A 72,089-nucleotide genomic window follows, 5' to 3' on the forward strand; every position below is an offset into this window, starting at 1 on the left:
ACAAATCAATAGAGGTGATTCATTACATAAACAGAACTAAAAACAAAAACCACACGATCATATCAGATACAAAAAGAGCTTTTGATAAAATTTAACATCTCTTCTTGTTAAATAAAAACCCTCAGTAAACTAGGCATTGAAGGAAATACCTCAAAATAATAAGAACCATTTGTGGCAAACCCACATCCAATATCATATTGAATGGACAAAAGCTGGCACAAGACAAGGGTGCCCTCTCTCACCACTCCTATTAAATATAGTATTGGAAATCCTGCCCAGAGCAATCAGGCAAGAGAAAGACATAGCACACAAATAAGAAGAGAGGAAGTAAAACTACCCCTGTTGGCAGACGACATGATCCTGTGTCTAGAAAAACCTCAAAGTCTCACCTCAAGAGCTCCTTAAGCTGATAAACAATATCAGAAAAGTCTCAGGATACAAAGATCAGTATACAAAAATTACTGGGATTCTGTTACACCAACAACAGTCAAGCCAAGAACCAAATCAGCACAATCCCATTCACAATTTCCACAAAAAGATTAAAATACCTAGGAATAAAGCTAACCAGTGTGTGGATGTTCATGTTATTCCCTAGCCCTCCCATTCCTTTCTCTTGGTCCTTTATGCATATGGAACTGTTCCACTATTAAATTTTGTAATAATAACTGAGAACCTGACTCCCAGCAAGGGAGTAGTTCAGAAGTTGAGGGAGTTTAAGTCTGACTGAGTAAATAAAACAATTATAAAAAAAAAAAGGTTAAAAATATATACAATGAGAAATACAAAACATTGCTCAAAGGAATCAGAGGTGACACAAATAAATGGAGACATATTCCATGCTCATGGATAGGGAGAATCAATATCATTACAATGGCCATACTGCCAAAAGCAATTTGTGGTTTCAGTGCTATTCCAATTAAACTAACAATGATATTCTCCAAAGAAATAGGAAAAAAAAAAAAAACTATCTCAAAATTTGTATGGAACCAAGAAAAGCCTGAACAGCCAAGGCAATTTTAAGAAAAAAGAACAAAGCTGGAAGCATCACGCTACCTGTCTTCAACCTATACTACAGCATTACAATAACCTAAACAGCATAATACTGGTACAAAAGCACACACATAGACCAATGGAACAGAATAGAGAGCCCAGAAATAAGGCTGCACACCTACAACTATCTGATCTTTGACAAGGCTGACAAAAACAAGCAATGGGGAAGGGAGTTTCTTTTCAATAAATGGTGCTGGGATAACTGGTCAGCCAAATGCAGAAAACTGAAACTGGACCTCTTCCTTACATCATATACAAAAATAAACTCAAGATGAATTAAAGACTTAAATGTAAAACCAAAAACTATGAAAACTCTAGAAGACAACTTAGGCAATACCATTTTGAACATAGGACCTGGTAAAAATTTTGTGACAAAGATGCAAAAGCAGTCACAACGAAAGCAAAAATTGATGAATGGGATCTAATTAAACTAAAGAGCTTCTGCACCACCAAAGAAACTATCAACAGAGTAAGCAGACAACCTACAGAATGGGAGAAAATTTTTGCATATTATGCATCTGACAGAGATCTAATAACCAGCATCTATAAAGAATTTAAACAGATGTACAACAAAAAAAAAACTCCATTAAAAAGTGGACAAAGGACACAACAGTCACTTAGAAAGAAAGAAAGAAAGAAAAAGAAAGAAAAACAAAGAAAGAAAGAAAGAAAGAAAGAAAGAAAGAAAGAAAGAAAGAAAGAAAGAAAGAAAGAAAGAAAGAAAGACAGACAGACACACATTCGGCCAAGAAACATATGAAAACAAAAAAGCTCAGCCTCACTGATCATTAGAGAACTGCAAATCAAAACCACAATGAGATACTGTCTCACATCAGTCAGACTGGCTGTTATTTAAAAGTCAAAATTAACAGGTGCTGGCAAGGTTACAGAGGAAAAGGAATGCTTGTACACTGTTGGTGTGAGTGTACGTTAGTTCAGCCATTGCAGTAAACAGTGTGGCGATTTCTCAAAGACCTATAAACAGAACTACCATTTGACCCAGCAATCCCATTACTGTGTATATGCCCCCAAAATATAAATAATTCTATTTTAAAGACACATGCACATGTATGTTCATTGCAGAACTTTTCACAATAGCAAAGACATGGAATCAACCTAAATGCTCATCAGTGGTAGACTGGATAAAGAAAACAGTACATATACACCATGCAGCCATAGAAGAGAGTGAGAACATGTCCTTTGCAGGGACATGGATGGAGCTGTATGCCCTTATCCTTAAAAACTAATGCAGAAACAGAAAAACAAATATCACGTGTTCTCACTTATAAGTGGGAGCTAAATGATGAGAACACATGGACACAAAGAAGGCAACAATATCACTGGAGCCTACTTAGGGGTGTAGGGAGGGAAGAAGGAGCGAGTTGAAAGATTACCTATCAGGTACTATGTTTAATACCTGGGTGATTAGATAATCTATACAACAAACTTCCATGACATGCTATTTCCCTATATAACAAACCTGCACATGCACCTGTAAACCTAAAATAAAATCAAAAACAGCAACAACAAAAAGCATGTCACAACATCTTTTTCTTGTGAGTACTTCAGGCTGCTTCCAGTCATGTTCGAACTTGAAGGGGATCTGTCATGCAAGGATCACATGGTGAGAGAGCAAGCAATAGAGATGGGAGGGAAGTGCCAGCTTCTCTTAAACAAACAGCTCTCACAGGAACTAATACAGCAAGAACTCACCCACCATCCCCCACCTTTCAAGAATGGCATTAATCTGTTCATCAGGAATCTGCCCCCATGACTGGAACAGCTTCCATTAGGCCTCAACTCCAATATTGGAAATTAAATTTCCACATGAGTTTTTGAGGACTTAAACAGACAAAACTATAGCAAGTTAATCTTTGTGTGTGGTGTGACACAAGCTACTAATTTCATTTTTCTGCATGTGTGGATGTTCACATTCCTAAACAACATTTATTGAGGGGACTGCTCATTTTTCATTTTGTGTTCTTAGCATATTTGTTGAAAATCAGTTAATCATAAATGTATGGATTTACTTATTGGTTTTATATTATTTTCCATTTGTCTATGTGTCTGTTTTTATGCCAGTACCATGTTGTTTCGATTACTATATTTTTGTCATAGATTTTGAATTCAGGTAGTGTGATTTCATCAGCTTTGTTCTTTCACTCAAGATTGCTTTGGCTACTTAGGGTTCTTCTTGGTTTCATGCAAAGTTTAGGATTTTTTTTTTGTTTCTGTTTACAAATATTGAAATTTTGATCAGAATTGCATTGAATATGGAGGTCACCTTAAGTTTTATGAACATTTTAATATTAATTCTTCCAATCCATAAACATAGAATAATTTTTCCAATTATTTTTTACTTCTTCAATTTTTTATTAATGGTTTTCAGTGTTAAATTTATTTCTAAGTATTATATTTTTTGTGTTAGTGATTTTAATGGAATTATTATAAAATTCATTTTTGGTACATAGAAACACTACTATTTTTGTGTGGTGATTTTGTATTTGGTATTTTGTATTCTTATTTTGGATTATGTTGTCAACAGACAGCAACTATTTAACTTCTTTTTTTCCTATATGGATACATTTTATTTCTCTCTGTTGCCTGATAACTCTGGCAAGGACTTCCAATACTGTGTTGAATTTAAGTGGTGAGAGTTGGCATCCCTGTGTTGTTCTGGATCTTAGATAAAAGGGTTTTAATTTTTCAACATTGAGTATAATGTTGTTTCCTTATCATATACAGTTATTATTGTTTTGAGAGATGGGGTGATCAGACGCAACACGAGGTCATGGGGGGCCCCCACATCCCCCGACAGGCCCTGGTGTGTGATGTTCCCCTCCCTGTGTCCATGTGTTCTCATTGTTCAACTCTCACTTATGTGTGAGAATATGTGGTGTTTGTTTTTCTGATCCTGTGTTAGTTTGCTGAGAATGATGGTTTCCAGCTTCATCCATGTTCCTGCAAAGGACATTAACTCATTCTTTTTCATGGCTGCATAGTATTCCATGGAATATATGTGCCACATTTTCATTATCCAGTCTACCATTGAGGTGTATTTTGGTTGGTTTCAAGTCTTTGCTATTGTAAATAGTGCTGCAGTAAACACATGTGTACATGTGTCTTTATAGTAGAATGATTTATTATCCCTTGGGTATATACCCAGTAATGGGATTGCTGGGTCAAATGGTATTTCTAGTTCTAGATCATGGATGAATTGCCACACTGTCTTCCACAATGCTTGAACTAATTTACACTCCCACCAACAGTGTAAAAGTGTTCCCATTTTTTCTGTTCCTCTCCAGCATCTATTGTTTCCTGACTTTTTAATGATTGCCATTTTAACTAGCATGAGATGGTATCTCATTGTGGTTTTGATTTGCATTTCTCTAATGACCAGTGATGATGAACTTTTCTTCATATGTTTCTTGGCTGCTTAGATGTTGTCTTTTGAGAAGGGTCTGTTCATATCCTTCGCCCACTTTTTGATAAGGTTGTTTTTTTCTTGTAAATTTGTTAAGTTCCTTGTAGATTCTGGGTATTAGACCTTTGTCAGATGGATAGATTGCAAAAATATTCTCCCATTCTGTAGGTTGCCTGTTCACTCTGATGATAGTTTCTTTTGCTGAGCAGAAGCTCTTCAAGTTAATTAGATTTCATTTGTCAATTTTGGCTTTGGTTGTAATTGCTTTTGGTGTTATAGTCATGAAGTCTTTGCCCATGCCTATGTCCTAAATGGTATTGCCTAGGTTTTCTTCTAGGGTTTTTATGGTTTCAGGTTTTGCATTTAAGTCTTTAATCCATCTTGAGTTTCTTCTTTTTTTCTATTCCATTGAGGCATAATGTTAGGTTGTTTGAGACCTTTCTTTTTTCGTGTGAGCATTCATTATAATACACTTTTCTCTTAGAACTGTTGTTGCTGCATTCCATAAGTTTGGTATAATATGTTTTCATTTTTGTCTCAAGATGTTTTTCAATTTCCTTTTAAATGTTTTTATTGACTCCTTGGTTGCCCATGAACATGTTGAATTTCCATGTATTTGTGAATTTTTAAAAATTTATTCTGTTATTGATTTCTGGTTTTATACCATTGTCATCTGAAAAGTTACTTCATATGATTTAAGTTTTCTTAAAATTGCTATGACTCCTCTTGTGGCTTAACCTATGGTCTATCCTCAAGAATGTTTCATGGGTTTGAGAAGAGTGTGTATTCTAATCCTGCTTGATGGACTAATCTCTGTATGTCTTTTGTTTCCATTTGCTCAAAACTGTTGTTTGAGTCTTCTGTTTTTTATTAATTTTCTGTTTGAATATCTGATAATTATTGAAAGTGGGGTATTTAAGTACCCTACTCTTATTGTATTGCAGTCCATCTCTTCAGATTCTTTAGTATTTGCTTTTAATATTTAGGTGCTCCAATATTGGGTACATGTAAATTTGCAATTTCGTATATATTCTTTAACAAATTGATCTTTTTGTTATTATATAATGTTTCTGTCTCTTTTTGCAGTTGTTTTTACATAAAGTTTATTTTATCTTATATAAATATTTCTACCCCAAATCTCTTTTGGTTTTCATTGCATGGATTACCTTTTTCTATTCTTTGACTTTCACTCTACATGTATCCTAATATACAGAATAGCAGAAAAATGCCCACTTTTGCCACTTCCACTCAACATAGTATTGAAAGTCCTTGTCAGAGAAATAAGGCTAGAGAGGAAATAAAAGGCATCTAAATGAGAAAGAAAGATGTAAAACTATTGCTATCTGCAGATGTCATGATCTTATGTGGAAAAAATTCTAAATATTTCACTAAAAAGCTAGAACTGGTAAACAAATTTAGTAAAGTTTCAGGATACAAAATCAAGAAACAAAAATCAATAGATTTTCTTTACATTAACAATGAACTATCCGAAAAATATATCAAGAGATAAATTCCATTTACAATAACTATTCCAAAAAATAAATTAATGAATTACTTAGGAGTAAATTTAACCAAAGCAAATCATCTATATAATGAAAACTATAAAAACATTTATGAAAGAAATTGAAAAAAATAAGTAAATAAAAAGTTAGCCCATGTTTGTGGATTTGAAGAATTATTTTTTAATGTTTATACCACTCAAAGTGATCTACAAATTCAGCACTATTCCAATGTCATTTTTCTTAAAAATAGAAAAAATCCTAAAATCTCCAATTGTCAAGACAACTATGAGCAAAAGAACAGAGCTGGAGATATCATGCTACCTGATTTCAAACTATCCTACGACATGCTAGTAATTCAAACAGCATGGATCTGGAATAAAAATAGATGCATCAAAAAATTGAACAGACTATACAGCCCAGAAATAAATAAATAAACTCACACATATATGGTCTATTGACTTTCAACAAAGGTTTCGAGTATGTACAATGAGAAAAGGACAATCTCTTCAATAAATGGTGCTGGGGAAACCGAATATCCATATAGAAAACAATAAAATTTGACCCTTGTCTGACACATTATAAAAAATTAACTCAAAATAAAGACTTAAACATGAGACCTGAAACTACAAAACCCATTAGAAGAAAGCATAGGGTCCTGGGCAATGTTATTTAATACTTGACTCCAAAAGCAAAAATAGACAAGTGGGATTACATTGAAATAAAAAGTTTCTGTGCAACAAAGGAAACAATTGGTACAGTGAATCCCAGAGACAACCTACTCATATGGAGAAAATATTTGAAAGCCATATATTTGATAAGCAGTTAATGACCAAAATCTATAAAGAACTCAATGAACTCCATAGAAAGAAAACAAACAATTCAATTAAGAAATTGGCAAAAAACATGGATGAGACTGGAGGTCATTATTGTTGAGTGAAATAAGCCAAGCACAGAAAGACAAATCCTGCATGTTCTCACTTATCCATGGAAGATAAAAAGGTGGATCTCATGAAGATAGAGAGCAGATAAGGGGTGACCACAGGCCAGGAATAGTATAGGATGGGGACGATAAAGAAAAGTTGATTAATAGGTACAAATATATGCTTGGATAGAATAAAAAAAGACCTAGTGTTAGATAGATTGTCAGCATGACCATAGTTTACAATAATCTAGTGTATTACTATAAAATAGCTAGAAGAAAAAATTTGAGTGCTTCTAACATAAAGAAAACACAACTTTTTTAGAGTGATAGATATACCAAGTGCACTGATTACATCTTTACAAATTATATGAATGTATTAAATAATAACATTAACTTCAAATAATAAAATAAAATATAACTCAATTTTTTAAAAGAAATGGGCTAGAAACTTGAATAGATACTTTTAAAAGAAGACATACAGATGGCCCACAGATATATGAAAAAGCCCTCACCATCACTAATCATTAAGGACATGCAAATTAAAACAACAGTGATATATCACCTCACTTCTCTTAGAATGGCTATTATCAAAAAGACAAAGATTTAAGTTTTGGCAGGGATGGAGAGAAAAGGGAAACCTTGTACATTGTTGGGGGAAATATAAATTAGTACAGTCATTATGAAAAACAGTGTGGAGACTCCTCAAGAAGCTAAAAATAAAATTACCACATGATCCAGCAATCCCACTTCTAGGAATTAACCCAAAAGATTTAAAATCAGTATTTCAGAGATGTCATTGCAGCACTGTTCACAATAGCCAAGTTATGGAATCAACCTGTGCCCATCAACACATGAATGGATGAAGAAAATGTGATATATGTAGATATAGACAAATATACATAGATCTATAACTGTATCTACATATCTATATATAGATATGCATACAGTGTAATACTGTTTAGGTTTTTGGGAATTTTTTAAAATTTTTATTGAAGATTTTTAAAACAATTCCTAAAAGATTGACTCTTCCAGAAAACTAGGTATACATACATTTTGTCTATTATGTTAAAATTTGCATTAGACACAAATACAAAAACCACGAAACAAGCCACCATTCTCCAACAATCTGAGCAAAGATAAAATCTCTAAAAAACAACAAGGATGACTTGCAAAGGATGAGCTCTTTATGCACCATAAAAAAAGAAGCACAAATGATTGAGAGTGTTCAGCTGTTACAATGAATTCAACCTTTGTTATTAGGAATGAGAGCATTTTGTCATATAGGATTACCAGGTATTATAAAAGGGCATAGTGTCAAAGGAATAGAAACAACAACATTCAAAAACAGCTTTATAAACTAGGAAATAAAACACTCTATAGCATGTTTCTCTGTCGTCCATCACTGAATACACCACTAGCAACTTTGAAATTTTAAAAAGGTAAGAAAAGAAAAAACGAACTATAACCCCTTTTATTTTCTCTGTTTAAAATCAAACAGAAAACAAACATCAATTCTGTTATACAGTAATATCTTCAAAGTACATCGTTCATACAAGAGAAAGACTAACAACAAAAATATGTTTACAGAGATCCAAGCATAAGTGAGTGATAGTGCCTCTCACACAGCTTTACAGTGGTACTCAGAAGGAGCCACTTGATAATTGCTGGCACTAAACAAAGTTGCAGAATTCTTTGTCAGGTACTTTAGGAAATAAGGAAGATAATTCAGTAATAAAGCAAGGTACTTCTCATCCAGCAGTGTCTAGGCCAACATTGCTCCAATTTATACAAATAATCTCAGTAGATATGGCACTTTATACACTTCGAACATGGCTGCATCAGGGTGATCTGCAAGAATTTCAGCATACTATGCTCTCAAATTTGTAGGATAGGTGGGTGCCCAACATTAAGTTGAAGTATTCTTTTATCCCTGGCATAACCTCATTAACAGCATAGTCATTATCTGTGTTTCCATGAGATTTCTTGTAATTTGCATAATCCTTTATAATGAAACCCACATTCTTCTTGGAAGAAAGATAGAAGAGCTGTTGTTGCCTGGTAATTAAGTCCCAGTCATCAACAAGCCATAGTTTTAGCTCTTCACGAATCTTTACTTTATCTTCAACTCTGTTCATAAATGTTTCCTCATTTTCTTTTTTTTTAATATGTACCCCATTGTCTTTATTTGTCTTTTTTTTTATTATACTTTAAGTTTTAGGGTACATGTGCACAATGTGCAGGTTTGTTACATATGTATACATGTGCCATGTTGGTGGGCTGCACCCATTAACTCGTCATTTAGCATTAGGTATATCTCCTAATGCTATCCCTCCCCCCTCCCCCCACCCCACAACAGTCCCCAGTGTCTGATCTTCCCCTTCCTGTGTCCATATGTTCTCATTGTTCAATTCCCACCTATGAATGAGAACATGCGGTGTTTGGTTTTTTGTCCTTGTGATAGTTTGCTGAGAATGGTGGTTTCCAGCTTCATCCATGTCCCTACAAAGGACATGAACCCATCATTTTTTATGGCTGCACAGTATTCCATGGTGTATATGTGCCACATTTTCTTAATCTAATCTATCATTGTTGGACATTTGGGTTGGTTCCAAGTCTTTGCTATTGTGAATAGTGCCACAATAAACATACGTCTGCATGTGTCTTTATAGCAGCATGATTCATAATCCTTTGGGTATATACCCAGTAATGGGATGGCTGGGTCAAATGGCATTTCTAGTTCTAGATCCCTGAGGAATCTCCACACTGTCTTCCACAATGGTTGAACTAGTTTACCGTCCCACCAACAGTGTAAAAGTGTTCCTATTTCTCCACATCCTTTCCAGCACCTGTTGTTTCCTGACTTTTTAATGATTACCATTCTAACTGGTGTGAGATGGTATCTCATTGTGGTTTTGATTTGCATGTCTTTGATGGCCAGTGATGATGAGCATTTTTCATGTGTTTTTTGCCTGCATAAATGTTTTCTTTTGAGAAGTGTCTGTTCATATCCTTCACCCACTTTTTGATGGGATTGTTTGTTTTTTTCTTGTAAATTTGTTTGAGTTCATTGTAGATTCTGGATTTTAGCCCTTTGTCAGATGAGTAGGTTGCGAAAATTTTCTCCCATTCTGTAGGTTGCCTGTTCACTGTGATGGTGGTTTCTTTTGCTGTGCAGAAGCTCTTGAGTTTAATTAGACCCCAATTTGTCAATTTTGGCTTTTGTTGCCATTGCTTTTGGTGTTTTAGACATGACGTCCTTGCCCATGCCTATGTCCTGAATGGTATTGCCTAGGTTTTCTTCTAGGGTTTTTATGGTTTTAAGTCCAACATTTAAGTCTTTAATCCATCTTGAATTAATTTTAGTATAAGGTGTAAGGAAGGGATCCAGTTTCAGCTTTCTACATATGGCTAGCCAGTTTTCCCAGCACCATTTATTAAATAGGGAATCCTTTCCTCATTGCTTGTTTTTGTCACATTTGTCAAAGATCACATAGTTGTAGATATGTGGCATTATTTCTGAGGGCTCTGTTCTGTTCCATTGGTCTATATCTCTGTTTTGGTACCAGTACCATGCTATTTTGGTTACTGTAGCCTTGTAGTATAGTTTGAAGTCAGGTAGCGTGATGCCTCCAGCTTTGTTCTTTTGGCTTAGGATTGACTTGGCAATGAGGGCTCTTTTTTGGTTCCATATGAACTTTAAATTAGCTTTTTCCAATTCTGTGAAGAAAGTCATTGGTAGCTTGATGGGGATGGCATTGAATCTATAAATTACCTTGGGCAGTATGGCCATTTTCACGATATTGATTCTTGCTATCCATGAGCATGGAATGTTCTGCCATTAGTTTGTATCCTCTTTTATTTCATTGAGCAGTGGTTTGTAGTTCTCCTTGAAGAGGTCGTTCACATCCCTTGTAAGTTGGATTCTTAGGTATTTTATTCTCTTTGAAGCAATTATGAATGGGAGTTCACTCATGATTTGGCTCTCTGTTTGTCTGTTATTGGTGTATATGAATGCTTGTGATTTTTGCACATTGATTTTGTATCCTGAGACTTTGCTGAAGTTGCTTATCAGCTTAAGGAGATTTTGGGCTGAGACTATGGGGTTTTCTAGATATACAATCATGTCATCTGCAAACAGGGACAATTTGACTTCCTCTTTTCCTAGTTGAATACCCTTTATTTCCTTCTTCTGCCTGATTGCCCTGGCCAGAACTTCCAACACTATGTTGAATAGGAGTGATGAGAGAGGGCATCCCTGTCTTGTGCCAGTTTTCAAAGGGAATGCTTCCAGTTTTTGTCCATTCAATATGATATTTTCTGTGGGGTTGTCATAGATAGGTCTTATTATTTTGAGATATGTCCCATCAATACCTAATTTATTGAGAGTTTTTAGCATGAAGCATTGTTGAATTTTGACAAAGGCCTTTTCTGCATCTATTGAGATAATCATATGGTTTTTGTCTTTGGTTCTGTTTATATGCTGGATTACATTTATTGATTTGCATATGTTGAACCAGCCTTGCATCTCAGGGATGAAGCCCACTTGATCTATTTCTTACACCATATACAAAAATCAACTCAAAATTAATTAAAAACTTTAATATAAAACCAAAACTATAAAAATTCTCAAAGACAGCCTTGGCAATACCATTCAGGACAAAGGAATGGGAAATGATTTCATGATGAAGACACCAAAAGTGAATGCAATGAAAGCAAAAACTGAAAACTGAGATATAAACTAAAGAGCTTCTGCACAGCAAAAGGAACTATCAACAGAGTAAACAGACAACCTACAGAATGGGAGAAAATGTTTGCAAACTATGCATCTGACAAAGGTCTAATATTCAGAATCTATCAGAAACATAAATTTACAAGGAAAAAACAACCTCATTAAAAGTGGACAAAGGACATGAACAGACACTTTTTAAAAGAAGACATTCATGAGGTCAAGGAGCATATGAGGAAAAGCTCAACATCACTCATCATTAGAGAATGCAAATCAAAAGCACAACGAGATACCATCTCACACCAGTCAAAATAGCTATTATTAAAAAGGCTAAAAATAACAGATGCTGGTAATATTGCAGAGAAAAAGGAACAAGTATACTGTTGGTGATAGAGTAAATTACTTCAACCATTGTGGAAAGTGGTGTGGCATTTCCATGAAGAGCTAAAAGCAGTAATACCATTCAACTTAGCAATCTCATTATTGTGTATATATCCAAAGGAATGTACATCATTGTATCATAAAGACACATGTATGCATATGCACATTGCAGCACTATTCACAATAACAAAGACGTGAACTCAACCTAAGAGTGTATCAGTGGTAGACTGGATCAAGCAAATGTGGTACATATACACCATGGAATGCTATGCAGCCATAAAAAAGAATGAGATCATGTCATTTGCAGAAACATGTATGGAGTTGGGGGTCCATTATTTTTAGCAAACTTACACAGAAACAGAAAACCAAATATAGCTTGTTCTCACTTATAATTTGAGCTAAATGATAACACATGGGCAAATAGACAGAAACAACAGACACTAAGGCCTACTGGAGGGTGGAGGGTGGGAGGAGGGAGAGGATTAGGAAAAATAACTAATGGGTACGAGGCTTAATACATAGGTGACAAAATAATCTGTACAACACACCCCCATGACATGAGTTTAGGTACATAAAAAATCTGCACATGTACTCCAACCTTAAAATAAAACATTTAAGTTTAAATAAAGTTTAAGCAATATAAAGAAAGACTCCACCAAAAATCTCTTAGAACTGATAAGTAGTTCTGTAAAATTTCATGATACAAAATTAATATACAAAATTTGGTAACATTTCTTTACATCAACAGTGCTCAAGCTGAGAGCCAAATCAAGAATGCATTTCTATTTACAATAGTCACACAAAAATATACCTAGGAATACATCTAATCAAAGAAGTGAATGATCTCTCCATGAAGAACTACAAAACACTGCTGAAAGAAATTATTGATGACAAAAACAAATGGAAAAACATTCCCTGTTCATGGACTGGAAAAAAATCAATATTGTTAAAATGGTCATACAACCCAAAGCAATATACAGACTCAAAACTATTCCTATCAAACTTTTAACGTCATTTTTCACAGAATAGAAAAAAATATTTTAAAATTCATATGGAACCAAAGAAGCACCCAAATTGCCAAAGCAATGCTAAGCAAAAAGAACAAACCCAGAAGCACCTTGTTACCTGACTTCAAACTATACTATAAGGCTACAGTAACCAAAACAGAATGGTACTAGTAAAAAAAAAAAATACACATAGAATAATGGAACAGAATACTTAAACCAGCAGTAAAACCACACTCCTACAACCATCTAATCTTTGACAAACTCAATAAAAGCAAGCAATGGGGGAAGGAGTCCTGTTCAATAAATTGTGCTGAAATACCTGGCTAGCAATATGCAGAAGAATGAAACTGCACCCCTATCTTTCACTATATACAAAAAGTAACTCAAGATGATTCAAAGATTTAAATGTAGACCTCAAATTATAAAAGTCCTAGAAGAAAACCCCAAAATTATCATTTTTTACATTCTGTACAAAAAATTTATGACCAAGTCCTCAAAAGCAATTGTAACAAAACCAAAAATTGGCAGGTGGGTCCTAATTAAACTAAAGAGCTTTTAGACAGCAAAAGAAACTATCAACAGAGTAAACAGACAACCTACAGAATTGGAGAAAAATTTTGCAAAGTATGTATTCAATAAAGGACTAGTCTGGGTGCGGTGGCTCATGCCTGTAATTCCAGCACTTTGGGAGGCGAAGGCCGGTGGATCACGAGGTCAGGAGTTGGAGACCAGCCTGGCCAACATAGTGAAACCCTGTCTCTACTAAAAATACAAAAGTTAGCCGGGCATGGTGGCGCATGCCTGTAGTCCCAGCTTCTTGGGAAGCTGAGGCAGGAGAATCGCTTGAACCCGGGAGACAGAGTTTGTGGTGACCCAAGATCGTGCCACTGCACTCCAGCCTGGGCAACAGAGCAAGACTCTGTCTCAAAAAAAGTAAATACATAAATAAATTAATAATAAATAAAGGACTAATGTCTAGAATCTATAAGGTATTTAAACAACTCAACAGACTAAAAAAGCAAGTAACCACATTAAAAAGTGAGTAAAGGACGTGAACAGACACTTCTCAAAAGAAGACATACATGAGGCCAACAAGTATATGAATAAATACTCAACATCACTCATCATCAGAGAAATGTAAATCAAAACTATAATGAGATACCATCTCACACCTGTTCAAATGGCTATTATGAAAATGGCAAAAAATAACAAATGCGGGAAGATTTTGGAGAAAAGTGTATGCTTATGTACTGCTGGTGAAATATAAATTAGTTCAGGCGTTGCAGAAAGCAGTTTAGAGATTTCTCAAAGAACTTAGAGCTACCATTCGACCCAGCAATGTACATAGTACATCTATGTGTACATAGTAATCTATGTATACACCCAAAGGAATATACATCACTCTGACATAAAGACACATACACACATATGTTCATTGTGGCACTATTCTCAATAGTGAAGACATGGATTCCATCTAAATGCCCATCAATGGTGACTGGATAAAGAAAATATGGTACATGTACACCATGAAATTCTACACAGCCATTATAAAGAACGAAATTATGTCCTTTTTAGCAATGTGGATCCAGCTGGAGGCCATAATCCTCAATGAATTAATACAGGAACAGAAAACTAAATATGGCATGTTCTCATTCTCACTTATAAGCGGAAGCTAAATATTGAGTACACATGAACACAAAGAAGAGAGCAAGACACCAGTACCTTCTTGAAGCTGGAGCATAGGAAGAGGATGAGAATCAAAAAACTGCCTATTGGGTACTATGCATATTACCTGGGTGATGAAATAATCTGTGCACCAAACCGCTATGACACACAATTTACTCATGTAACAAACCCGCACATGTATCCCCTGAAGCTGAAATAAAATTGGAAAGAATAAAGCCATACAAGAGGCAAAAAAAAAAAAAAATGGTAAAAGCCTTCACATCACTAATCATCAGGGAAATGCAAATCAAAAACACAATGAAATACCATTTCATACCAGTCAGAAGGGCTAATATTAAAAAGTTAGAAATCAGCAGATGCTGGCAAGGCTGTGGAGAAAAGGGAATGCTTATACACTGTTGTTGTGTATGTAAATTAGCTCAGCCACTGTGGAAAGCAGTTTGGAGATTTCTAAAAGAACTCAAAACAGAACTACCATTTGACTCAGAAATCCTATTACTTGGTATATGCCCAAAGGATAGTAAATCATTCTACCAAAAAGACACATGTGTCTGTATGTTCATCAGAGCTCTATTTACAATAACAAAGACACAGAATCAACCTCGGTGCCCATCAGTAGTGGACTGGATAAAGAAAATGTGGTACATATACACCATGGACTACTATGCAGCCATAAAAAGAATACCATACCCTTTACAGCAGCATGAAAACTGGAGGCCATTATACTAAGCAAATTAACACAGAAACAGAAAATCAAATACCACATGTTCTCACGTATAAGTGGAACCTAAACATTAGGTACACATAGACATAAAGATGGGAACAATAGACACTGAGTACTGCTAGAGAAGGAATAGTGGCAGAGGGGTTGGGGCTGACACACTACGTATTGTGTACTATGCTCACTACCTGGGCGACAGGATCTTTCGTACCCCAAACCTCAGTGTCATGTAACATACACATGTAAATATGTATACTTTTTGGTAACTGAATAATGACAAGGGTTTTTGTACTGCTACATAAAAAATGCATGCCTCATTTAAATAGAAATATACAGTGACCAACCTCTGACAACGTTAAGCCACAGAAACGCTCAATTTAGGTTAACCTGCATTAATAGAGAAGGTAGACAGTGGGCTGACAATGGGGAATGCAATATGATAACTTTGGCAAAAGTCATTGCTCACTACTGAGTGCTACTTCATCCACTTTCACAAAATTAATGTTTTTTAAAAACATGTAAAGTTTTTTTGCCATTACTGGTTGTCAAAATGTTTGTTTCTATTAAATTGGTCTATTCTAGGCATGGAATATTAAAATAGCAGTAAATATACTAAACTTAGATGTACCACTTCAGATTATTAAAACTTCATAGCTTTGGTTATATGATTTTTACCAAAGAGCATTCCTGAGTTTTTATCAAGTCCCTGTTAGTTTTCTTGCATGTGTTCTGTTCTTCTTTAGTTAAATTATCTTTAGAAATACACCCTTTCTAAGTTAAACAGAATTTTTAAAGTGACCCAATGCACACATTTTCTTTCCACACATCTCCCCCAGCAATTATTAATAAAAACCATATTTGTTTCCTAAAAATAAGTTTCTGCCCAAACAACATTTATCAAAATTTGCCCAAACTTTCTCTATGTTGTTTTTCTATGTGGCATTCTGTGGTAAAAAAAACAATTCCATGTTTTTCTGACCTTCCTGGATCTAGTTTCCTTTTTGCTTCCAATTGTATCCGATGGAGTTAGAGGCTATTTAATCTGAAACACTTTGTATTTAATTTGAAAGCCTGAGCTTAAGTTTGTGAAGTTTTGTCTCCATTTTCCCTCCCTGATTTTAGTAAATGTCGAATATCCCTTATCCAAAATGCTTGGGACCAGAAGTGTTTGAGAGTTCAGAATCTTTCAGATTTTGGAATATTTGCATTATACAGTGTTTCTTTTCTTTCAAAAGAACTTCCTTTCATAATAATTCGAGTCAAGCCTTTTAACCTTTTGTCAGTAATGTGTATTGTTAAATCTTATTCTAATAGAAATGGTTACTCTATTTGTAGCTCACTTAATATTATTCTTTGTTTTACTTGCTGCTTATCACTACAACAAAGAATATGTGGAAATAAGCACTGTGTACCACAGCAAATCTACTTGCGTGTCATCAGTATTAGTCTAAAATAGTAACTATTTTCTTTGGTGAGCATAGCAATTGAAGCAGGATTCATGTGCTGATGTACCCTTCTTGATATTTACAAGTATAAAAGACTTTTGGAAGAGTTTATGGTAAATATGCAATAAAGTATATATCTTCGAATGTTAATAAGTTCTTTCTTACTAAAAAATGTGGGAATATTTGTTACAGATGAAATAACTAATAAAGTTTAGAGTTTTTCGACTATGTCTCTATATTGTCCTAAAGTAGAACGCTAGTCAATAAAAAGTTAAAAGTATTTTTTTAATCACAATCACTTCTAGATTTAAATATAAGGCAAGTCCTTTTTAATTTTGTAAACCATTTTGGCTTTAAATGTTTTCATTTTGTAAAATAATAAGTCTCTTCCTCAAATATTGTCTTCTTAACCACTCATATCAGCTATTTATGGTTCTGTGTGCTGGTTGGTTTCAAAACAAAAGCCCAGATCCTATATGGTTAAACAAGGTTTTGTAAGAAATTCCCAGGCAGCTAAAATATGTACTGATTTCATACTTGACATTTTATTAGTTGGAGCTATAGTCATTTGAAGAAGGTTTGAATTTAAGATTTTTATTGCTCTTTTCTGATAGGTTTTGCCAGTGAAAATTAAATCCAGTGGCACTTTCTGTAGATTTAGGTGATTACTCTGTTTTTGCTAGCCTGTGTTCCTTCTTAGTAAATTAGGTTCAAGATTATTTATAAATAGTTGCAGACTGTTGGGAGTTACTTGATTCCATACTACTATCTCTAGGTTGCTTGTCCCTTCATAAATTATTTTGCCCAGTAATTTGAGTGACTGTCATATGGTTTTGGAAATAATCCAGTTATTAAGACTTGGCACAAATAAATAGCTCTTAACAAAAAATTGGAACCCAATTCGTGCTAATCCCTATACATACATTAATTGCAACACCATGGATCAAACAATCTATGGAACTGGCTAGAACCTACCTTCAAATTGGTGCAAATTGGACTGGGGACAGTAGCTCATGCCTGTAATCCCAGCACTTTGGGAGGGCTAGGTGGGTGGATCACCTGAGGTCAGGAGTTTGAGACCAGTTTGGCCAACATGGCAAAAGCCCATCTCTACTAAAAATACGTAAAATTAGCCAGGCATGGTGGTGGGTGCCTGTAATCCCAGCTACTTGGGAGGCTGAAACAGGAGAATTGCTTGGACCTGGGAAGTAGAGGTTGCAGTGAGCTGAGATCGTGCCATTACACTCCAGCCTGGGTGACAGAGTGAGACTCTGTCTCAAAAAAAAAAAAAAAAAAAAAATTGGTGCAAATTGGTACAGGAGTTTCAAGTTTGGATTGGGGAATTTTCCAAAAAGACCTAAACAATCACTATCTCTATTTGAAAGAGGAAAAAATTGAACAGCACGTGAAAGAAAAAATTGATAATTTGGACTTCATTAAATTGAGAACTACTCATCTTCCTAAAATACTGCCAAGTGAATGAAAAGACAAGCCACGCACTGGGGGAAATATTTACAAATTACATTCCTAATAAAGGACTCATATATGAAATATATAAAGAAAGAAGGAAAATAATAAAGGATAATAAGGAAAGTGATAGGAGGCTGGCAAGATGGCCGAATAGGAAAAGCTCTGGTCTGCAGATCCCAGCAAGATAGATGCAGAAGGCAGGTGATTTCTGCATTTCCAACTGAGGCACCCGGTTCATCTCATTCGGACTGGTTGGACGGTGGGTGCAGCCCACGGAGGGTGAGCTGAAGCAGAGTGGGGTGACACCTCACCCAGGAAGCACAAGGGGTTGGGGAATTTTCTCCCCTACCCAAGGGAAGCCATGAGAGACTGAGCCTGAGGAACTCCAGCACAGATACTGTGCTTATCTCATGGTTTTCCCAACCTGCAAACCAGGAGATTCCCTCTGGTGCCTACCCCACCAGGGCCATGGGTTTCAAACACAAAACTGGGCGGCAATTTGGGCAGACACCGAACTAGCTGCAGGAGTTCTTTTTTTCCATACCCCAGTGGCTCCTGGAACACCAGCGAGACACAACCATTCACTCCCATGGAAAGGGATGCTGAAACCAGGGAGCCAAGTGGCCTGGCTCGGCAGGTCCCACCCCCATGGAGACCAGCAAACTAAGATCCACTGGCTTGGAATTCTCGCTGCCAGCACAGCAGCAGTCTGAGATTGACCTGGGACACCTGAGCTTGGGGAGGGGGGAGGGGAGTCCTCCATTACTGACACTTGAGTAGGCAGTTTTACGCTGACAGTGTAAACAAAGCCACTGAGAAGTTTGAAGTGGGTAGAGCCCACTGCAGCTCATCAAGGCTGCTGTGGCCAGACTGCCAGATTTTCCTTCTCTCGCCAGGGCATCTCTGAAAAAAAGGCAGCACTTCCAGTCAGGGACTTAGAGATAAAAACCCTATCTCCCTGAGACAGAGCACCTGGGGAATGGGGCAGCTGTGGGCACAGCTTCAGCAGACTTAAACATCCCTGCCTGATGACTCTGAAGAGAGCAGCGGACCTCCCAGCACAGCGTTTGAGCTCTGCTAAGGATCAGACTGCCTCCTCAAGTGGGTCCCTGAAACCTGTGTATTCTGACTAGGAGATACCTCCCACTAGGGGCTGACAGACACATCGTACAGGAGAGCTCTGGCTGGCATCGGGCAAGTGCCCCTCTGGGACAAAGCTTCCAGAGGAAAGATCAGGCAGCAACCTTTACTGTTCTGTAGCCTCTGCTAGTGATACCCAGGCAAACAGGGTCTGGAGTGGACCTCAAGGAAATTCCAGCAGACCTGCGGCAGAGGGGCCTAACTTTTAGAAGGAAAACTAACAAACAAACAGAAAGGAAGAGCACATCCACTCAGAGACCCCATACGAAGGTCACCAACATCAGAGACCAAAGGTAGATAAAACCACAAACATGGGGAGAAACCAGTGCAAAAAGGCTGAAAATTCCAAAAACTAGAACACCTCAAACAAATTTACAAGAAAAAAACAAACAACCCCATCAAAAAGTGGGCAAAGGATATGAACAGACGATTCTCAAAAGAAGACATTTATGCAGCCAACAGACACATGAAAAAATGCTCATCATCACTGGCCATCAGAGAAATGCAAATCAAAACCACAATGAGATACCATCTCATACCAGTTAGAATGGCGATCATTAAAAAGTCAGGAAACAACAGGTGCTGGAGAGGATGTGAAGAAATAGGAACACTTTTACACTGTTGGTGGGACTGTAAACTAGTTCAACCATTATGGAAGTCAGTGTGGCGATTCCTCAGGGATCTAGAACTAGAAATACCATTTGACCCAGTGATCCCATTACTGGGCATATACCCAAAGGATTATAAATCATGCTGCTATAAAGACACATGCAGAGGTATGTTTATTGTGGCACTATTCACAATAGCAAAGATTTGGAACCAACACAAATGTCCAACAATGATAGACTGGATTAAGAAAATGTGTCACATATACACCATGGAATACTATGCAGCCATAAATAAAGGATGAATTCATGTCCTTTGTAGGGACATGGATGAAGCTGGAAACCATCATTCTCAGTAAACTATCGCAAGGACCAAAAACCAAACACCGCATGTTCTCACTCATAGGTGGGAATTGAAGAATGAGAACACATGGCCACAGGAAAGGGAACATCACACACTGGGGCCTGTCATGGGGTGGGGGGAGAGGGGTGATAGCATTAGGAGAGATACCTAATGTAAATGACGAGTTAATGGGTGCAGCAAACCAACATGGCACATGTATACATATGTAACAAACCTGCACATTGTGCACATGTACCCTAGAACTTAAAGTATAATTAAAAAATAATCAAAAATAAAATTTCTAGACATAAAAAAATAAGCTGAGGAGAAATAAAATCTTTTACAGGGAAGCAAATGCTGAGCGATTTTGTCACCACCAGGCCTGCCTTACAAGATATCCTCGAGGTAACACTAAACATGGAAAGGAACAGCCAGTACCAGCCACTCCAAAAACATACCAAATTGTGAAAAACATTGACACTATGAAGAAACTGCATCAACTAATGGACAAAATAACCAGCTAGCATCATAATGACAAGATCAAATTCAAACATAACAATATTAACCTTAAATGTAAATGGGATAAATGCCCCAATTAAAAGACACAGACTGCCAAATAGGATAAAGAGTCAAGACCCATCAGTGTCCTGTATTCAGGAAACGCATTGACATGCAAAGACACACATAGGTTCAAAATAAACGGATGGAGGAATGTTTACCAAGCAAATGGCAAGCAAAAAAAAACAAAAAACAAAAGCAGGAGTTGAATTCCTAATCTCTGATAAAACAGACTTTAAACCAACAAAGACCAAAAGAGAAAAAGAAGAGCATTATATAATGGTGAAGGGATCAATGCAGCGAGAAGTGCTAACTACCCTAAATATATATGCACCCAATACAGGAGCATCAAGATTCATAAAGCTAGTTCTTAAAGACCTACAAAGAGACTTAGACTACCACATCATAATAGTGGGAGACTTTAACACCCCACTGTCAATATTAGACAGATCAATGAGACAGAAAATTGACAAGGATATTCAGGACTTGAACTCAGCTCTGGACCAAGTGGACCTAATAAACATCTACAGAACTCTCCACCACAAATCAACAGAATATACAATCTTCTCAGTACTACATCACACTTATTCTATAATTGACCACATAATTGGAAGTAAAACGCTCCTCAGCAAATGCAAAAGAATGGAAATCATAACAGTCTCTCAGATCACAGTGCAATCAAACTTGAACTCAGGATCAAGAAACTCACTCATAACCACACAACTACATGGAAACTGAACAACCTGCTCCTAAATGACTCCTGGGTAAATAACAAAATGAAGGCAGAAATAAAGATGTTATTTGAAACCAATGAGAACGAAGACACAATGTACCAGAATCTCTCGGACATATTTAAAGAACTGTGTACAGGGAAGTTTATAGCACTAAATGCCCACCAGATAAAGCAGGGAAGATGTAAATTTGACACACTAACATCAAAATTAAAAGAACTAAAGAAGCAACCATGAACAAATTCAAAATGTAGCAGAAGACAAGAAATAACTAAGACCAGACCAGAACTGAAGGAGATAGAGGCACGAAAAACCCTTCAAAAAATCAGTGAATCCAGGAGCTGTTTTTTTGAAAAGATCAACAAAATAGATAGCCAGACTAATAAAAAAGAAAAGAGAGAATAATCAAATAGATCAAATAAAAAAATTATAGGCTATATCACCACTGATCCCACAGAAATACAAACTACCATCAAAGAATACTATAAACACCTCTATGCAAATGAACTAGAAAATCTAGAAGAAATGGATAAATTCCTAGACACACACACTCCCAAGTCTAAACCAAGAAGAAATTGAATTCCTGAATAAACCAATAACAAGTTCTAAAATTGAGGCACTAATTCATAGCCTACCAACCAAAAAAAAAGTCCAGGAACAACATATGGATTCACAATGAAATTCTACCAGAGTGACAAAGAGGAGATGTTACCATTCCTTCTGAAACTCTTCCAAACAATAGAAAAAGAGGGAATCCTCCCTAACTCATTTTATGAAGCCAGCATCATCCTGATACCAAAACCTGGCAGAGATGCAACAAAAAAAGAAAATTTCAGGCCAATACCCCTGATGAACATCAAGGTGAACATCCTCAATACAATACTGGCAAACCAAATCCAGCAGCATATCACAAAGCTTATCCAACGCTATCAAGTCAGCTTCATCTCTGGGATGCAAGGCTGGTTCAACATACGCAAATCAATAAATGTAATCCATCACATAAACAGAAGCAATCATAAAAACCTCATGATTATCTCAATAGTCAAAATTCAACACCCTCTCATGGTAAAAACTCTCAATAAAGTGGGTATTAATGGATTGCATCTGAAAATAATAGGAACTATTGATGACAAACCCACAGCTAATGGGCAAAAACTGGAAGCATTCTCTTAGAAAATCAGCAAAAGACAAGGATGCTCTCTCTCACAGCTCCTATTCAACACAGTATTTGCAGGTCTGGCCAGGGCAATCAGGCAAGAGAAAGAAAAAAATTGTATTGAAATAGGAAGAGAGGAAGTCAAATTGTCTCTGTTTGCAGATGACGTAATTTTATATTGAGAAAACCGCATCATCTCAGCCCCAAATCTCCTTAAGCTGATAAGCAACTTCAGCAAAGTCTCATAATACAAAATCAATATGCAAAGATTACAAGCATTCCTATACACCAATAACAGACAGAGAGCCAAATCATGAGTGAACTCCCATTCACATTTGCTACTAAGAATATAAAATACATAGGAACACAACTTACAAGGGATGTGAAGGACCTCTTAAAGGATAACTATAAACCACTGCTCAAGGAAATAAGAGGGAACACAAACAAATTGAAAAACATTCCATGCTCAAGGACAGAAAGAATCAATATCGTGAAAATGGCCATACTGCCTAAAGTAATTTATAGACTCAATGCTATCTGTATCAAGCTACCACTGACTTTCTTCACAGAATTGGAAAAAAAACTACTTTAAACTTTATATGGAACCAAAAAACAGCATGCATAAACAAGACAATCCTGGGCAAGAAGAAAAAAGCTGGAGGCATCATGCTACCTGACTTCAAACTATACTACAAAGCTACTGTAACCAAACAGCATGGTACTGGTACCAAAACAGATATATAGACAAATGGAACAGAACAGAGGCCTCAGAAATAACACCACACATCTACAACAATCTGATCTTTGACAAACCTGACAAAAACAAGCAATGGGGAAATCTTTCTCTATTTAATAAAAGGTGTTGGGAAAACTGGCTAGCCATATGCAGAAAACTGAAACTGGACCCCTTCCTTACACCTTATACGAAGATGAACTCGAGATGGAACAATGACTTAAAAGGCCTAGGACTGTGAAATCCTAGAAGAAAACCTGGGAAATACCATTCAGGACATAGGCATGGGCAAAGGCTTCATGTCTAAAACACCAAAAGCAATGGCAGCAAAAGCCAAAATTGACAAATGGGATCTAATTAAACTAAAGATCTTCTGCACAGCAAAAGAAACTGTCATCAGAGTGAACAGGCAACCTGCACAATGGGAGAAAAAATTTGCAATCTGTCCATCTGACAAAGGGCTAATATCCAGAATCTACAAAGAACTTAAACAAATTTACAAGAAAAAAACAAACAATCCCATCAAAAAGTGGGTGAAGGATATGAACAGATACTTCTCAAAAGAAGACATTTATGCAGCCAACAGACATACGAAAAAATGCTCATCATCACTGGTCATTAGAGAAATGCAAATCAAAACCACAATGAGATAGCATCTCACGCTAGTTGGAATGGCAATCATTAAAAAGTTGGGAAACAAGAGATGCTGGAGAGGATGTGGAGAAATAGGAACACTTTTACACTGTCAGTGGGAATTTAAATTAGGTCAACCATTGTAGAAGACAGTGTGGTGATTCTTCAAGAATCTAGAACCAGAAGTAACATTTGACCCAGCAATCTCATTACTGGGTATGTACCCAAATGATTATAAATTATTCTACTATAAAGACACATGCATAATTATGTTTATTGTGGCACTATTCACAATAGCAAAGACTTGGAACCAACCCAGATGTCCATCAATAATAGACTAGATAAAGAAAATGTGGCACATACACACCACGGAATACTATGCAGCCATAAAAAATGATGAGTTCATGTTTCTGCAGGGACATGGATGATGCTGGAAACCATCATTCTCAGCAAACTATCACAAGATTAGAAAACCAAACACCACATGTTCTCACTCATAAGTGGGAGCTGAGCAATGAGAACACATGGACATAGGGATGGGAACATCACACACCAGGGCCTGTCCAGGCAGTGGGAGGCTAGGGGAGGGGTAACATTGGAGAAATACCTAATGTAGGTGACGTGTTGATTAGTGCAGCAAACCACCATGGCATGTGTATACCTATGTAACAAAACTGCACATTCTGCACATGTATCCCAGAACTTAAAGTATAATTTTTAAAAAAAAGAAAGAAAAAGAAAATAAGGGAAGTGATAGCCCACGGGTATAGGTTTCTTTTTGGGGGTGATAAAATCTTTTTGGAGTTAAATAGTGATAATAGTTTTACAACTCTCTATATACTAAAACTCACTAAGCTTTATACATACATATGTTTTTACTGTGCTTCACTTTCTTATGTTTCTCAGATGCTGCCTTTTTTACAAATTGAAGGTTTGTAACAATCTCGTGTTGAGCAAGTCTATTGGCACCATTTTTCCAACAATGTATGCTCACTTCATGTCTCTGTGTCACATTTTGGTTATTCTCACAGTATTTGAAACTTTTTCACTATCATATCTGTTATGGTGATCTGTGATAAGAGATTTTTGTTTTTGTTTTTGTTTTCTGGGATAGGGTCTCGCTCTGTTACACAGGCTGGAATGCAGTGGCATGATCATGGCTCACTGCAGCCTTGACCTCCTAGGCTTAAGTGATCCTCCCACCTCAGCCTGCCAAGTAGCTAGGACTACAGGTGTGCGCCTCCACGCCCAGCTAATTTGTGTGTGTGTGTGTGTGTGTGTGTGTGTGTGTGTTTATGGGATTTCACCATGTTGCCCAGGCTGGTCTCAAACTCTTGAGCTCAAGCTGTCTGCCCCCCTTGGCCTCCTTCTTAGTGCTCAGATTACAGGCATGATCCACTGTGTGTGGGCGATAAGTGATCTTTGATATTACAATTGCTATTGTTTTGGGATGCCATGGACTGCACCCATATACGACAGGGTACTTAATAAATGTGTGTGTTCTGAAACACACAAGAAAAACAAAAACAAAGATCACTTGCTCCACTAACCAACTGTTCCCTCATATCTCCCCCTCTTTTCGGGCATCCCTATTCTCTGAGGCAAAACAATGTTGATGTTAGGTCAATTAATAGTCCTACAATTAGTGTTCAAGTGAAAGAAAGAGTCAGTCGCATGTCTCTAACCTTAAAACAAACACTAGAAATCATTAAACTTAATGAGGAAGGCATGTTGACAACCAAGATAGCAAGGCTCTTGAACCAAACATTCAGCCAAGTTGTGAATGCAAAGGAAAGATTTGAATATAATTAAAACTGCTGGTTTTTCTTCATACCCCAGTGATGCCTGGAATGCCAGTGAGACAGAACTGTTCACTCACATGGAAAGGGGTCTGAAGCCAGGGAGTCAAGTGGTCTAGCTCAGCAGATCCCATCACCATGGAGCCCAGCAAGCTAAGATCCACTGGTTTGAAATTCTCACTGTCAGCACAGCAGTCTGAAGTCGACCTGGGACACTCGAGCTCGATGTGGGGAGGGGTGTCCACCATTACTGAGGCTTGAGTAGGCAGTCTTCCCCTCACAGTGTAAACAAAGTCACCGGGAAATTCAAACTGGGCAGAGCCCACCACAGCTTGGCAAAGCCACTGTAGCCAGACTGCCTCTCTAGATTCATGAGAATATCCAGGCAGTTTGCAAAAAGGCTCAATAAGATGGTAGGATGACTGTTCAATCACTATAAGAGTGACATTTGCTTCTTGTAGGAAACTCTTCAGGATTTTGGGCAGATCCTCTACATATTCCTTGCAAATGTAAAACAGGAAATGTTGCACAAACGCTACCATAGTGCAGTGCTCCCAGAGGAGAGCTCCAAACGGCACCCACTGCCCATGAGAGTCCAGCACTGGCAGCTTGGCTATGGCAGCCACCAGGGGCTGCCCATGCTCAGGGCTGCTCAGGGCCTGGACAGGGGCAACACCACCGCTGAACTTCAACATTCTTAAAGAAAATAATTTTCCACTCAGAATTTCATACCCAGCCAAACTAGCTTCATAAGCAAAGGAGAAATAAAATCCTTTACAGACAAGCAAATGCTGAGAGATTTTGTCACCACCAGGCCTGCCTTCCAAGAGCTCCTAAAGGAAACACTAAATATGGAAAGGAAAAACTAGTACCAGCCACTGCAAAAACACACCAAATTGTAAAGGCCATAAACACTATTAAGAAACTGCATCAACTAATGTGCAAAATAACCAGCTAGCATCATAATGACAGGGTCAAATTAACACATAACTATATTAACCTTAAGTGTAAATGAGCTAAATGCCCCGATTAAAAGATAGAGTCTGGCAAATTGGATAAAAAGTCAAGACCAATTGGTGTGCAGTATTCAGGAGACCCATCTCATGTGCAAAGACACACATAGGCTCAAAATAAAGGGATGGATGAATATTAACGAAGCAAATGGACAGTAAAAGAAAAAAGCAGCACTTGCAATCCTAGTCTCTGATAAAGCAGACATTAAACCAACAAAGATCAAAAAAGGCAAGGGCATTACATAATGGTAAAGGGATCAATGCAGCAAAAAGAGCTAACTATCCTAAATATATATGCACCCAATACAAGAGTACCCAGATTCATGAAGCAAGTTCTTAAGATCTACAAAAAGACTTAGACTCCCACACAATAATAGTGGGAGACTTTAACAGTGCACTGTCAATATGAGACAGATCAATGAGACAGAAACTCAACAATGATAGTCAGGACTTGAACTCGGCTTTGGACCAAGCAGACCTAATAGACATCTACAGAACTCTCCACCCAAAGTCAGCAGAATATACATTCTTCTCAGCACCATATCGCACTTATTCTATAATTGACAACATCATTGGAAGTAAAACACTCCTCAGCAAATGCAAAAGAACGGAAATCATAAAAAACAGTCTCTCGGACAACAGTGCAATCAAATCAGAACTCAGGATTAGGAAACTCACTCAAAACCGCACGACTACATGGAAACTGAACAACCTGCTCCTGAATGACAACTGGGTAAATAACGAAATTAAGGCAGAAATAAAGATGTTCTTTGAAACCAATGAGAACAAGGAGAAAACGTACCAGAATCTCTGGGGCACATTTAAAGCAGTGTGTAGAGGGAAACTTATAGCACTAAATGCCCATAACAGAAAGCAGGAAAGATCTAAAATCGACACCCTAACATCATAATTAAAAGAACTAGAAAAGCAGGAGAAAACAAATTCAAAAGCTAGCAAAAGGCAAGCTTTTCAACAGATTTTCAATGTAGACAAAACAGCCGCATACTGAAAGAAGCTGCCACCTAGGACTTATATACCTAGACAGGAGAAGTCATTTCCTGGCTTTAAAACTTCAAAGGACAGGCTGACTTGTTTGTTAGGGGATAATGCAGCTGGTGACTTTAATTTGAAGCCAATGCTCATTTTCCATTTTGAAAATTCTTGTGCCCTTAAGAATTATGCTAAATCTACTCTGCTTATTCTCTATAAATGGAACAACCAAGTCCATATAACAGCATGTCTGTTTACAGCACTACAACATGGCTTATTGAATATTTTAGGCCTACTGTTGAGACCACCTCAGAAAAAAAAAACCCTTTCAAGATATTACTTCTCATTGAAAATGCATCTAGTCATGCAAGAGCTCTGATGGAGATGTATAAGAAGATTGATGTTGCTTTCTTTCCTACTAATATGGCATTCATCCTGCAGCCTAGAGATCAAGGAATAATATTGATTTTCAAGTCCTATTATTTAAGAAATACATTTCATAAGGCTATGGTTGCAAGAGATAATGATTCATCTGATGAATCTGGGAAAAAGTAAATTAAAAGCCTTCTGGAAGTGATTCACCATTCTCATTACCATTAAGAACATTTGCACTTCATGGGAGTAGGTCAAAATATCAACATCAACAGGAGTTTGGAATAAGTTGATTCCAACCCCACGGATGACTTTGAGGGATTCAAGACTTCAATGGAGAAAATAACTGCAGATTTGGTGGAAATAGCAAGAAAACTACAATTAGAAGTGGAGCCAGAAGATGTAACAGAATTGCTGCAGTCTCGTGATAAAACTTTTTAATAAATGAAGAATTGCTTTTTATGTATGAGCAAAGAAAGCAGTTTCTTGGAATGAAATCTACTCCTGGTGGAGATGCTGTGAACATTGTTGAAATTACAACAAAGGATTCAGAATATTACATTAACTTATTTGATAAAGTGGTGGTGGGGTTTGATAACATAGACTTTAATTTTGAAAGAAGTACTATCAACCAGAAGCACATGCTGTAGAGAAATGGTATAAAAGAAAGAGTCAATGAATTTGGCAAACTTTACTGTTTTCTAAATTTAAGAAATTGCCACAGCTACCTCATTCTTCAGGCGCCACCACCCTGATCTTTCAGCAGCCATAAACATCAAGGGAAGACCCTCCATCAGTAAAAAGATTACAACTCACTGAAGGTTCAGATGACTGTCCGCATTTTCAGGCAAGCAATAAAATATTTTCAAAAATATGTGCATTTTTTAGACATAATGCTATTGCACACTTAATAGACTACAATATAGTGTAAACATAACTTTTAAATGAAATAGAAAACTAAAAAATCATGTGACTCACTTTATTGTGATATTTACGTTATTACAATATTTGCTTTCTTGTAGAGGTCTGGAACTGAATATGCAATATTTTCAAGGTATTCTTGTACTTTAACTGGATGAATTGTATGTTATATGAATTAAACTTCAATAAACCTGTCTTGTGAAAATTCAACAATAAGAAAACAATTTTAAACACACAAAATATTTGAATAGACACTTCACCATAAAAGAGATAGCAATAGCAAATAAATGCAGGAAAATAAGCTCATTATCACTATCTATTAGGGGAATGCAAATTAAAACCACAATGAGATACCAGCACTTACCTATTACAATGGCTTAAAAATGGACCATATAAAACAATAGCAAGGATATAGAGCAATTAGAACTCCTACAAACACTGCAGGTGGAAATATAAATTGATACAACTGCTTTGGAAAACAGTTTGGCAGCTTCTTAAGTTAATCATACAACTACCATATGGATCAGTCATTTCATTCTTAGATATTTAGTCAAGGCAAATAAAAATGTATCTACACAAAGGCTTGTATACAAATAATCATAGCAACTTAATTTGTAAAACTGGAAATAACTCAAAGGTTCATCACAGTTGAATGATCAACAAATTGTGGTATATGCATTCTAGCAGGCAGAAGAAAAAATGTACTAGAGATCAGAAGACCTGTATTCCAGTTCTGGAGTTTCATGAGTTAGAATAAGTACAGTAACATTAAAATTTGTCACTGTTCTTATTTAGACAATGAAGGAAATAATATTTCCCTTTTTTATATGTTGGTTCTAAAACTCAAATGAGGTAAATATATGGAATTATTTGGTAAGCTATAATTTTATGACATTTTATTGGTTTTTAATTTCTTTTCTTGACTTTTTTCTGATTGCATCTATGAAATTATATTTTCTGAAATTTTAATTTTTCTTTCTTCAGATGTGTTATCATATTAAAGAAGGCTATAGCCTTAGAACTTTTTCTTTAAGTCCTTAGCTAATAACTGATACATTTTGACATTCTTGGAAGGTTCATTTGTGTTTGATAATTTACTTCCTGTGAAACACAGAAGGCTAGTATAAGGGGTGACAAGAATATCATCATGACTGACTGTTGATTTTTTTAGCACATTAACAAATATTCATACTCAGTCTTTGAATTATATTTTTTAGGTTCTTGCCCCCAATAAAAGATTTTGGGCATTGAAATATCCAGTCCATTTTTAACTCTTACATGACCGAACTCGAATAATGCCTTCAAATTGGAACATATCTTTATCGTTAGAAAATATAATTACAAATAACACATGTAAGTAAGGCTCCAAAGTTCTGCAGGTTTCTTCTCTGGCTTACTGTTCCTCTTAAAAACACTTTTGTGTAAAAACATAAAACTGCAGTTAGCATTTAGGCTCTTTTTCATCAAATATAAAAACCCAGCCCAGCTCATGTCCCGTTTGGCAACAACCCTTAGACACTTTACTGTCCTAGACCCCAGAGGAAGGCCATCTTACTCTCAACATGCATTTTATTACCCAGCCCACTCCCAACATTAAAAAATGCTCCAAAAATTAGATTCCGGCCCTCAAACCCCACAACAGGAGTTAATTAACCTCGCCTTCAATGTGTACAATAATAGAGTAGAGGCAGCCAAGTAGCAACATATTTCTAAGTTGCAATTCCTTGCCTCAACTGCGAGACAAACCCCAGCCACATCTCCAGCACACAATAACTTCCAAACACCTGAACCACAGCAGCCAGGCATTCCTCCAGGATGGCCTACCCTAGGATCTTGCTTCAAGTGCCAGAAATCTGGCCACTGGTCCAAGAAATGCCCACAGCCCAGGATTCCTTTTGAGCCATGTCCCATTGGTGTGGGACCCCACTGGAAATCTGACTGTCCAACCCGGCAGCCACTCCCAGAGCCCCTGGAACTCTGGCCCAAGGCTCTCTGACTGACTCCTTCCCAGATCTTCTCGGCTTAGTGGCTGAAGACTGACACTGCCCAATCACCTCGAAACCCTACAGACACTTTGAGTAACTCATACAGTGGAGGGTAAGTCCGTCCCCTTATTAATCAATACGGAAGCTACCCACTCCACATTACTTTCTTTTCAAAGGTCTGTTTCCCTTGCCTCCATAACCATTGTGGGTATTGACGGCCAGGCTTCTAAACCTCTTAAAATTCCCCAACTCTGATGCCAACTTGGACAATGTTCTTTTATGCACTCCTTTTAAGTTATTCCCACTTGCCGAGTTCTGTTATTAGGTTGAGATATTTTAACTAAATTATCTGCTTCCCTGACTATTCCTAGGCTACAGGAACACCTCATTGCTGCCATTTTCCCCAGTTCAAAGCCTCCTTCACATCTTCCTCTCGTATCCCCCCACCTTAACCCACAAGTATAGGACATCTCTGCTCCCTCCCTGACAACCAATCACACGCCCATTACTATCCCATTAAAACCTAATCACCCTTACCCCGCTCAACACCAATATCCCATTCCACAGCACGCTTTAAAAGGATTAAAGCCTGTTATCACTCGCCTGTTACAGCATGGCCTTTTAAAGCCTATAAACTCTCCTTACAATTCCCCCATTTTACCTGTCCAAAAACTGGACAAGCCTTAATCTTGGTTACTTCAGGATCTGCGCTTTATCAACCAAATTGTCTTGCCTATCCACCCCATGGTGCCAAACCCATATACTCTCCTATCCTCAATACCTCCCTGCACAACCCCTCCATAACCCATTATTCCAATCTTGATCTCAAACATGCTTTCTTTTCTTTATATAAGTATAGAGTTCACTTTCTTTTTGTTATTTTATTATTATTATTATTATACTTTAAGTTTTAGGGTACATGTGCACAATGTGCAGGTTTGTTACATATGTATACATGTGACATGTTGGTGTGCTGCACCCATTAACTCGTCATTTAGCATTAGGTATATCTCCTAATGCTATCCCTCCCCACTTCCCCCATCCCACAACAGTCCCCGGAGTGTGATGTCCCCCTTCCTGTGTCCATGTGTTCTCATTGTTCAATTCCCATCTATGAGTAAGGACATGCGGTGTTTGGTTTTTTCCTTGCGATAGTTTGCTGAGGATGATGCTTTCCAGTTTCATCCATGTCCCTAGAAAGGACATGAACTCATCGTTTTTTATGGCTGCATAGTATTCCATGGTGTATATGTGTCACATTTTCTTAATCCCATCTATCGTTGTTGGACATTTGGGTTGGTTCCAACTCTTTGCTATTGTGAATAGTGCCACAATAAACATACGTGTGCACGTGTCTTTATAGCAGCATGATGTATAGTCCTTTGGGTATATACCCAGTAATGGGATGGCTGGGTCAAATGGTATTTCTAGTTCTAGATCCCTGAGGAATCGCCACGCTGACTTCCACAATGGTTGAACTAGTTTACAGTCCCACCAACAGTGTAAAAGTGTTCCTATTTCTCCACATCGCTCCAGCACCTGTTGTTTCCTGATTTTTTAATGATGGCCATTCTAACTGATGTGAGATGGTATCTCACTGTGGTTTTGATTTGCATTTCTCTGATGGCCAGTGATGATGAGCATTTCTTCATGTGGTTTTTGGCTGCATAAATGTCTTCTTTTGAGAAGTGTCTGTTCATGTCCTTTGCCCACTTTTTGATGAGGTTGTTTGTTTTTTTCTTGTAAATTTCTTTCAGTTCATTGTAGATTCTGGATATTAGCCCTTTGTCAGATGAGTAGGTTGCAAAAATTTTCTCCCATTCTGTAGGTTGCCTGTTCACTCTGATGGTAGTTTCTTTTGCTGTGCAGAAGCTCTTTAGTTTAATGAGATCCCATTTGTCAATTTTGGCTTTTGTTGCCATTGCTTTTGGTGTTTAAGACATGAAGTCCTTGCCCACGCCTATGTCCTGAATGGTATTGCCTAGGTTTTCTTGCATGATTTTAATGGTTTTAGGTCTAACATTTAAGTCTTTAATCCATCTTGAATTAATTTTTGTATAAGGTGTAAGGAAGGGATCCAGTTTCAGCTTTCTACATATGGCTAGCCAGTTTTCCCAGCACCATTTATTAAATAAGGAATCCTTTCTCCATTTCTTGTTTTTATCAGGTTTGTCAAAGATCAGATAGTTGTAGATATGCGACATCATTTCTGAGGGCTCTGTTCTGTTCCATTGATCTATGTCTCTGTTGTGGTACCAGTACCATGCTGTTTTGGTTACTGTAGCCTTGTAGTATAGTTTGAAGTCAGGTAGCGTGATGCCTCCAGCTTTGTTCTTTTGGCTTAGGATTGACTTGTCTATGCAGACTCTTTTTTGGTTCCATATGAACTTTAAAGTATTTTTTTCCAATTCTGTGAAGAAAGTCATTGGTAGCTTGATGGGGATGGCATTGAATCTATAAATTACCTTGGGCAGTATGGCCATTTTCACGATATTGATTCTTCTAACCCATGAGCATGGAATGTTCTTCCATTTGTTTGTATCCTCTTTTATTTCATTGAGCAGTGGTTTGTAGTTCTCCTTGAAGAGGTCCTTCACATCCCTTGTAAGTTGGATTCCTAGGTATTTTATTCTCTTTGAAGCAATTGTGAATGGGAGTTCACTCATGATTTGGCTCTCTGTTTGTCTGTGATTGGTGTACAAGAATGCTTGTGATTTTTGTACATTGATTTTGTATCCTGAGACTTTGCTGAAGTTGCTAATCAGCTTAAGGAGATTTTGGGCTGAGATGATGGGGTTTTCTAGATATACAATCATGTCATCTGCAAACAGGGACAACTTGACTTCCTCTTTTCCTAATTGAATACCCTTTATTTCCTTCTCCTGCCTGATTGCTCTGGCTAGAACTTCCAGCACTATGTTGAATAGGAGCGGTGAGAGAGGGCATCCCTGTCTTGTGCCAGTTTTCAGAGGGAATGCTTCCAGTTTTTGCCCATTCGGTATGATATTGGCTGTGGGTTTGTCATAGATAGCTCTTATTATTTTGAGATACGTCCCATCAATATCTAATTTATTGATGGTTTTTAGCATGAAGCGTTGTTGAATTTTGTCAAAGGCCTTTTCTGCATCTATTGAGATAATCATGTGGTTTTTGTCTTTGGTTCTGTTTATATGCTGGATTACATTTATTGATTTGCGTGTGCTGAACCAGCCTTGCATCCCAGGGATGAAGCCCACTTGATTATGGTGGATAAGCTTTTTGATGTGCTGCTGGATTTGGTTTGCCAGTATTTTATTGAGGATTTTTGCATCAATGTTCATCAAGGATATTGGTCTGAAATTCTCTTTTTGGGTTATGTCTCTGCCAGGCTTTGATATCAGGACGATGCTGGCTTCATAAAATGTGTTAGGGAGGATTCCCTCTTTTTCTGTCGATTGGAATAGTTTCAGAAGGAATGGTACCAGTTCCTCCTTGTACCTCTGGTAGAATTTGGCTGTGAATCCATCAGGTCCTGGACTCTTTTTGGTTGGTAAGCTATTGATTATTGCCACAATTTCAGAACCTGTTATTGGTCAATTCAGAGATTCAACTTCTTCCTGGTTTAGTCTTGGGAGGGTGTATTTGTCGAGGAATTTATCCATTTCTTCTACATTTTTTAGTTTATTTGCATAGAGGTGTTTGTAGTATTCTCTGATGGTAGATTGTATTTCTGTGGGATCGGTGGTGATATCCCCTTTTTCATTTTTTATTGCATCTATTTGATTCTTCTCTCTTTTCTTCTTTATTAGTCTTGCTAGCGGTCTATCAATTTTGTTGATCTTTTCAAAAAACCAGCTCCTGGATTCATTAATTTTTTGAAGGGTTTTTTGTGTCTCTATTTCCTTCAGTTCTGCTCTGATTTTAGTTATTTCTAGCCTTCTGCTAGCTTTTGAATGTGTTTGCTCTTGCTTTTCTAGTTCTTTTAATTGTGATGTTAGGGTGTCAATTTTGGATCTTTCCTGCTTTCTCTTGTGGGCATTTAGTGCTATAAATTTCCCTCTACACGCTGCTTTGAACGTGTCCCAGAGATTCTGGTATGTTGTGTCTTTGTTCTCGTTGGTTTCAAAGAACATCTTTATTTCTGCCTTCATTTCATTATGTACCCAATAGTCATTCAGGAGCAGGTTGTTCAGTTTCCATGTAGTTGAGCAGTTTTGAGTGAGTTTCTTAATCCTGAGTTCTAGTTTGATTGCACTGTTGTCTGAGAGACAGTTTGTTATAGTTTCTGTTCTTTTACATTTGCTGAGGAGAGCTTTACTTCCAACTATGTGGTCAGTTTTGGAATAGGTGTGGTGTGGTGCTGAAAAAATGTATATTCTGTTGATTTGGGGTGGAGACTTCTGTAGATGTCTATTAGGTCCACTTGGTGCAGAACTGAGTTCAATTCCTGGGTATCCTTGTTAACTTTCTGTCTCATTGATCTGTCTAATGTTGACAGTGGGGTGTTAAAGTCTCCCATTATTATTGTGTGGGAGTCTAAGTCTCTTTCTAGGTCTCTAAGGACTTGCTTTATGAATCTGGGTGCTCCTGTATTGGGTGCATATATATTTAGGATAGTTAGCTCTTCTTGTTGAATTGATCCCTTTACCATTATGTAATGGCCTTCTTTGTCTCTTTTGATCTTTGTTCATTTGAAGTCTGTTTTATCAGAGACTAGGATTGCAACCCCTGCCTTTTTTTGTTTTCCATTTGCTTGGTAGATCTTCCTCCATCCCTTTATTTTGAGCCTATATGTGTCTCTGCACATGAGATGGGTTTCCTGACTACAGCACACTGATGGGTCTTGCCTCTTTATCCAATTTGCCAGTCTGTGTCTTTTAATTGGAGCATTTAACCTATTTACATTTAAATTTAATATTGTTATGTGTGAATTTGATCCTGTCATTTTGATATTAGCTGGTTATTTTGCTCATTAGTTGATGCAATTTCTTCCTAGCCTTGACGGTCTTTACATTTTGGCATGTTTTTGCAGTGGCTGGTACTGGTTGTTCCTTTCCATGTTTAATGCTTGCTTCAGGAGCTCTTTTAGGGCAGGCCTGGTGGTGACAAAATCTCTCAGCATTTGCTTGTCTGTAAAGTATTTTATTTCTCCTTCATTTATGAAACTTGGTTTGGCTGGATATGAAATTCTGGGTTGAAAATTCTTTTCTTTGAGAATGTTGAATATTGGCCCCCACTCTCTTCTGGCTTGTAGAGTTTCTGCCAAGAGATCAGCTGTTAGTCTGATGGGCTTCCCTTTGTGGGTAACCCGACCTTTCTCTCTGGCTGTCCTTAACACTTTTTCCTTCATTTCAACTTTGGTGAATCTGACAATTATGTGTCTTGGAGTTGCTCTTCTCGAGGAGTATCTTTGTGGCATTCTCTGTATTTCCTGAATCTGAGTGTTGGCCTGCCTTGCTAGATTGGGGAAGTTCTCCTGGATAATATCCTGCAGAGTGTTTTCCAACTTAGTTCCATTCTCCCTGTCACTTTCAGGCACACCAATCAGACGTAGATTTGGTCTTTTCACATAGTCCCATATTTCTTGGAGGCTTTGTTCGTTTCTTTTTATTCTTTTTCCTATAAACTTCCCTTCTCGCTTCATTTCATTCATTTCATCTTCCGTCACTGATACCCTTTCTTCCCGTTGATTGCATCGGCTCCTGAGGCTTCTGCATTCTTCATGTAGTTCTTGAGCCTTGGCTTTCAGCTCCATTGAGTCCTTTAAGGACTTCTCTGCATTGGTTATTCTAGTTATCCATTCATCTAATTTTTTTCAAAGTTTTTAACTTCTTTGCCATTGGTTTGAATTTCCTCCTGTAGCTTGGAGTAGTTTGATCATCTGAAGCCTTCTTCTCTCAACTCGTCAAAGTCATTCTCCATCCAGCTTTGTTCTGCTGCTGTTGAGGAGCTGTGTTCCTTTGGAGGAGGAGAGATCCTCTGCTTTTTAGAGTTTCCAGTTTTTCTGCTCTTTTTTTTCCCCATCTTTATGGTTTTATCTACTTTTGGTCTTTGATGATGGTGACTTACAGATGGGTTTTTGGTGTGGATGTCCTTTCTGTTTGTTAGTTTTCCTTCTAATAGACAGGACCCCCAGCTGCAGGTCTTTTGGAGTTTGCTAGAGGTCCACTCCAGGCCCTGTTTGCCTGGGTATCAGCAGCGGTGGCTCCAGAACAGTGGTTGCTGTAGAACAGTGGATATTGGTGACCTGCAATTGCTGCTGCCTATTGTTCCTCTGGAAGTTTTGTCTCAGAGGAGTACCTGGCCGTATGAGGTGTCAGTCTGCACCTAGTGGGGGGGTGCCTCCCAGTTAGGCTCCTCGGGGGTCAGGGACACACTTGAGGAGGCTGACTGCCCGTTCTCAGATCTCCAGGTTCATGCTGGGAGAACCACTACTCTCTTCAAAGCTGTCAGACAGGGACATTTAAGTCTGCAGAGGTTACTGCTGTGTTTTTGTTTGTCTGTGCCCTGCCCCCAGAGGTGGAGGCTACAGAGGCAGGCAGACCTCCTTGAGCTGTGGTGGGCTCCACCCAGTTCAAGCTTCTGGGCTGCTTTGTTTACCTAATCAAGCCTGGGCAATGGCGGGCGCCCCTCCCCCATCCTCGCTGCCGCCTTGCAGTTTGATCTCAGACTGCTGTGCTAGCAATGAGCGAGACTCCATGGGCGTAGGACCCTCCTAGCCAGGTGCGGGATATAATCTCCTGGTGTGCCTTTTTTTAGGCCCATTGGAAAAGCACGGTATTAGGGTGGGAGTGACCCGATTTTCCAGGTGCCATCTTTCACCCCTTTCTTTGACTAGGAAAGGGAACTCCCTGACCCCTTGCACTTCCCGAGTGAGGCAATGCCTCGCCCTGCTTCGGCTCATGCAAGGTGCACTGCACCCACTGTCCTGTGCCCACTGTCTGGCACTCCCTAGTGAGATGGACCTGGTACCTCAGATGGAAATGCAGAAATCACCCGTCTTCTGCGTCGCTCACGCTGGGAGCTGTAGACCAGAGCTGTTCCTTTTTGGCCATCTTGGCTCCACCCCCCAAACATGCTTTCTTTACTATTCCTTTGCACCCTTCATCCCAGACCCTCTTCACTTTCACTTGGACTGACCCTGACACCCATCAGTCCCAGCAGCTTACCTGGGCTATACTGCCTCAAGGCTTCAGGGACAGCCCTCATTACTTCAGCCAAGCTCTTTCTTGTGATTTACTTTATTTCTACCCCTCTGCTTCTCACCTTATTCAATATAATGATAACCTTCTACTTTGTAGCCCCTCCTTTGAATCTTCTCAACAAGACACCTTCTGCTCCTTCAACATTTATTCTCCAAAGGATATCGGGTATCCCCCTCCAAAGCTCAAATTTCTTCTCCATCCATTACCTACCTCGGCATAATTCATCATAAAAACACACCTGCTCTCCCTGCCGTTCATGTCCAACTGATCTCTCAAACCCCAACCCCTTCTACAAAACAACAACTCCTTTCCTTCCTGGGCATGGTTGGATACTTTCACCTTTGGATGCCTAACAAAACCATTTTTGTTTTTGCCATCCTAACAAAACCATTATATAAACTCACAAAAGGAAATCTAGCTGATCCCATAGATCCTAAATCCTTTCCCTACTCCTCTTTCCATCCCTTGAAGACAGCTTTAGAGACTGCTCCCACACTAGCTCTCCCTGACTCATCCCAACCCTTTTCATTATACACAGCTGAAGTGCAGGGCTATGCAGTTGGAATTCTTACACAAGGACTGGGACTGCGTCCTGTAGCATTTTTGTCCATACAACTTGACCTTACTGTTTTAGGCTGGCCATCATATCTCCATGCAGCAGCTGCTCCCACCCTAATAGTTTTGGAGGCTCTCAAAATCACAAACTGTGCTCAACTCACTCTCTACAGTTCTCATAACTTCCAAAATCTATTTTCTTCCTCACACCTGACACATATACTTTCTTCTCCCCAGTTCCTTCAGCTGTACTCACCCTTTGTTGAGTCTCCCACAGTTACCATTGTTCCTGGTCCAGACTTCAATCCAGCCTCCCACATTATTCCTGATACCACACCTGACCCCCAAGACTGTATCTCTCTGATACACCTGGCATTCACTCCATTTCCCCATATTTCCTTCTTTCCTGTTCCTCACCCTTATCACACCTGGTTTATTGATGGCAGTTCCACCAGGCCTAATCGCTACACACCAGCAAAGGCAGGCTATGCTATATTATATTCGAAATCTATCATTGAGGCTACTGCTCTGCCACCCTCCACTACCTCTCAGCAAGCCAAACTCATTGCCTTAACTCAAGCCCTCACTCTTGCAAAGGAACCACACGTCAATATTTATACTGACTCTAAATATGCCTTCCATATCCTGTACCACCCTGCTGTTATATGGGCAAAAAGAGGTTTCCTCACTATACAAGGGTCCTCCATCATTAATACCTCTTTAATAAAAACTCTTCTCAAGGTAGCTTTACTTCCAAAAAAAACTAGAGTCATTCACTGCAAGGGCCATCAAAAGGCATCAGATCCCATCACTCAGGGCAGTGCTTATGCTGATAAGGTAGCTAAAAAAGCAGCTAGCATTCCAACTTCTATCCTTCACGGCAGTTTTTCTCCTTGTCACCGGTCACTCCCACCTACTCCCCCACTGAAACTTCCACCTATCAGTCTATTCACACACAAAGAAAATGGTTCTTGGACCAAGGAAAATATCTCCTTCCAGCCTCACAAGCCCATTCTATTCTGTCACCATTTCATAACGTCTTCTTTGTAGGTTACAAGCCACTAGCCCACCTCTTAGAACCTCTCATTTCTTTTCCATCGTGGAAATCTATCCTCAAGGAAATCACTTCTCAGTGTTTCATCTGCTATTCTACTACTCCTCAGGGATTGTTCAGGCCCTGTGACCTCCCTTCCCTATACATCAAGCTCGGGGATTTGCCCCTGCCCAGGACTGGCAAACTGACTTTACTCACATGCCCCAAGCTAGGAAACTAAAATACCTCTTGGTCTGGGTAGACACTTTCACTGCATGGGTAGAGGCCTTTCCCACAGGGTCTGAGAAGGCCACCACAGTCATTTCTTCCCTTCTGTCAGATATAATTCCTGGGTTTGGCCTTCCTACCTCTATACAGTCCAATAACAGACTGGCCTTTGTTAGTCAAATCACCCAAGCAGTTTCTCAGGCTCTTGGTTTTCAGTGGAAACTTCATACCCCCTACCATCCTCAATCTTCAGGAAAGGTAGAACTGACTAATGGTCTTTTAAAAGCACACCTCACCAAGCTCAGCCTCCAACTTAAAAAGGAGGATTCTGTCAAGGGTAGAGCCCAAAAACTCACCAACCAAGCAAGTAATTACACTAAACCCCCTTGAGCACTCTCTAATTAGATGTCCTGGGTCCTCCTAATTCTTAGTCCTTTAATACCTGTTTTTCTCCTTCTCTTATTTGGGCTTTGTGTCTTTTGTTTAGTTTCCCAATTCATACAAAACCACATCCAGGCTATCACCAATGAGTCTACACAACAAATGCTACTTCTAACAACCCCGTAATATCACCCCTTACCACAAAATCTTCCTTCAGTTTAATCTCTCCCATTGTATGTTCCCACACCACCCCTAATCCCACTCGAAGTTGCCCTGAGAAACATCGCCCGTTATCTCTCCATACCATCCCCCAAAATTGTTGCCACCCCAACACTTCACCACTATTTTGTTTTGTTTTTCTTATTAATATAAGAAGACAGGAATGTCAGGCCTCTGAGCCCAAGCTAAGCCATCATATCCCCTGTGACTTGCACGTATACATCCAGATGGCCTGTTCCTGCCTTAACTGATGACATTACCTTGTGAAATTCCTTCTCCTGGCTCAGAAGCTCCCCCACTGAGCACCTTGTGACTCCCTCCCCTGCCCGCCAGAGAACAACTGCCTTTGACTGTAATATTCCGTTACCCACTCAAATCGTATAAAATGGCCCTACGGCGATCTCGCTTCGCTGACTCTCTTTTTGGACTCAGCCCTCCTGCACCCAGCAGAAATAAACAGCCTTGTTGAAAAACAAACAAACAAACAAACAAAAAAAACATAAAACTGAATGAAGCTAATTTCACCAAAGAATATATATATTTAAGTAAGTCAAGCATTGGACTGTTACACAGCATTAGGCTACTTAATAGTCTCATTTTGGCTTTTATTAGCTTAAACTATATTGATGATTTACTATACATGAACTGTCTATCACAGCGATATATTTCTTGGTAAATATAGAATGAAAAAAAAAAAAAGCCCAAGCAGAAGAAAGGTGGTTTTCCCCATCAGGGGAAAAATGGTTTCTGGTTTGTCAGTTCTACAAAAAAGAATGGTGCTTTTTTCCAAGTGGTGGAAGTAGGCTTATTTGGCATCTTCTTTTAATAGAAGCTTGTTTCTTCTTCATGGTGGTCATCTGTCCTGAAAGATAGTCCTTTAACTTGCTTATGAATTTTAGAAAATTCTTTGGATCATGTTGTGTTTGTATATGTATTTGTTCTTTGTCATTGCTATGCCATGTTTATTTTAGTTTACCTCTCTCTTTCTGTCTGTCTAGTCAGACAATCGTGAGGATTAATTTCTGAAAAGCTAGCAAAGGCTAATATTCTTTTTTAATCCCTTTCACTACCTCTGTTTCTATAAAGATTTAACTCTGAGGGGGTTATGTAATTAACAGTCACCAATTATGCTTGTTTTTACCCTTCTACAAGGAAATAGACTAAATAGCCAAGTTGCAAGATACCACTGCTTCTTTCAAGAATGATGGGTTTCCCAGGTGATACTTGAAAGAAGAGATAATGACCACCTATCTCCTTCATCCTGGTCACACAGGAAGGTAGGTGAGTAGCAGCTCCTCTAGGATACATATCTACATTTGCACTATTATGTGACTCACTTTATCTGCTTCTTCAAAACATTGCTTCTTATTATGTTTACCTATGTGATGATAGTCAACTCACAAAAATAGCTGCTATTCAGTGATGAGTACATAATGAAAAACTTGGAAGATCAGGAAAATGCTTTCTCCCTTGAGGATCTTACAAGCTATTTAGCAGATATTTATTGAGCATCTACTGTATGTAAGGCTTAGCACAGGGCCTTAGACATGAATAACACTCACCCTGTCCTCGTGAAGCTCAGTATAGCAGAATGAAAGCTACTCAGAACTTTCTTCTTAGTGTCCTTCCTGACTGTGGAGGCAACTTGTGACCCTTTTCTTGGCTACCCACAAAGATATTGTTATTGCATCTATAAATCATTAAAACTGTAGAATCAGAAGGGGACTTCTCCGGAGCAGATATAGGTACACAAGACTGACTCTTTCATCATGATAGTTGTGGCAACAAGGAGCTGCAAATAACGTTTGCTAGTATGGCCAGCTCAAATCTCAGTACTTCATGGGAACAGATTTTTCCACAGGTTAATAATACAAAATTGGGCAGTAACCCTAAGATCCCTACAATATCAACTCTAGAAAAGCACCTCACTCTTGAACATGTCACACATCTAATAGAGAGTTATGAGTATATTTACATAAAGCTACATACCATTTTTTTGAAATCTGCTTATGTATAAATGAACTGTGGAATATACTTTCTAATAATTTCAGATTAAATAAGATTTCCAGTTTCTTCTCGATTTTAACTGATTTTTTTTTACCTATCCAGTAACCTTGACTCAGATGTTTTATTCACACAGTAAACAAATTTTTAAGGCATTCTTAATTTCAAACATTCCCATTCATTATCTTTCTAAACCTTCAGAATATCCCAAAACTTCTAAGTTTTTTCTTTTGTTTTATCTATTTATTTTCTTGACACACCCTTAGGAGGTCCTAATGTCGTGTGTCCTGAAATTCTGTTTTTTTGATATCTAAGTTACTCCTGGATTGCATCCAGCACCAAGAAACAACACAAAACCCTCATGTGTCAGAATTTATGGCCTGATTTGGAGTTTGGAAAACACAGTCACTCTACTACTAAAAGTAATCTTTAAGGAATGGAAAAATTCCCAAAGCTGGGTAGTGGGAAGAATAATACCCCGTCTCTACTAAAAATACAAAAAATTAGCCAGGCGTGGTGGCGGGCGCCTGTAGTCCCAGCTACTCGGAGAGGCTGAGGCAGGAGAATGGCGTGAACCCGGGAGGCGGAGCTTGCAGTGAGCCGAGATTGCACCACTGCACTCCAGCCTGGGGGACAGAGCGAGACTCCGTCTCAAAAAAAAAAAATAAAATAAATAAATAAATAAATAAAATAATAAGACCCTCCACAAACCTTTGTTAGGCCACACTTTGCTTCTGGACCATAGTTTAATGATCTGACTCCTAGATAGAAAACATTTTTTGAACCACCTAAAATTATAAAATGTCAAGTGGTTATTAGTGTAATGATTAACATTTTAATTTTAATGTTCTCAAAATGACTTATTTTTTTATTTTGGAGTGAGGTAGAAAGGGATGGCTATTCTTATTCAAGTGTTTTTCTGTTTGTATGTTTCTGTCAAGTTTGTAAACTGCACATATGTCTTTTCATTTAATTGGATCAGAAAATTCTCCTCATGGTGAAAATGTGATGTATTTCAAGTAGTTAGGAATTCATGTTTATTCTAAATTGTGGTCTTTTAAGATTTATGATCTTATCTTGTTTTGCCTAAAAGGTCAAAAAGAGGAAGTAGTCATACCTAATCTGTAAATCATAGATAGGATATATATAAAAACATTTTGCTACTTAATAAAATTTAGGTAATAGTTATTAAATTCACTGTTCATCCGTGGTTCTATTTTTAAAAAATGGTATTATTTGTAATTTATGTAAATATAATTCAAAATTATACATATAACTCAGCTATTATTCTTTTAGGCTGAATCTTACTCACAGTCACAAAATAAGTTTTCTTAGGCTTGTGGAATATTCTCAGGGTCAATATGTATAAAAGACTAAAAAAGTCCTACATCTTGGATTAGCACAACCATTGAAAAATTAGCACAGTTATCTCAGCATTTGAGATCCAAATATCTTTCTGCCCTAATTATAATACTGAACTTGAAATGGGTAAAAGGTGTTTCAGTCTTCGATTTATCAAGTTCTCATCATAGGTTTGCCTTCTGCTCATTGAATCTATTTTACCCAAGGCTATGGACTCCTTTTGGCATTTCTGCCTCAGCAACAGAGGATAAAAGCCATGTTGTGATGGATAAGTCACAAAAGTAAAAAATACAGACGTGGACTACAGGCCTTCAAAGAAGAATTGAGCATGCTGAGGATCGATGCCAGACATTGGACATTTTTGAGGTGTTAAGAGGTAGGTACTTCAGTGGTTGTTGTTGTTGTTGTTGTGTGTGTGTGTGTGTGTTTGAAAGAGTAAACTATAGTGAGACAATCTGTGTAATATGAAAAGTTAAGGCATTTTATTTATAAGAAAGTGAAGCTTTCTTCCAGAAAGATTGAGGCATCAAAGCAGTGGTGAAAATCTGAACAATACAGCTAAAAAAATTATCTTCTTAGGTTGAAAATATGTAGGCTTTTGGAATTAACAGGAAATCATCATAGGAAGGGGTGAGAGGAAAGGGAATATCACTTATGGAACTTTACAAATCAAGTACCAAGAGCTTCACATGTGTTATCACATTTAATCCTCATAGCAATCCTATGATGTAGGTATTATCATCTCCATTTCACAAATTAAAAAACTATCTTAAGCAAGTTATTTGACTGCCTAAGATCATATAGCTATTAAGTTTAGGGTTTGTTTTATATCCAGATCTCTCTGACTTCTAACACTGTGCTTAGAAAGATCTAAATATCTAAGAGAAAACTGTGACTGTATCATTTCATGCTTTTCTTATGAAGAATTCTACCTTTACTTCATTGTGCCCCTACTTTATTTAGTTTTTGGAGGAAAGTTTTTCACGTGGTATATTCAGAAAATACTTCACAACCACAATGTATGGAACTTTAAAAAAATTGCACTAGAGAAAGAAGCAACCATTCTCAGGAATAAAGCATCTATGGTTCTTTTTTTTTAATTTTTCCTTCTGCATTTTTCCATATATTATTAATACGTAAGTGAGAACCAAAATTTCCAGAATAAGTGTATCCTTTGTAAGTGTAGAATCGAGCCCTTCCAACTTTTGAGATCTGTTTGTTTAGCTAAATCAGCAATGCAAGGTTAATTCTGACTGATTCTAGACTTGTGTTCCATACTTTAGGACACTTGTTCAGTCTAAGCAATTTAAGCCTCTTCTTATAATTTAGGAGTATTTAGGTAGTTGGCCAGGCATGGTGGCTGTCTGGGCATGGCGGCTCATGCCTGCAATCCCAGCACTTTGGGAGGCCAAAGCGAGAGGATCACTTGAGCTCAGGAGTTCGAGACCAGCCTGAGCAACATAGTGAGACCTCGTCTGTATTGAAAAAAAAAAAAAAAAAAAAAAACAAAAAAAAAACAGAGGAAGAAAAAAAGTCTTCACATAGTTTCGAAGAAAGGTTAAGATATAAGTCTGTTTTTGTTTAGTTACAATCTTTAGAACTTCTTCCACATGGCATTTATTAAATTGTAGTCGCATCTTTAGTAATATTTTTCAGAATTCATTAAGTATGGCAAAATCATAGGCCATTATGGTATAGTGGAAAGATCCCTTCATTTGCGGTTAGAGAATCTAGGTTGAACTCTTAGCTCTCTTGTTTACTGTGTAAAGTTTGGCAATTAATTTACTCTCTCAGAGTCTCAGTTTTCTCATCTGTAATGTGAGAACAATCCTTACCTCATGTATTTGTTGTGAAAATAACTTAAAATAAAAAATATGAAAGAACTTTGTAGGCAATAACATTCTATCATAATGTGAGGAGAAATGGAATAAAATGAACACTATAGGAATATTTACCATATGCTAGTCACTAACTTATTTTCTATTTGTTGCTCCAGCAAGACCAATATCTATATATCCCTAAGGAAAAAATAACATGACCTCCAGCCTTGGGTCACATTTTCTGGTTTTCCTACCTATTGTCCCAGTAGCCATGCAATAGTTTACAATCTACTGGCAGGAAGGTAAAATGTATGAAAGAATTGCCTTCTAGGTCATTCTGTTTGTGAAAAGTAATCTCCCACCAAGGAGAAGCCTTCTTAACAGTTCATATTAAAATCTTGGCTCAAAGCAGTGAATGAAAAGTTAGAGATGAACAGTAGTTTCATAACACAGCCCAACAGGACCATTTAGGTAAGACATTGTAGTAGAGTAGGAAATACATTGAATGGGAAGAAAGGGGACCAGAGTTCCAATCCTGATTTTACCACTGTCTAATTGTATAACCTAAAAAAAGTTTATTTTTCCTCTTGGTCTCACTGTCCCCTTTTATACAGTAATGTGGGATGGACTAGATTATCTCTAAGGTCTATTCCAACATTGATATTCTAATATCCTATTCTTAATTTTAATAGAAAGATTTAAATTATATATTTAATTTTTAGGATGCTATTTTGTGCCTCAAAAGGAAAAAGAAAAAAATGCACAAATTATTTCTCTGTTGTGAATTATAATACACATTCACTTACATTAATAGCTTTATTGGAGGTAGAATTAGCATAATCCTTTACATTTTCAAAGTATTTTAAAGCCCCAGCATCTCATTTGAGTCTCATAATAATGACAATATTTTATTATTTATCTTTACATACTAAATTAAGTACTTGAGCCTCAAGGAGGTTAAAGGTCTGTACAAAGTCACATAGCCAGTACATGATGGATCCAGAAATCCAACTGTGGTCTATTTCTAAGCCCAGTTTTTTTTTTCCACTACCACAAGCTGTACATTATTTTATCCAGGCTTAGAATAAATGGAACTCATCTGGAAAATGAATTAAAAAGGAAAGAGTCACTGTTATTTGTGTACGCTAAAAGTATGAACAGGTAAGAATACTTAAGAATAAGGACAATGTTTTATATTCTTTTAAAAAATTCTTCAGACTTGAGACTGAAGCTCTGAACAAGATGCAAGCAAATGTACAAATAAAATATTAATGCATCTTTCAGAGTGCTAGACATTATGAAAGATTAAAGAAACAGTATTTGTAAAGCACTTTAATATCATTTGAAGAAAGTGGTTATTTAAATATAATATTTGGAGCCATCTTGGCTCCACCCCCAATAGGAACGCTTTTATACTGTTGGTGGGACTGTAATCTAGTTCAACCATTGTGGAAGACCGTGTGGTGAGTCCTCAAGGATCTAGAACTGGAAATACCATTTGACCCAGCCATCCCATTACTGGGTATATACCCAAAGGATTATAAATCATGCTGCTATAAAGACACATGCACATGTATGTTTATTGTGGCACTATTCACAATAGCAAAGACTTGGAACCAACCCAATGTCCATCAACGATAGACTGGGTTAAGAAAATGTGGCATATATACACCATGGAATACTATGCAGCCATAAAAAATGATGAGTTCATGTCCTTTGTAGGGACATGGATGAAGATGGAAACCATCATTTTGAGTAATCCATTTCAGGGACAGAAAACCAAACACCGCATGTTCTCACTCATAGGTGGGAATTGAACAATGAGAACACTTGGACACAGGAAGGGGAATATCACACACTGGGGCCTGTCATAGGGTGGGGGGAGGGGGAGGGATAGCATTTGGAGATATACCTAATGTAAATGATGAGTTAATGGGTGCAGCCCACCAATATGGCACAAGTATACATATCTAACAAATCTGCATGTTGTGCACAGGTACCCTAGAACTTAAAGTATAATAAAAAAAAAAAAGAAAGGACAGGAGTTGCTATACTTGAAATCAGATTGATTTCAAGACAAAACCTATAGGAAGAGGCAATGACCATAATTGTATAACTATAAAGTGGTCAATTCAGCAGGAGATATAGCAATTGTAAATTTATATGCACTTAACTCTTGATCACCCAGATATATAAACCACATATTCTTAGAGAATAAGAAAGAGATACAATAATGCCTGGAGACTTCAAACTGCCTCCCCTCCACCTTCAGCATGGGATGTATCTTCTAGACCATTAAAAATATATCAACAAACACCAGACATAATCTGCACTATGGATCAAACGTAAGAGATGTTTACAGAACATTTCATTCAACAGCTGCAGAATACACATTATTTTCCTCAGCACATGGATCATTCTCAAAGATAGACCATATGTTAGGTCAAGAAGCAAGTCTTAAAGTATTCAACAAAATAGAAATAATATCAAGCATCTTCTCTGGCAAAACAGAGTAAAACTAGGAATCAATAATAACAATAATTTTAAAATGTTGTTGCTGTTGTATCATCGATGCAAAGAGACCAACAATAAAACTGTAATACAAGAAAATTCACAGAATATTATACACTGGGACAGACTGAGACATTTAGTTAATGGCAAGAACACAGTAAATACAAGCACCTGAAGATGTGCAAGTCAAGTAAAATGATATATGGATTACACAGTGAATTTTCTAAGCCCATCTGAGGACTTTGTACCTTTTCAAAAATATCCTATATACCCCTCCAATTTACAGAATATCTGTCTTATCTGCTTACTTCATGGCTTTTTCAATATAAAAAGTTTACAATATCTATTTATACCTTATTTCCCTTTTTATTTAATATACTGTGGGAAAAAAGATGGAGACAAATATAATTTTCTGACTTATAAAAAATTAAGTTATTACAGGCACATTTACTGTTTCATTCTAGAAACATCCCAGTTTCACAGGTTGATTATTCAGCAGCTGTGTGGTTTTTTAAAACATTCTTTGATTTTGAGAAAACTAAGATATCTCTTTTGCGGCAGATTTTGATTCATAATAATGGTGTGATTATGTGAATTACAGTGAATTATACTGTGAAAATTCATGCAATGATGTCAGGTCTCTGGTTGACTGAGGCTGTGAGCCAGTGGGGGATATGGGGCCCAACAGGGTGGAGGGCAATTGTTTGCTCGTCCCTTGGGCCTGGAGAAACTGGGTTCTAGGTATGGGGCTAGTAGAGAACAAGGTTGTTGCTCCATGGACACTGAGTCCTGCAGTGATAATCCTTTCAATTGATGCTGAAAAAGCATTTGATAAAATTCAACATCATTTCTTTTTTAATTTACTTTTAAGTTCTGGGATACATGTGCTTAACCTGCAGGTTTGTTACATAGGTATACATGTGCCATGGTGGTTTGCTGCACTTTTCAACCATCATCTAGGTTTTAAGCATGGTGTGCATTAGGTATTTGTCCTAATGCTCTCCATCCCCTTGCCCCACAACCCCCAAAAGGCCCTAGTGTGTAATGTTCCCCTCCCTGTGTCCATGTGTTCTCATTGTTCAACTTCCACTTATGAGTGAGAACATGCAGTGTTTGGTTTTGTTTTCAGTCTCATCCATATGCCTGCAATGGATATGAACTCATCCTTTTTATGGCTGCATAATATTTCATGGTGTATAAGTACAACATATGCAATAAACATATGTGTACATGTGTCTTGATAGTAGAATGATTTATAATTCTTTAGGTATATACCCAGTAATGGGATTGCTGGGTCACATGGTATTTCTGGTTCTAGATGCTTGAGGAATCACCACAGTGTTTAACACAATGGTTGAACTAATTTACACTACCACCAAAAGTGTAAAAGCATTCTGATTTCTCTGCATCCTCTCCAGCATCTATTGTTTCCAGACTTTTTAATAATCTCTATTCTAACTAGTGTGAGATGGTGTTTCATTGTGGTTTTGATTTGCATTTCTCTAATGACCAGTGATGATGAGCTTTTTTTCATATGCTTGTTGGCTACATAAATGTCTTCTTTTGAGAAGTGTCTGTCCATATCCTTCACCCAATTTTTGATGAGGTTGTTTGTTTTTTTTTTCTTGTAAATTTGTTTAAGTTCCTTGTCAATTCTGGATATTAGACCTTTGTCAGATTGATAGATTGCAAAAATTTTCTCCCATTCTGTAGGTTGCCTGTTCACTCTAAGATAGTTTCTTCTGCTGTGCAGAAGCTCTTTAATTTAATTAGATCCCATTTGACAATTTTGGCTTTTGTTGCCATTGCTTTCGGTGTTTTAGCCATGAAGACTTTGCCCATGCCTATGTCTTGAATGGTATTGCCTAGGCTTTCTTCTAAGGTTTTTATGGTTTTAGGTTTTACATTTAACTCTTTAATCCATCTTGAGTTAATTTTTGTATTATGTGTAAGGAAGGGTTCCAGTTTCTGTTTTCTGCATACGTCTAGCCAGTTTTCCCAACATCATTTATTAAATAGCGAATCCTTTCCCCTTTGCTTGTTTTTGTCAGGTTTGTCGAAGATCAGATGGTTGTAGATGTGTGGTGTTATTTCTGAGGCCTGTGTTCAGTTCCATTGGTCTACATATCTGATTTGGTACCAGTATCATGCTGTTTTGTTTACTGTAGCCTTGTAGCATAGTTTGAAGTCAGGTAGCCTAATGCCTCTAGCTTTGTTCTTTTTACTTAAGATTGTCTTGGCTACACAGGCTCTTTTTTGGTTCCATATTAAATTTAAAGTAGTCTTTTCTAGTTCTGTGAGGAAAGTCAATGGTAGCTTGATGGAAATAGAATTGAATCTGTAAATTACTTTGGACAGTATAGCCATTTTCATGATATTGATTCTTCCTATCCATAAGTATGAAATGTTTTTCCATTGTGTCCTCTCTTATTTCCTTGGGCAGTGGCTTGTAGTTCCCCTTGAAGAGGTCCTTCAGGTCCCTTCTAAGTTGTTAAGTTGTGTTTCTAGGTATTTTTTTCTTGTTGTAGTAATTGTGAATGGGAGTTCAATTATGACTTGGTTCTCTCTCTATTATTGGTGTATAGGAATGCTTGTGATTTTTGCACAAGCAAAAATGATTTTCTATCCTGTGACTTTGCTGAAGTTGCTTATCAACTTAAGGAGTTTTTGGGCTGAGATGATGAGGTTTTCTAAATATAAAATCATGTTGTCTGCAAACAGAGACAATTTGACTTCCTCTCTTCCCGTTTGAATACCCTTTATTTCTTTCTCTTGCCTGATTGCCCTGGCCAGAACTTCCAATACTATGTTGAATAGGAGTGGTGAGAGAGGGCATCCTTGTTTGTGCCAGTTTTCAAAGGGAATTCTTCCAGCTTTTGCCCATTCAGTGTGATATGGGCTGTGGGTTTGTCATAAATAGCTCTTATTATTTTGAGATATGTTCCATCAGTGCCTAGTTTATTGAGAGTTTTTAGCATGAAGTGCTGTTGAATTTTGTCAAAGGCCTTTTCTGCATCTATTGAGATAATCATGTGGTTTTTGTCATTGGCTTTGTTTATGTGATGGAGTACATTTATTGATTTGCGTATGTTGGACCAGCCTTGCATCTCAGGGATGAAGCCAACTTGATTTGCTGCTGAATTTGGTTTGCCAGAATTTTATTGAGAATTTTCGCATCGATGTTCATCAGGGATATTGGCCTGAAATTTTCTTTTTTTGTTGTGTCTTTGCCAGGTTTTGGAATCAGGATGATGCTGGCCTCATAAATTGAATTAGGGAGAAGTCCCTTTTTTTCTATTGTTTGTAATAGTTTCAGAAGAAATGGTACCAGCTCCTCTTTGTACCTCTGGTAGAGTTTGGCTGTGAATCTGTCTGGTCCTGGCCTTTCTTTTGGTTGGTAGGCTGTTAAATCCTGCCCCAATTTTAGAACTTGTTATTGGTCTATTCAGGGATGCGACTTCTCTCGGGTTTAGTATTGGGAGGGTGTATGTGTCCAGGAATTTATTGATTTCTTCTAGGTTTCCTAGTTTATTTGTGTAGAGTTGTTTATAATATTCTCTGATGGTAGGTTGTATTTCTGTGGGATCAGTGGTGCTATCCCCTTTATCATTTTTATTGGGTCGATTTGATTCTTCTCTCTTTTCTTCTTTATTAGTCTGGCTAGTGGTCTATCTACTTTGTTAATCTTTTCAAAAAACCACCTCCTAGATTCATGGATTTTTGAAGTGTTTTTCGTGTCTCTATCTTCTTCAGTTCCACTCTGATCTTAGTTATTTCTTGTCTTCTGCTAGCTTTGGAATTTGTTTGCTCTTGCTTCTCAATTATTTTAACTGTGATGTCAGGGTGTTGATTTTAGATCTTTTCTGATTTCTGATGTGGGCATTTAGTGCTATAAATTTTCCTCTAAATGCTGCTTAACTGTGTTCCAGAGATTCTGGTACATTGTGTCTTCATTCTCATTGGTTTCAAATAACTTATTTATTTCTGCCTTAATTTCTTTATTTACCCAGTAGTCATTCAGAATCAGGTTGTTCAGTTTCTATATAGTTGTGTGGTTTTGAGTGAGTTTCTTAATCCTAAGCTCTAATTTGATTGCACTGTGGTCTGAGAGACCGTTTGTTATAATTTCCGGTTTTTTGTTTTTGTCTTTTTTTTTTCACATTTGCTGAGAAGTGTTTTACTTCCAATTATATGGTTGATTTTAGAGTAAGTGCTATATGGTGCTGAGAAGAATGTATATTCTGTTGATTTGGGGTGGAGAGTTCTGTAGATGTCTATTAGGTCCACTTGGTCCAGAGCTGAGTTCAAGTCCTGAATATTCTTGTTAATAATCTATCTCATTGATCTGTCTAATATTGACAGTGGGGTGTTAAAGTCTCCCACTATTATTATGTTGGAGTTTAAGCCCCTTTGTAGGTCTCTAAGAACTTGTTTTATGAATCTAGGTGCTTCTGTATTGGGTGCATATATATTTAGGATAGTTAGTTCTTCTTGTTGCATTGATCGCTTTACCATTATGTAATGCCTTTCTTTGTCTTTTTTGACCTTTGTTGGTTTAAAGTCTGCTTTATCAGAGACTAGGATTGCAACATCAGCTTTTTTTGCTTTTCACTTCCTTGGAAAATATTCCTCCATTCCTTTATTTTGAGCCTGTATGTGTCTTTGCACGTGAGATGGGTCTCCTGAATACTGCACATTGATGGGTCTTGACTCTTTATCCAACTTGCCAGTCTGTGTCTTTTAATTTGGGCATTTAGCCCATTTACATTTAACGTTAATATTGTTATATGTGAATTTGATCCTGTCATCATGATGCTAGCTGATTATTTTGCACATTAGTTGATTCAGTTTCTTCATGGAGTCACTGGTCTTTATATTTTGGTGTGTTTTTGCAGTGGCTGGTACCGGTTTTCTTTCCCATATTTAGTGCTTCCTTCAGGAGTTCTTGTAAGGCAAGCCTGGTGGTACAGAATCCCTCAGCATTTGCTTGTCTGTAAACAATTTTATTTCTTCTTCATTTATGAAACTTAGTTTAGCTGGATATGAAATTTTGGGTTGAAAATTCTTTTCTTTAAAAATATTGAATATTGGGCCCCACTGTATTCTGGATTGTAGGGTTTCTGCAGAGAGGTCCATTGAATTCAACATCATTTCATAATAGAATAACACCCTCAAAAAGCTAGGTATACAAGAAACATATCTCAATATGATAAAGGGCATATACAATAGACCCATAGCTAGTATTATACTGAATGGGGAAAACCTGAAAGCCTTTCTTCTAAGATCAGGAATATAACAAGGATGCTCACTTTCACCACTGTTATTCAACATAGTACTAGAATTCCAAGCTAGACCAATCAGACAAGAGAAAGAAATGAAGAACATCCAAATTAAAATGAAAGAAGTCAAACTATTGTTGTTTGCAGATGATATCATTTTATACTTCACAAAACCCAGAGACTTTACCAAAAATCTATTACAGCTGATAAATTCAATAAATTTGTAAGATACAAATTTAACATTAAAAATCAGTAGCATTTCTATATGCCCACATAGAATATTCTGAAAAAGAAATCATGAAAGTAATCCCATTTACAATAGCTATAAATAAAATAAAATACATAGAATTAATTAACTTAACCAAAGAAGTGAAATTTTTTTTAAAATTAAACATGGATTCAAGAAATTAAAAAGAACACCAAAATATGGAAAGGTATTCTCTGTTTGTGGATAGGAAGAATCCATATTTTTAAAATGTCCATTCTACCCAAAGCAATCTATAGATTTAATGCAATCCCTATCCAAATACCATTGATACTTTTTACAGAAATAGAAAAACAATTCTAAATTTTATGGGGAACCATAACAGACCCAGAATATCCAAAGCTATCCAGAGCAAAAAGAACAAAACTGGAGTAATCACATTACCTTATTTCAAATTATACTACAGAACTATAGTGATTTGGTTTGGCTGTGTCCCCACACAAATCTTGTTTCGAATTGTAATCCCCATGTGTCAGGGAAGGGACCTGGTGGGAAGTAATTAAATCATTGGGGTGGATTTCCCCCATGCAGTTCTCATGATAGTGAGTGAGTTCTTATGAGATCTGATGGCTTAAAAGTGTGACACTTACACCCTCACTCTCTCTCCTGTCCTGCCATTGTGAAGATGTGCATGCTTCCAACATTGTGAAGATGCGTGTGCTTTCCAGTCACCTTCCACCATGATTGTAAGTTTTCTGAGGCTGCCCAGTCATGCTTCCTGTTAAGCCTGCAGAACTGTGAGTCAACTTAACCTTTTTTCTTTGTAAATTACCCACTTTTAAGTTAGTTCTTTATAGCAGCATGAAAATGTACTAATACTTATAGTAACCAAAATACATGGTACTGGCACAAAAACACATAAATAGGCCAGCGGAACAGAATAGAGAACTCAGAGATAAGTCTGTTCACCTGCAGTGGACTCATTTTTGACAAAGGTGCCAAGAACACACTTTAGGGAAAGAACTGTCTCTTCAGTAAGTGGTGCTAAGAAAACCATATATACGTATGCAGAAGAATGAAACTAGATCCTGGTCTCTCACCATATACAAAAGTCAAATCCAAACATATTAAAGACGCAAATATAAGACCTCAAATTGTGAAACTACTAAAAGCAAACACTGGAGAAATTCATCAGGACATTGGACTGGGTGAAGATTTCTTGAGTAATACACTATTAAGTGCTATTTATTGCACTGGCAACCAACACAAAAATGGACAAATGCAATCACAAGTTTTGCACAGCAAAGAAAACAATCAACAAAATGCACAGACAACTTACAGAATTAGAGAAAATATTTTCAAACTATTCATATGACAATGGATTAGTAATCAGAAATCATAGGAGCTAAAACAACTCTATAGGAAAGGAAAAATATAAGCAGATTTTAAAATGGGTGAAAGTCCTGAATAGGCATTTCTCAAAAGAGGACATACGCATGGAAAACAGCTGTATGATAAGGTGCTCAATATCATTGATCATCTGAGAAATGCACATCAAAACTGCAATAAAATATTATCTCACCTCAATTAAAATGACTTTTATTCAAAAGACAGGCAATAACAAATGCTGGCGAGAATGTGGAGAAAAAAGAAACCTCATACAGTGTTGGTGGTAATGTAAATTAGTACAACCACTATGAAAAACAATTTAGAAGTTCCTCAAAAAAAGAAAAATAGAACTACCATATGTTCCAGCAATCCCACTGTTAGATATATACCCAAAAGAAAGTAAATCAGTATATCAAAAATATATCTGCACTCCCATGTTTATTGTAGCCCTATGCACAATAGCCAAGATTTGGAAGCAACCAAAGTGTTGAACAGATGACTGGGAAAGACAATGTAATACATGTAAACAATGGAGTACTACTCAGCCATAAAAGTAGAATGAAATTCTGTAATTTGCAACAACATGGATGGAACTGGGGGTCATTATGTTAAGTAAAATAAGCCAGGCAGAAAGACAAATATCCCATTTTCTCACTTATTTGTGGGATCTAAAAATAAAAACAACAGAACCCATGGGAATAGAGAGTAGAAGAGTAGGTACAAGAGGCTGGGAATGGTAGTCGGGGGATAGGGAAAATGGGGATGGTTAGCAGGTACAAAAAAAATAGAAAGAATAAATGACACCTAGTATTTGCTAGGACAACAGGGTGACTATACTAAAAAGTGAACAATATTTTAAAATAAAAAATATTTAAAATAAAAAATACCAAAGCATCAATCGATGTTATCAATGCTGTTATTGTTATTTTGCCAAAGTATGAACGTGGGAATATATGTTATATATGCCCATAGAGCTGGCTGTGAGAAACTGGTTTACGGATAGACAACTCAGAGAATTTTAGAAATCAGAGAATTTTAAAATTTCAGAGTAGGAAATAAACTCAAAGGTCATCAGATCTATGCCTCATCTGGTGCTTGTAAAAAGACTCTGGAATCTCTTGAGGGAACTTATCTATATCTTCTTATTGTTATTCTCTTCCCAAGTTCTGTTATTTTTAGACAATAATGCTACAGATTTTTTATCAGTCCAACAAATTGTATTGAATTCACCTTTTTTATGCTTGTAAAGATTTTAATAATGTTGATTGAAATCAAAGTGTTATAATTATTTCAATGCAGAATCTTCAAAAAATTTGCAAGGGGAAGACGGGAAAGCAGTCTGCTTAGTTCTTTTACTCATTGTTACTGAATTATACTTCTAAAAGTGAAGTCCACAGTCATTTTATTCCTAAATAAAAGCCCTGACTCTTTGGGGAGATGTTCTAACACAAAGCACAGAAAATGAAAAGAAGATTCAACAGCTTCATTTTTCAATTTACTTAATCTGGATAATAATCTCTACCTAGGTGATAATTCATCTCAGGGAAGAATTTACCACTATTTTGGATCAGATTGTACTTCATAGTAGGTAATCATTTCAAGGCAGTACTCAGTGTAGGTGTTTAATCCAAAGGTAATGTTAGTTATTTTTCTGCAGCTGCAAACATATTTTCCAAGGAAACAACAATATTACAAAATGCATTTTCAGAGAGGACCAAGATGGCAGAATAGAAGGCTCCACCAATCGTCACCCTCGCAAGGACACCAATTTAATTACTGTCTACAGAGGAAAAAAAAAAAACCTTCATTAGAACCAAAAATCAGGTGAGCCCTCATAATACCTGGTTTTAACTCTATACTGCTGAAAGACGCACTGAAAATATAGAAAAAACATTCCTGAATCTCGAATGCCACTCCTTCCCCACCCTTGGCAGCAGCATTGTGGTACAGAGAGCTTCTTTGGATGCTGGAGGAAGGTGAGCACAGCAATTGTGAGGCATTAATCTCAGTGCTATCCTTTTAGAGCAGAGAGGAAAACCAGACCAAACTTACCTGATGCATGTTGAGCTAATGGAGGGAGCATTTAAAGAAACCTTAGCCAGAGGGGAGTCACCTAGCCTAGTGGCCTGAACTTGAGTTCCCTCACACATTGCTACTGGGGGACAAAGTGCTCTGTATCTCTAAGTAAACCTGAAAAGCATTCTAGGTCATTAGGACTGCAACTCTTAGGCAAGTCCTAGGGCTAAACTGAGCCCAGAGACGGTGGACTGGGAGGCCACATGATCTACCGAAACACCAGCCAGCACAGTTAAGGGAGTTCTGAAATCACCACATTTCTAACCCCAGGCTGCACAGCTTGAGGATCCAAAACAGATCCCTTCCTTCTGCTTTAGGAGAGTAATGGGAAATGTGAGGAGGACTTTGCCTTGTGTCTTAGATACCACCTCAGCCACAGCAGGATAGGGCAATGACCAGAGTTGTGAGGCCCCCATTTCAGGCTCTAGTTTCCTGATGACATCTCAAGACATGCCCTGAGCCAGAAAGGAACCCACTGCATTGAAGGGAAGGAGCCAGTCTTGGCAGCACTCATCACCTGATAACTGAAGAGGCCTTGGACCCTGAGCTACATCAAGGGCCTTGAGCAAGCCTCTGAAATTGCTGGCTTCAGATATCAGCATGACTATAGGAGGATATAACACCAAGTGGGCTCTTGGAGTCCTCAATTTCAGGACTTCACTCTTGGATGGCATCTTTGGATCTGCCCTGGGCCAGAAGGGAACCCTCTTCCCTGAAGGCTAAGTTGCAGGCCAGGCAGCATTCACCAAAAGCTGATGTCAGAGCTCTTGGGCCTTAAGGGAACATTGGTGGTAGTCTGGCAGAACTCCTCATGGCCTAAGGTGGTGGTTGCTACAGAGTGAAGGTTCTCTTCCTTTGGAAAGGAGAAGGAAGAGTTGAAAGAACTGTGTGTCATGGTTTCAGTGCCATCTCAGCCACAATACAATAGAACACAAGGTAGACTTCTAAGTTTTGTCACTCTATTTCCTGACTCCTAGATGACATCTAGGGACCCACCTGGGACCTGGGAGAACTCACTTCCCTGAAGGGAAGGACACAGGCCTGGCTGGCTTTGCCACCTGGTGATTATAGAGTCCCAGGGCCTAGAGTGAATATAAGCAGTAGCCAGGAAGTGGTTACAACAGGCCTTGAGTGAGACCCAGTGCTGTGCTGGCTTCAGGTCTGACCCAGCATGGTCCTAGTCCTAGTGGTGATGGCCACAGGGATGCTTGTGTACCTCCAACCCCAGGTTTAAGAGGCTTGGAACAGAGAATGAGACTCTATATATTTAGGAGAAAATAAGGGGAAAGAGCAAGAGTCTGTGCCTGGTAATCCAGAAAATTCTCCCAAATCTAGTTTATGACCATCAAGGTGCAACTTCTATGAGTCTGCAAGAACTGCAGCATTACTGAGATTTGGGTGTTCCCTAAAGCAGATACAGCTTACATCAAAACACCCAAGTCCTTTTTAATTTCTGGAAAGTTTTTCAAATAAAGACAGGTACAAACAAATCCAGATTGTGAAAACTAAAATTCAATATCAATCACTTCAATGTCCAGACACCAAAGAATATTTACTAGCATCAACACCACCCAGGAAAGCATAACCTCACCAAACGAACTAAATAAGGCACCAGGGACCAATCTTGGAGAAACAGAGATATATGACTTTTCAGACAGGGAATTCAAAATAGCTGTGTTGAGGAAACTCAAAGAAACTCAAGATAACACAGAGAAGAAATTCAGAATTTTATCAGATTAATTTATCAGAGATTGAAATAATTTTGAAAATCCAGCAGAAATTCTGGATCTAAAAAGTACAACTGGCATACTGAAGAATGCATCAGAGTCTCTTAATAGCAGGATTGATCAAGAAGAAGAAAGAGTGAGCTTGACAACAGACTATTTGAAAATACACTGCTAGGGGAGACAAAAGAGAAAAGAATATAAAACAGTAAATCATGCCTGCAGGATCTAGAAAACAGCCTCAAAATGTCAAATTTAAGAGTTATTGACCTTAAAAATGAGATAGAGGAAGAGATAAGGGTACAAAGTTTATTCAACGGGATAATAACAGAGGTCTTTTCAAACCTAGAGAAAGTTATTAACACTCAAATACAAGAAAGTTATATATCTCCAAGCATATTTAACTCAAAGACTACCTCAAGGCATTTAATAATCAAACTTCCAAAGACCAAGGATAAACAAAGGATGCTTAAAGCAGCAAGAAAAAAGACACAAATACAATGGAGCTGCAATATGTCTGACAGCAGACTTTTCAGTGGAAACCTTACAGGCCAAGAGAGTGTGACATGACATATTTAAAGTGTTGAAGGGAAAAAACTGTTACCCTAGAATAGTATATATGGCAAAAATTCCCTTCAATTATGAAGGAAAAATAAAGACTTCTACAGACTAACAAAAGCTGAGGGATTTCATTCAGAAGAGACCTGTCCTATGGGTAATGTTTAAGGGAGTACATCAATCAGAAAGAAAAGGACATTAATGAGAAACAAGAAATCATCTGAAGGTACACAACTCACTGGGTAATAGTAAGTGCACAGAAAAAAATACTGAACACTTCAGTGTTACAATACTGCAACTGTGATATGTAATCAACTAAAATGCTAGCTAGAAAAACTAAATGATGAACCAAGCAAAAATAATAACTACAACAACTTCTTAAGACATAGACAGTACAATAAGATCTAAATAGAGACAAAAAAGTTAAAAAACTTGAAAATAAAGTTATGGCATAGAATTTTGTATTAGTTTTCTTTTTGTTTCTTTATTTGTTTATGAAAACAGAGTTGAGTACTTACCAGGTTATAAGATAGCATGTGCAAGCCTCACAGTAACCTCAAACAAAAAAAAAATACAATGGAAACAGAAAAACAAAAAGCAATATAAATCATATCACCAGGGAAAATCGCCTTCACTAATGGAAGAAAATAAAGAAGTAACACCAGAAAACAAATAACAAAATGGCAGGAGTAAGTCTTTACTTATCAATAATAATGTTGACTGTAAATGAACTAAGGTCTACAATCAAAATAAATAGAGTGGCTGAGTGTATTAAAAACAAGATTCTGTTGCCTACCTGAAACACACTTTACCTATAAAGACACAAATAGATTAAAAGAAAAGTGATGGAAAAGACATTCCATGCCAATGGAAACAATAAATGATCAGGAGTAGCTATACTTATATCAAACAAAATAGATTTCAAGACAAAAGCTATAAGAAGAGACAAAGAAAGTTACTATATAATGATAAAGGGGTAAATTCAGTAAGAGGATATATCAATTTTAAATATATATATGCACCCAACACTAGAGCACATAGATAAGTAAAGGAAACATTATTAGAGCTAAAGAGAGAGACAGTTCCCAATACAATAATATCTGCAGACTTTAACACCCCACTCCCAGCATTGGACATATCGTCAAGACAGAAAATCAACAAAGAAACATCAGACTTGATCTGCAGTATAGATCAAATGAATCTAATAGATATTTACAGAACATTTTATCTGATGGTGGCAGAATACACATTCTTTTCTTCAGCACATGGATTCTTTAACATAGACCACATGATAGGTCAAAAAAGTCTGAAAACGTTCAACAAAATTGAGATAACATCAAGCATCTTCTCTGACCACAATAAAATAAAATTAGAAATTAATGATAAGATAAATTTGGGAAACTATACAAACACATGGAAGTTAAACAATATGTTCCTGAATGACGAGTGGGTCAATGAAAAAATTTTTGGAAACTTCTTAAAACAAAAGACAATGGAAACACAACATACCAAAATCTATGGGATACAGCAAAAGCAGTACTAAGAGGGAAGTTTATAGCTGTAAGTCCCTACATCAAAAAAGAGGAATAACTTCAAATAAACAATCTAATGATACATCTTAAAGAAATAGAAAAGCAAAAGCAAACCAAACCTAAAATTAGTAGGAGAAAAGAACTAATAGGCTGGGTGTGGTGGCTCATGCCTGTAGTCCTAGCACTTTGGGAGGCTGAGACAGGCGGATCAATTCAAGTCAGGAGTTTGAGACCAGCCTGGCCAACATGGTGAAACCCTGTCTCTACTAAAAATACAAAAATTAGCCAGGCGTGGTGACAGGTGCCTGTAATCCCAGCTACTCTGCAGGCTGAGGCAAGAGAATCACTCAAACCCAGGAGGCGGAGGCTGCAGTGAGCCAAGATAGCAGTACTGCACTCCTGCCTGGGTGACAGAGGGAGACTCCATCTCAAAAATAATAATAATAATAATAATAATAATAATAAAGATTAAAACAGAAATAAATGAATTTTAAATGAGGAAAATAATACAAAAGATCAATGAAACAAAAAGTTGGTTTTTTGAAAAGTAAAACAAAATTGACAAAACTTTAGCCAAACTTACTAATAAAAGGAGAGAAGATTCAAATAAAAGCATTAGAAATGAAAAAGGAGACATTACAACTTATACTGCAGAAATTCAAAGATCATTTGTGGCTATGATGAGCAACTATATGCCAATGAGTTGGAAAATCTAGAATAAATGGACAAATTTCTAGGTACATACAATCTATCAAGATTGAACCAGAAAGAAATCCAAAACCTGAACAGACCAATAACAAGTAATAAGATCAAAGCCATATTAAGAAGTCTCTCCGTAAAGAAAAGCTAGGGACCCAGTGGCTTCACTGCTGATTTCCACAAACATTTAAAGAGAACTGGTACCCATCCTACTAAAACTATTGCGAAAAATAGAAGAACAGGAAATACTTCTAAATTCATTATATGAGGTCAGCATTGCCCTGAAACCAAAACCAGACAAAGACACATCAAAAAAAGAAAACTACAGTCCAATATCTCTGATGAATATTGATGCAAAAATCCTCAACAAAATACTAGCAAAACGGAATTCAATGTTACATTAAAAAAAAAAATTTCATCATGAGCAAATGGGATTCATCCCTGGGATGCAAGGATGGTCCAACATATGCAAATCAATCAATGCAATACATCATAGCAACAGAATGAAGCATAAAAACCATATGATTATTTCAATTGCTACCAAAAAGCTTCTGATAAAATTCAACATCCCTTCATGATAATAAAAAAAGCTCTCATAAAACAGGGGATAGAAAGAACATACCTCAACATAATAAAAGCCATATATGACAGGTCCACAGCAAGTATCATACTGAATGGGGAAAACCTGTCTAAGATCTGGAACATTACTAGAATGACCACTTTCACCACTGTTATTCAACATAGTAGCGGAAGTCCTAGCTAGAGGAATCAAACAAGAAAAAGAAATAAATGGCAACCAACTTGGAATGAAAGAAGTAGTATTATTTTTGTTTGCAGACAATATGATCAGATATTTGGAAAAACCTAAAGACTACACACACACACACACACACACACACAATTAGAACTGATAAACAAATTCAGTAAAGTAGGAGGTTACAAAATTAACATACAAAAAAAATCAATTGCATTTCTACATCCCAACAGTGAGCAATCCTAAAAAGAAATTTAAAAAGTAATCCCATTTACAATAGCCACAAATAAAATTCAATACCTAGGAATTAATCAAAGAAGCAAAAGATTTCTCAAAAATTATAAAACACTGATGAAAGAAATTGAAGAGGACACCAAAAAATGGAAAGACATTCCATGCTCATCTATTAGAAGAATCAATATTGGTAAAATATTCGTACTACACAAAGCAATCTACAGATTCAATGTAATCCCTATCAAAATGCCAACAACATTAGTCACAGAAATAGAAAAAGAATGCTAAAATTTATATAGGCATACATAAGACACAGAATAGCCAAAGTTATCCTATGCAATAAGAGCAAAATTGGAGAAATCACATCCAAATTCAAATTATATTACAGAGCTATAGTAATCAAATCAGCATGGTACTGGTATTAAATCAGAAAAAAAAAAAACAATGGAACATAATAGAGAACCTAGAAACAAATTCACACACTTAAAGTGAACTCATTTTCAACAAAGTTGCCAACATACTTTGGGGAAAAGACAGTCTCTTTAATAAATGGTGCAGGAAAAACTAGATATCTATGTGCAGAAAGATGAAACTAGACCCCTCCGTCTCACCATGTACAAAAATCAAATCCACATTGATTAAAGACTTAAATATAAGATCTCAAACTATGAAACTACTACAAGAAAACATTGGGGAAATTCTCCAGGACATTGGTCTAGGCAAGAATTTTTTGAGCAATATCCCTTAAGCACAGGCAACCAAAGCAAAAATAGACAAATGAGATTACATCAAGCTAAAAAGCTTCTGCGCAGCAAAGAAAACAATCAACAAAGTGAAGAGACAACCCACAGAATGGGAGAAGATATTTGCACACCACACATCAGACAAGGGATTAATAACCAGAATATATAAGGAGCTCAAAGAACTCTATAGGAAAACATAATAAATTGACAAAAAAAATCAGCAAAAGATTTGAATAATTTCTCAAAGGACACACAACCCACAAACAGGCATATGAAAAGGTGCTCAACATAATTAATCATTAGAAAAATGCAAATCAAAGTACAATAAGATGTCATCTCACCCCAGTGCAAATAGCTTATATCCAAAAACAGGCAATAACAAGTGCTGATGAGGATGTAGAGAAAAGGGAATCTTTGTACACTGTTGGTGGAAATGTACAGTAGCACAAGCACTATATTGTATAGTTGGAGGCTACTACAAATACTAAAAATAGAGCTATTATATGACCCAGCAATCCCACTGCAGAATATGTAACTAAAAGAAAGGAAATCAGTATAACAAAGAGATATCTGCACTCCCATGTTTATTGCAGCACTGTTTACAATAGCTAAGATTTGGAAGCAACCTAAGTATCCATCGACAGATGAACAGATAAAGAAAATGTGGTGCATATACACAATGGAATATTATTAAGCCATAAAAATGAGATCCTGTCATTTACAATAATATGGATGGAACTGGAGATGATTATGTTAAGTAAAATAAGCCAGGCACAGACTGAGAAATATCACATTCTCACTTTTGTATGATATGAAAATTAAAACAATTAAACTCATGGACATAGAGAGTAGAAGGATGTTTACCAGAGGCTAGGAGAAGATAGGAATGGCTAATGGCTATGAAAATATAGTTAGAAAGAATAAGACATACTATTTGATCACACAGAAGGGTGACCTTAGTCAATAATAACTTAATCATACATTTTTAAATAAGTAAAATAATGTAATTGTGGCCAGGCATGGTGGCTCACGCCTGTAATCACAGCACTTTGGGAGGCCAAGGTGGGCAGATCATGAGGTCACGAGTTCGAGACCAGACTGACCAACATGGTGAAACTCGATCTCTACTAAAAATACTAAAATTAGCTGGGTGTGGTGGCGCACACCTGTAATCCCAGCTATTCAGGAGGCTGAGGCAGGAGAATCACTTGAACCCAGGAGGCAGAGGTTGCAGTGAGCCAAGTTCATGCCACTACTCTCCAGCCTGGGCGACAGAGTGAGACTCCATCTCTAAATAAATAAATAAATAAATAAAAGTGTAATTGGATTGTTAGTAACACAAAGGATAAATGCTTGAGTGGATGGATGCCACATTTTTTATAATGTGATTATTTCACATTGCATGCTTATATCAAAATATCTCATGTACCCCACAAATATAGACACCCACAAAAATTTAAAATAAAATAAAATAAAAACAATATTACAAATAATAATACATATATAGTTTTTCAAAATTAACTTATTGAGGTGAAATCTAGATAATATAAAGTAACCATTTTAAAGCAAAAAATTCAGTGGCATTTAATGTATTCACAGTGTTGTGCAACCATTTCTATTCCCTTCGTAAAACATTTTTATCACTCTAAAGTAAAACCCTTTACCCATTAAGCAGTTTCTTCAATTCCCCAATGCCCTTAACCCCTGACAACCACCAATCTATGTTCTGTCGCTGTGTATTTATCTATTCTGAATGTTTCATGTATATGGAATTATACAATATGTGTCATTTTGTGCCTTGCTTCTTTCATTTACCATTATTTCAAGATTCTTTTGAAATATAGCATGTATCAGTACTTATAGCATGTGTCAGTACTTCGTTCCTTTTTATGTCTGAGTAATATTCATTTGTTTAGCCGTTCATAGTTTGATGAACATTTTGCCTATTGTGAATAATGCTGCAATGATCATGTGTGCATGTATTTGTTTGAGTACATATTTTCAAGTTTTTTTTGGAGCGGGGCACAGAGTTTCACTCGCCGTGTCCCCCAGGCTGGAATACAGTGGCACAATCACAGCTCACTGCAACCTTGACCTCCGGGGCTCAATCGATTCTCCCACTTCAGCCTCCTAAGTAGCTGGGACTGCGGGAATGCACCACCACGTCCAGCTAATTTTTTTATTTTTTGTAGAGACAGGGTTTCACCATGCTACCCAGGTTGGTCTTGAACTCCTGAGCTCAAGCCATCCACCCACCTCAGCCTCCCAAAGTGCTGGACTTACAGGCGTAAGCCACTGCACCGGGTCTTATTTTCAGTTCTTTTCTATTATATACCTAGCCCTAGAATTGTGAGATTTTATGTAAATTCTATGTTTTGTTTTGTTTTGTTTTTTTGAGGAACTGCAAAACTGTTTTCTACAGTGTCTGAACCAATTTACATTTCCACCAGCAGTGTTTAAGGATTCCATTTTCTCCACATTCTCGCCAACAATTCTCTTGTTATTTTCTGGGTTTTTTTTTTCCTAGTGAGAGTGAAGTTGTACTCTATCGTGGTTATGATTTGCATTTCCCTAATGACTAATGATGTTGAGCATCTTTTCATGTGCTTGTTTGCCTTTGTATATCTTTGTAGAGAAATATCTATTTCAAATCCTTTCCCCATTTTTTTTTAAAAAGCGGGCTGTTTGTCCTTTTGTTGTTGAATTTTAAACATTTTAAAATATATTCTGGATACTAGTCTCTTATCAGACATGATTTGCAAATGTTTTCTCTCATTCTATGGGTTGCCTTTTCACTTTCTTGATCATGTTCATTAAAGTACAAAAGGTTTTAATTTTTGTAAGGTCTAATTTATTTTTTGTTGTTGCTTTTCTTTTGGTGTCATATTTAAGAATCCATTGCAAAATCCAAGGTTGTGAAATTTTACTACTCTTTTCTTCTAAGAGTTTTATGGTTTTCACTCATATATAGGTCATTGAACCATTTAAGTTAATTTTTGTTTATGGTGTGAAGTAGGGGTCAAACTTTTCCATGTTTTTATCTGGTTGTTCTAACAGTATTTGTTAAAGCAATTATTTTTTCTCTTCGAATAGTCTTGGCACCTGTGTCAAACATCAATTGGCTATAGATTTGTGGACTTATTTCTGTACTCCCAATTCTGTTACATTGGTCTATATGCTTAGTTTTATATGGTACCACGCTGTTATGATTATTGTAGCTTTATAGTAAAGTTTGAAATCAGAAAGTGTGAGTCCTCCAACTTTTTTCTTACTTTTTAAAGATGTGTTGTATGTGTGGCTATTTGAGGCCCCTTGTGATTCCATATGAACTTGAGGTTCAGCTTTTCCACATCTGCAAAAAGCATCATTGTAAATTTGGTAGACATTCCATTGAATCTGTAGATCACTTTAGGTGAGTATTATTACCATCTTAACAATATTAATTCTTCCATTTTATGAACACAGTATGTCATTTCATTTATTTTGGTCTTCTTTATTTACCAGTTTTTAGTGTACAAGTCTTTTACCTCCTTGGTTACATTTATTTCTAGGTATTTCGTTCATTTGGGTGCTATTGTAAATTGAATTGTTTTATTCTTTTTCAGATGTTCATTTCTGGTGTGTAACCCTTTTATTATGCTATTGGATCTGATTTGCTAGAATTTTGATGAGGAATTTTTCATCTATAGAAATAAGGAATATTGTTGTGTACTTTTCTTGTGATGTTGTCAGCAGGATTTGGAATCAGGATAATGCTGGCCTCATAGAATACATTGGGAAGTGTTCACTCCTGTGTTTTTTTTGGGAATGGTTTGAGAAGTATTGATATTAATTCTTCTTTAAATGTTTGTTACATTTCCCCAGAGAAGCCATCTGGTTCTTGACTTTTCTTTGCTGGAAGTGTTCTATGTTTTTCTACTAGGTTTCTAGTTGGTTTATGGTGTTGTTCAAGTTCTCTATTGCCTTCTTGATTTTTTGTCTAATTTTTCTGTTTGTTATAGAATGTAGAGTATAGAACTATTTCTATCGATTCTGTCAAGGTGAAAGAGGAAGAAGATATATTGTAAGTTATGGCACACAGGAGCATTAGGGGAGTCCCTGTGGTTTCTTGGTTGGTCATTCCTCTGTAAGTGAGAGAAACTGCTCATGTTAATAAACTTTGGATGCGTGTCTTACAAGAAGCCCTGCAAGGAGTATGGCCTTCAGAGACCCAGCAGAGTTGTCTATGTATCCAGATTCTCTACCTTCGCTTTTTTTTTCACTGTAAAGAAAGCAGAATGACATAGAGAGATGGAGTCAGATAGATCTAAGTTCAAATCTGGGACCTGCCACTAGTTATCTAGCTGTGTGATCTTCAGCAACATAGTAGGTGTATATACTTATGGCATACATAATGATTTGTTGACAAAGAGTCAAACTCGTAAAATGTTTGAAGAGATTTATTCTGAGCCAAATATCAGTGACCAATGGACTGTGACACAGCCTCAGGAAAACCTAAGAACATGTGCCCAACATGTGGTTGGGCTACAGCTTGTTTTATACATTTTGGGAAGACATAAGACATCAATTAATATGTGTAGATGTACATTGGTTTGCTCCAGAAAGGTGGGATAACTTGAAGTGGGAGCTTTCTGGTCATGGGTGGATTCAAATATTTTTCTGATTGGCAATTGGTTAAAATAGTTACTATCTAAAGACCTAGAATCAATAAAAAGGAATGTCTAGGTGAAGATAAGGGATTGTGAAGACACAGGTTTTATCATGCCGATGAAGGCTCCAGGGAGCAGGCTTCAGAGATCTTAGCAAACCTAAAAATTACCCAACTTTGTTAATTCTCTCCTGGATGGGGGAAAAGACATGGAAAGGAATGGAGATTCTGTATAGAATGTAGATTTTCTCCACAAGAGACAGCTTTGCAGTGCCATTTCAAAATATGACAAAGAAATATATTTTGGGGTAAAATACTTCTATTTATTTCAGGGCCTGCTACCTATTATGTGATACTCTAGTAAAGTTAGGTTGGAATTTTGTGTCTTATTGCTACAAAAAGTCTGTTTCATCAGTCTTAAAATCTCTGTTTTAATGTTAATGCTGGTCAGCTGTGCCTTAACTCCAAAGGGAGTAGGGTATAATGAGGCATGTCTGACCCTGACTTCCCATCATGGCCTGAACTAGTTTTTCAGGTTAACAATAGAATGCCCTTGGCTAAGAGGAGGGGTCCATTCAGTTGGTTGAGGGGCTTAGAATTTTCTTTTTGTTTTACAAATTTAATTAACTTCTCTGAACCTTAGTTTAAATACTTATCCTCTATGAAATTGTGACAATATGTATTTCAAAGTATTACTGTGGATATTACATGAAAAAATTAACTTGCTTTTATATTTTCAGATATCGTTATTACTGTCTTTAGATCGCTTGAGATTCAGTTTCAAGTAATCCGCATTTATCCTGCATCATTTGAAATGGGGGCATGGTTTCCAAAAATAAATTTTTCAGACAATTTAAAAATTAGTGTTTAAAAATTGACCCTTGATGAAAATATTTCTAAAATATATTGTACAATTCTATACCTTCTTAAATAGTAGTCTGAACAGAATTAAACTTCTTCATGATGATTGGGGTTCAATATTAATTAACACCCATGACCACACATTTCTATTATATAAGATACGATCTTAGCCCCCAAGGACTGGAAGACTGGCAGTCATGGAAGAGGGGCAGGATTGAGACACAGAAGATTATCTGCATTTACACTCAATAGCCTCAGAAAAATATTTATTTCTTATGTCTCTTTTTTATAGTTTCTGTTTTTCCCCCTCATTCTCAGCCTGTCAGAAGTTGCTTCTTGCTGTTACTGGTATAACTGCCTCTGGCTACTCCCCTTCTAATTCTTTCTGTTACTATAGACTTGGAAACCCAGATAACCAAACTTATGAAAATCATGTCTAATGCAGTGTTTCTCCTGTTGTGATCACCAGAACAGTAACATCAACATCACCAAGATACTTATTAGAAATGCAAAATCGGGCCGGGCACAGTGGCTCACGCCTGTAATCCCAGCACTTTGGGAGGCTGAGGCGGGCGGATCACGAGGTCAGGAGATTGAGACCATCCTGGCTAACACGGTGAAACCCCATCTCTACTAAAAATACAAAAAAAAAAAAATTAGCCGAGTGTGGGGGCGGGCGCCTGTAGTCCCAGCTACTCGGGAGGCTGAGGCAGGAGAATGGCATGAACCGGGAGGCGTAGCTTGCAGTGAGCCAAGATCCCGCCACTGCGCTCCAGCCTGGGCGACAGAGCGAGACTCCGTCAAAAAAAAAAAAGAAATGCAAAATTTTAGGCCCACTCCAGACTTACTGAATCAAAGTACTCTGGGGCAGAGCTCCACAATTTGTTAACAAGACCTTCAATAGATTCTGATTATGATCAAGTTTGATATTTATTGCCTGACTATACTTGTTTATACTGCAAACTCTTAGGTCTCATTCCAAGAGATATGATTTAGTATATCTTGGGTGGAACTTAAGAGCCTTGATTTTTTAACCCATTCCCCAGATTATTCTGATGAAAGTATTCAAAAGGCACACTTGGAGAAATATTTCCCAAGCCTACACCATTACTTCTCAAACCTACCTGGGGATTTTTCTAAAATGCATATCTGTTCGAATAGGTCTGGGATTTAGCATTTTAATGGGCTCCTAGGTAATACCTATGTACAGGGTGGTAAACCACACTCTGAGTAGTAATTTCCTAGAACTTTATATAGTAGGTATTTTATAAGTGTTTTTATTTTATTTTGCTTTTAATGTATTTTATCCAGAAGTTTTCCTTTGAGTAAAAACAGTATCAGCCTTTCTTGATTTTATAAAAGATATCATTTTGTCCTAAATCAAACATGTTTATTTATACTTTTACATATAAAAATTGAATTAAAATTCAATTATATACCATGAGTTAGTTGGCTTTATAAGCAGAATGAAGGAGCTCTCCTATGAGTAAAGGTGTATGAGCTTTATTTCCTAGACTCAATCATCTTAGGCTTCTCAGAGGCCTTTTATTTTGTCCTTCTGGATTTTAAGTGTACCTTCAGTAGGGAATGGGTAGGAAAGCTTCTGTACCAAAAGGGTCCACATTCTATGGCAGATTAAATTATTCTCTCTGGAGCTAATTGATTTCTGGCCTTTCTCTAGTCTAAGCACTCCTGTCAGCATTTATCTCCTCCCCTAAAGGATTTGATCAGTAATCCCAGCCTTTTTGCGTGGGCAAAGCCCTTTGTTCCCTCTGAATGAGCATCCTGAGTATTTCATTCTTTCAGTGGACAATGGGACTCTGAGACAGAACTTGGTAGATAGTACTATACCTTATTATTAACCAACCAACATTATTTTCTACTAATCCAGAAGATACATACTATCCACTCCAAGTGGGTCTTCTCATTGTACAATCTAATGCTTTTTCTTATTGTATTCTCATGCTGTTATCCATCTACTTCATGTCTTTCACCTATCCCAGAGAGTTTCAAATTGTGTTCAGATGGCAGAGACCTGAAGTCTTTTGGAATTTTATGAATTAGCTTAACAAAACATAAAGGGCTAATTATATAATTATGAAGATGCATTACTATTTTGTTTTATATATATTTTTTTTATTATTATTATACTTTAAGTTTTAGGGTACAGGTGCACAATGTGCAAGTTTCTTATATATGTATACATGTGTCATGTTGGTGTGCTACACCCATTAACTCATCATTTAGCATTACGTATATCTCCTAATGCTATCCCTCCCCCCTCCCCCCACCCCACAACCGTCCCCAGAGTGTAATGTTCCCCTTCCTGTGTCCATGTGTTCTCATTGTTCAATTCCCACCTATGAATGAGGACATGCGGTGTTTGGTTTTTTGTCCTTGCAATAGTTTACTGAGAATGATGATTTCCAGTTTCATCCATGTCCCTACAAAGGACATGAACTCATCATTTTTTATGGCTGCATAGTATTCCATGGTGTATATGTGCCACATTTTCTTAATCCAGTCTATCGTTGTTGGACATTTGGGTTGGTTCCAAGTCTTTGGTATTGTGAATAGTGCCGCAATAAACATACGTGTGCATGTGTCTTTATAGCAGCATGACTTATAATCCTTTGGGTATATACCCAGTAATGGGATGACTGGGTCAAATGATATTTCTAGTTCTAGATCCCTGAGGAATCGCCACACTGACTGCCACAATGGTTGAACTAGTTTACAGTCCCACCAACAGTGTAAAAGTGTTCCTATTTCTCCAC

At 37.2% G+C, this 72,089-nt stretch overlaps 1 long non-coding RNA gene and 1 pseudogene across 1 annotated transcript; one reads left to right on the forward strand and one right to left on the reverse strand.

The window, feature by feature from the left end:
* Nucleotides 1-8,516: 8,516 nt before the first annotated feature.
* LOC100596558 lies at nt 8,517-26,727 on the reverse strand (annotated as a pseudogene).
* A 15,365-nt stretch (nt 26,728-42,092) lies between these two features.
* Nucleotides 42,093-54,863, forward strand: LOC115833273. The gene is made up of 3 exons (XR_004028710.1): nt 42,093-42,194; nt 44,486-44,655; nt 54,780-54,863. It is a non-coding gene; the product is annotated as an uncharacterized LOC115833273 (long non-coding RNA).
* The last annotated feature ends 17,226 nt before the right edge of the window (nt 54,864-72,089 follow it).

This window comes from Nomascus leucogenys, chromosome X, assembly GCF_006542625.1.
Source record: "Nomascus leucogenys isolate Asia chromosome X, Asia_NLE_v1, whole genome shotgun sequence".
Classification (NCBI taxonomy): domain Eukaryota; kingdom Metazoa; phylum Chordata; class Mammalia; order Primates; family Hylobatidae; genus Nomascus; species Nomascus leucogenys.